This window comes from Diabrotica undecimpunctata, chromosome 6 (genome assembly GCF_040954645.1).
Source record: "Diabrotica undecimpunctata isolate CICGRU chromosome 6, icDiaUnde3, whole genome shotgun sequence".
Classification (NCBI taxonomy): domain Eukaryota; kingdom Metazoa; phylum Arthropoda; class Insecta; order Coleoptera; family Chrysomelidae; genus Diabrotica; species Diabrotica undecimpunctata.
This window is the reverse complement of record NC_092808.1, coordinates 76,649,539-76,721,627: the sequence shown is the minus strand read 5'-3', so window position 1 is coordinate 76,721,627 and position 72,089 is coordinate 76,649,539. Positions and strand designations below refer to the sequence as shown.

Genomic DNA, 72,089 nt, shown 5'->3' with positions numbered 1-72,089 from the left:
TGGTGATTAGAATCTATATAGTGGAAAACAGTTCATTTAGGCATTCAGTGACAGAAAGGTACAAAATTTTGTTAATATAATTTAGTTAGTGTCATAACAATTTCACTTTTAAAGATATTTTGTTTAAATTTTACATTGTCTATAGAATTTAATTAGTTTCATAAGAATTTCAATTTAAAGATAGTTTATTTTAAATTTACATTGGCTAGGTTAGATATATATGTGTGTTTCATAATAGATATATTAAAGATAATTTAAAAAAGTACTTACAAACTAATTCTTTGAGAACCGCGATAAAAACCCTATATATTATATTATTAAAAATACTCATTGCTCATCATTCAAACAAACAACACATCATAACAATTTGGCGCCCACCGCGGGGCTCTCTATTTAAAAGAATTAGTTTGGGAAGATAAGTGCTCTCATATATTTAAATTAATTATCATTAGAAAGAAAAAATTATAGATTTTATTTTTAATTATATTTGAACAAGTAAAGTCTCAAAATGTCTCAAGGAAAGAAAGGTACAAGAAGCAAAAAGAATGAAGAATATGTGGAAGTAGAAACACAACCTATACAAGAGGAGAGTTTAGTTCAAGTTCCACAGGATACTGCAGAAATGAATCCAGAAAGAGAGGAAAATATCAATATGGCAGCTTTGATGTCATTAATGATGCAGATGAACAAGACAATGGAAGAGAATACGAAAAAAATGGAAGAGAATTCAAAAGAAATCAAAGAAGACATAAAAAAATTGGAAGAGAATTCAAAAGAAGTCAAAGAAGACATGAAAAAAATGGAACAGAAATTAGAAGAGAATTATAGAAAATTAGAAAAGAAAATAGAAGATAATAATAATAAAATTGTAATACAAATAGAAAAACAAATGGATAAAAAACCTGAAGCTGCAGAGAAAAAAGTAGCAAATGAAATAAAAAATATTCGGAATGACTACAAGAAAAGGATAGAAAATGAGAGGACAGAAGTAAAGAGGATTATTCAAGATAATAAGATAGATATAGAACAGAAAATAGAGGTGCAGAAATGTAACTTAGAAGTAAAAATTAACGAAGACAGGAGAAACACAGAAGAAAAATTAGACGATATACAACAAAATATCCAAATAAATAGTAATCAAATAAGAAATGTGGAACAGAGAATAGATGATGTTTCACAAATGAGAGACATAGGGAGACCTTACTTAAATTTAACAAATGAGACTGGGATTAAATTCACTGGTAATATAAAAAATTTGCATCCTAGGGTATACATAAATAGTTTAAAACATAAATTAAGATTCGTGAATAATATTAATGATATTAAAGATTATATTAGAATGACATTAAATGACAATGCAGCAACTTGGTTTGCTAGTATTGAAAATGATTTAGATAATTTTCAAACATTTGAAAATAAATTTTTAAATGATTATTGGGGTGAATTAGAGCAAGCAAAGTTTAGAGAAATTCTATATTTTGGAAAGTATAATCACAATTTAAAATCAAATATGGTAGATTATGCATTAAAACTGATAACAGTTGCAAAATAATTAGAACCACCACTTAGAGAGGATGAAACAGTCTTAAATGTATCTAGACATTTTGATGCTGATGTGGTGCAAACAGTAACTGTACAAAATATTCAAACAATAGATAGTTTTATTAATTTTATTCAAAGAATACAAAGAGGTAATATGACAAGTAATAATAACAACAATAGAAAAAACAATAATAACTTTCAATATAATAAGAATGATAATTAACAATATAGACAATCATATAACAATAATACTAGGTATGGTAATAGTTTACAAAATTTTAATAATAATAACAGTTATCAAAATAGACAGAACTTTAATAACAATACTAGTTAAAATAGACAAAATTTTAATAACAATACTAATTATAATAGACAACATTTTAATAACAGTACTAATAATAATAGACAAGATTTTAACAATAGAAGAAATACAGAGCGACCTAACTATAACAGACAGGTAAATTGTGTACGAAGGAATAGAAGCTGCGAAGACAGGGAACGAAATAGTACAAGGCAAGAAAATGTGAGTAGAAGTCATAGTAGGGAAAGACATAGGACATCAGATCCAAGTGGTCAGATACAATCTGACAATTCTAATAATCAAAATTTTGTTCAGTAAACTTTCTGAATCACAAGTTAGGCCATTGCTATTATGAAAAACCTTCTGAATTTATTTCTTTAGATGAAGATAAAATTATTGAATCTATTAATTTAATTTATATTAATGCTTTGGCCAAAAATAAAATGATTAAAATTATGATAGATACTGGTTCAGAAAGTACTTTAGTCTCGGAGAATTTTATTTTTAATACATTAAAGCTATCAGATATAATAAAGATTCCAAAAATTAAAATTGTTGGTGCAAATAATAAGAAGTTGGGTGAAATTGATAAACTAGCCAATTTTAAAATTAATATTCTTAATAAAGAAATTAATATGCAAGGATTTATGTGTTGATATATTAATGGGAAATGATGAATTGGAAAAGAAGAAAGTAAAGATAGATTTTGAAGAAAAAATGGTAACTTTGGAAGGGCAAATAATTAAATTTATGCAGAAAGATGAGGTGAAAGAAGGAATAAGAGTTGATAGGATATTATTAAAAGAAAATAATGATGTTTATGAAGAAGAAATATATTTTGATGATAGGGAAATGTCCCAAAAGAATGTAAAGAATAATTATTGTAGTGAATATTTAAGGAATGGAAATTTTAAGCAGATGGATGCCTACGAGGTGGAGTGCGTAAAATTGGAAGCAAGGAATAATGAGTACATAATGAAGAATAATTTTATTTGTAAAGAAGAAGATATGATAAAAGTTTTAAATTGCCCTGAAGAATATAAATCAATAGTCATTTCCATATTGCAGCAACACAAGGGACTTGTCAATAAAGAAAATAGAATTGCACAAAATTATGTCCATAGTATAAAAGTTAAAGAAGAAAAAGATTTTAAAACAAAATCATACCCAATACCATATAAATACAAAGAAGAAGTAAACAAAACAATTAATAATATGTTAGAAGATGGAATACTAGGAAGAATTACAGGAATGTCATTTTTCACTAAAATCGATTTACAGCATAGTTTTTGGTTAATACCTCTAGAAAGAAAAAGTAGACAGTATACAGGATTTCAGATAGATGGAGTAGTATATCAATTCAAAGTAGTACCATTTGGACTTCAATCATCTTGCAGTGTTCTATGTAGATGTCTTCATGATATTTTGGATCAATATGAACATTTTGTAATTCACTACATTGGTAATATATTAATTTTTTCTAAAACGGCTGAAGATCATGAGAAACACCTAAAAATTATAATAAACAGATTAGATAAAGTTGCACTAAAAATAAATCAAGAAAAATGTACATTTTTTCAAAAAGAAGTAATATATTATAAACTTAACACTAATTATAAAAACACTAACAGCTTACTGATATATCCATTTTATTCAATAGACTTGATTTGTTAAATAGATGGTAGATTTCATTATTTTGAATCAATTTGACATCATACTTGTCGTCTTGTACATATGGAAATTATTTTGTACCCTAAAAATCATAATTTGGGGTTAGATAATAAATAGATTCTATAAATAATTTGCTAAAAATGTCTTTCTAATATAATAAAGTGTAAAACTTACCAATTCATATGGATGAAAGCCTGTTGAATGGAAATAATTCCTAGATTTTGTTTATAAATAAACATAACACAATAATAGATGATTAGATTAAATATGTTTATTTTCTCATATTAATGCCTCCATTGTTATATTTGACATGACAGTTTGACATAGACAGCGAACAGAGGTGTACTTAATAGAACAAATTTTAAATAAGAAATTAAATTAGTGGACAAGAAAATTAATATTTAAAAAAATAATAAGTAAATTATTTATTTTAAATATTATTTTGGGGTATTGATACGATTGGGGTTTATAGAAAATAATTTATAAGTTATATACTACATAGTATTAGATATTAAAAGTATTTGGTTATTTTAATAAGTTATATACTAGTGAGGGCATTTTTAATAAATTAGCATATAATAATTGTAAAAAGTTGTATTTTAATGTTGTAAATATATTAAAGTGAGCCATGTGCATAGGCAACCAACTATACAGTAAGTGACAGACAGAAATTAATCATTTTTACGAATTTAAGTGGGATTATAATAATAATGTTAGTTTAAAATGTTAGTATTTAGATCAGATTTCAGATATTAAAAGTATTTGGTTATTTTAATAAGTTATATACTAGTGAGGGCATTTTTAATAAATTAGCATATAATAATTGTAAAAAGTTGTATTTTAATGTTGTAAATATATTAAAGTGAGCCATGTGCATAGGCAACCAACTATACAGTAAGTGACAGACAGAAATTAATCATTTTTACGAATTTAAGTGGGATTATAATAATAATGTTAGTTTAAAATGTTTAATTTATATATATTTACTGATTTAAGTGTTTATTCTGATCTGAAAAGCCCAAATGTCAACAAAATTATCAATAGAACATTAACGAATTCTCCAGAATGCAGAATTTGACCTTTGTTTATGTTGGAACATTCTGGAATAATGATTATGTCGGTGGATCGAACAGATACTTTCCATATAGAATTCATCCATATAGAAGAAATAGAACTAAATCGAACATGATCTCTTACCAGATGGTTCTGGAACATCCAAAAAGATATAAATACCCGTGATTTGGATTCAAGAGGGCAGTTTTAGTAAGCAGTCAGGCAGTTTTAGTAAGAAAGTAGGTCCAGTCCATTCAGTTAGTCAATCAGTTACAAATAGTCCAATTGTTTAATATAGTGAGTTAAATGAAGATTAAAAATTATGCATATATTTTAATGCACATTTATAATTATACACAAATAATTATTGAAGATTAAAAAAGTATATTAGAAGAATATTGGATGGATATTGGAAGAAATTAAAATTATATTATGATTGGAGATTAGTATAAATCAACTTATAATAATTGGATATTGGTATATTGAAAAGAAGAATAAATATAAATGCTATTTGCTGGTTTGCTTGGTGGTTTATAAATGCTAGTGAAGAAAAATATATCTTAAATTGGTAGAAGCTGATAATTGGAAAAAGTAATTTCACAAAAACAAGGATAACCGAAGTACGAAGACATTCAGTGGTGATTAGAATCTATATAGTGGAAAACAGTTCATTTAGGCATTCAGTGACAGAAAGGTACAAAATTTTGTTAATATAATTTAGTTAGTGTCATAAAAATTTCACTTTTAAAGATATTTTGTTTAAATTTTACATTGTCTATAGAATTTAATTAGTTTCATAAGAATTTCAATTTAAAGATAGTTTATTTTAAATTTACATTGGCTAGGTTAGATATATATGTGTGTTTCATAATAGATATATTAAAGATAATTTAAAAAAGTACTTACAAACTAATTCTTTGAGAACCGCGATAAAAACCCTATATATTATATTATTAAAAATACTCATTGCTCATCATTCAAACAAACAACACATCATAACAATTTGGCGCCCACCGCGGGGCTCTCTATTTAAAAGAATTAGTTTGGGAAGATAAGTGCTCTCATATAATTAAATTAATTATCATTAGAAAGAAAAAATTATAGATTTTATTTTTAATTATATTTGAACAAGTAAAGTCTCAAAATGTCTCAAGGAAAGAAAGGTACAAGAAGCAAAAAGAATGAAGAATATGTGGAAGTAGAAACACAACCTATACAAGAGGAGAGTTTAGTTCAAGTTCCACAGGATACTGCAGAAATGAATCCAGAAAGAGAGGAAAATATCAATATGGCAGCTTTAATGTCATTAATGATGCAGATGAACAAGACAATGGAAGAGAATACGAAAAAAATGGAAGAGAATTCAAAAGAAATCAAAGAAGACATAAAAAAATTGGAAGAGAATTCAAAAGAAGTCAAAGAAGACATGAAAAAAATGGAACAGAAATTAGAAGAGAATTATAGAAAATTAGAAAAGAAAATAGAAGATAATAATAATAAAATTGTAATACAAATAGAAAAACAAATGGATAAAAAACCTGTAGCTGCAGAGAAAAAAGTAGCAAATGAAATAAAAAATATTCGGAATGACTACAATAAAAGGATAGAAAATGAGAGGACAGAAGTAAAGAGGATTATTCAAGATAATAAGATAGATATAGAACAGAAAATAGAGGTGCAGAAATGTAACTTAGAAGTAAAAATTAACGAAGACAGAAGAAACACAGAAGAAAAATTAGACGATATACAACAAAATATCCAAATAAATAGTAATCAAATAAGAAATGTGGAACAGAGAATAGATGATGTTTCACAAATGAGAGACATAGGGAGACCTTACTTAAATTTAACAAATGAGACTGGGATTAAATTCACTGGTAATATAAAAAATTTGCATCCTAGGGTATACATAAATAGTTTAAAACATAAATTAAGATTCGTGAATAATATTAATGATATTAAAGATTATATTAGAATGACATTAAATGACAATGCAGCAACTTGGTTTGCTAGTATTGAAAATGATTTAGATAATTTTCAAACATTTGAAAATAAATTTTTAAATTATTATTGGGGTGAATTAGAGCAAGCAAAGTTTAGAGAAATTCTATATTTTGGAAAGTATAATCACAATTTAAAATCAAATATGGTAGATTATGCATTAAAACTGATAATAGTTGCAAAATAATTAGAACCACCACTTAGAGAGGATGAAACAGTCTTAAATGTATCTAGACATTTTGATGCTGATGTGGTGCAAACAGTAACTGTACAAAATATTCAAACAATAGATAGTTTTATTAATTTTATTCAAAGAATACAAAGAGGTTATATGACAAGTAATAATAACAACAATAGAAAAAACAATAATAACTTTCAATATAATAAGAATGATAATTAACAATATAGACAATCATATAACAATAATACTAGGTATGGTAATAGTTTACAAAATTTTAATAATAATAACAGTTATCAAAATAGACAGAACTTTAATAACAATACTAGTTATAATAGACAAAATTTTAATAACAATACTAATTATAATAGACAACATTTTAATAACAGTACTAATAATAATAGACAAGATTTTAACAATAGAAGAAATACAGAGCGACCTAACTATAACAGACAGGTAAATTGTGTACGAAGGAATAGAAGCTGCGAAGACAGGGAACGAAATAGTACAAGGCAAGAAAATGTGAGTAGAAGTCATAGTAGGGAAAGACATAGGACATCAGATCCAAGTGGTCAGATACAATCTGACAATTCTAATAATCAAAATTATTGGAAGAAATTAAAATTATGTTATGATTGGAGATTAGTATAAACCAACTTATAATAATTGGATATTGGTATATTGAAAAGAAGAATAAATATAAATGCTATTTGCTGGTTTGCTTGGTGGTTTATAAATGCTGGTGAAGAAAAATATATCTTAAATTGGTAGAAGCTGATAATTGGAAAAAGCAATTTCACAAAAACAAGGATAACCGAAGTACGAAGACATTCAGTGGTGATTAGAATCTATATAGTGGAAAACAGTTCATTTAGGCATTCAGTGACAGAAAGGTACAAAATTTTGTTAATATAATTTAGTTAGTGTAATAACAATTTCACTTTTGAAGATATTTTGTTTAAATTTTTCATTGTCTATAGAATTTAATTAGTTTCATAAGAATTTCAATTTAAAGATAGTTTATTTTAAATTTACATTGGCTAGGTTAGATATATATGTGTGTTTCATAATAGATATAATAAAGATAACTTAAAAAAGTACTTACAAACTAATTCTTTGAGAACCGCGATAAAAACCCTATATATTATATTATTAAAAATACTCATTGCTCATCATTCAAACAAACAACACATCATAACAATTTATATATATATATATGTATATATATATATATATATATATATATATATATATATTATTGTGATATTTAAAGTCTTGGTGCGCCAAGCAATAATTAGCTAATTAATTTTTTTGATTAATTAAAATTATTTAAATGATATGATTATGACTCTATCACAATTTTTAATTCTTTTATCTCAGGGTTAAATTCGTGCTTCAATATCTATGCTATTACATGTGAAAGGTAAGGTCCAAAGAATACCGGAATAATAAAAAACACATATGATCTAACACTATATATTGAAATAAAGATAATGAAATAATTCACACTCAAAAGTTTTCAATAAACAAATCTCATATAATGATTCTCAAAATTTTGTTCTACGTACGTGAACAATCAAAATTAATGGTACAAACAATATTAATTGAAATCTCAAAATCCCAAACTATTCTAACTCTCCTAATCAAAATATTTATATCCTTTCTAAATTAAGTGTAAAAATTGTGTTATCAATAAAAGAAAAAACTGCAGAAAACAAAAATATCTCTCTCTGATGATGAGTGGTCCAAATCCTTGTTCCTTGTAGACTATATTATCTCCTCTCAACCGCTCCCTATGTAATTAGCAATCTTACAACAGATTGTTGCAAGTATATCGTCCTTGATGATCTCCTTCAAAAGCACAAATCATTCAAATTATGATAGCCTTTCTCCTCTCGATAAACTGAATCTCTCGTTGGCCCGAGTGAAAAATGACTCTTGGAATATCTTCTCTTTACGATAAACTGAATCTCTCGTTGGCCTGAACAGTGACTCTTGGAATATAAGTAGAGAAATATGACTTACAATATTTTGCTGCTTCAGCTTCTGTCAAATACACTAACTCCACAAAAACTCACTAACATTCAACACTACTGCTTGCTACATTTCGGGAACCGCCAGAGAACAATCACTGTTCGTCTTACAGACTTGGAAAACCAACTGATTATCTTTTCTCTCTCCTAAATCTAGCTAAACTTTCATTCCTACATACCTATCCCACCTTTTTCAATCTCCGCCAATCAAAACTCGTCACAATTCCCCCATTTTTCATTTCGATAACAAACAAATTTTTACCTATAATTATAAAATTTCCTAAAACTTATTTACAAATAATATTTTTCTATAATTCTTAAAAACTAACAAAAACCTCTTTCTAAAATCTCTTCTATTGTCTTTAATCACTGCATTAATGTATTTGGAAAACACGGTTCAATTGTCTTTGGATTTCACTTAAAATTATGCGGGTCACTCAAGTATAACAAAGAAATAATTTATGCATAGCTTACATTTTGTTTAGTACAGGTAATCCAAGAATTTAATAACTTTCCTTCTTCGAAATGTTTGTTGGTTATTATCCTACTTATCTGAATTATTTTAATGTTTTTTGAACTTTAAAATATTTTAATCAACCCAATATTTTTCTCGATTTTACATATCATAACAAATCCCCGCCATTTGGTCTGCCGAAAACTCTTTGTTAAATTTTAAAAATGACAAAAGTTTTCTAGGATCAAATTATTTCACTATGTTATTAAAATCTACTTATGATACTGATAAATGTCGTGAATGTTAAAATACCCCGTATATTGCCTGTCTTTATACGGGATTGGATATATTTTCGTTTTAAATTTTTCCAAGTGTTTTCCCTTAAAAGAAAGTTCATAATTTTTAGCCACTCGGTTTACTTCATTAACAAGATCTCCATGGTTTCCTAAAATCTTCTCTATTTTCTTTCCCATGTTTTCTCCACAATTTATTTTTCTTTCATCCTCCTTTTGTTCACATGTGTTCACTGTCCATAATACTTCTTCACAAAATTCTGGATTCTCGTCCATCAGTGCCATTTTTTCTTCTGTTTTCTTTTTATCCTCTAATTCCCTTTGGTATTCCGAGCACCATGTTTCTATTCCTTTCATTTCTCTGATGATACCTTCTTTTTCTTGCTGCTTCCATTCTGTTTTATCGTCGGTTGCCAACAATTCTTCTGTACCTTCTATTTCCTGTTTTTCTCTGGTCTCCATCTTATTTTCCTGCTTTCTTTTCGAACTCTTCTTTTTTTTCTTCCTTCTCTTTTTCTCTTCTGTTAGATCTTGTTTTTGTACTTTCGGTTTATCCTCTACAGTCATATCGATTTCTTTGCGTTTTTCCTGTGCATTGATCCTTCCAGAATTTGTTTTCCTATCTGTTTGCTTTTCTTCTCCTGTGTTGTCTGGTTCTGCTCTGATTTCCAGTTTATTTTCCGAAAAATTTATGGTGATATCTTTTTTCCTCAATTCATCAATTCCCGCTATCATATCATGATTTAAATCTTCAATCACCACACATTTCATAATATGGAATTTGTTTCCCATTCTTATCTGTACTCCCAAACCTTCGTTTACTGTCGTCAAATTTTTATTGTTTGCACCCACTAAATCAACCCTAGGAATCTTATACACAAATCTGTCCAAATTTAATTATTTTACTAGTTTTTTATTGATTAGCGATATCTCCGAGCCAGAATCAATCACAATTTTAATCGCTTTATGTTTTATAAATGCATCTAAAAATATTAGATTAGAATTAGGAATTTGTCCTTCGTTTCCTATTGCTACATGATTCATCTCCCTTCTATTTTGTTGTTGGAAGCTCTGGTTATTTCTATCGTCCCTTTGTTCGTTAGTATTCCTATTCGGAGGATTTTGTGCATCTCTATTCCTGTTGTGATTTTCATTTGTTCTATTTTGTGTATCATTCCGGTTATCGTAATTTTGTTGTCTATTGTAATTTTTGTAATTTCTCGGCCTATATTCGTTTGTTGATCGGGGATGTCGGTTTCTCTGGTCATAATTTGATGAATACCTTCTTTCCGGTCCATTATATTGGTCATGTTGTCTTCTATTTCTTATTTCTTTTCTTTTCGCTTCTTTTAATTAAAGGAATTGGCACAAACTATCAATATCTTGATAGTTTCTCAAAATCACGTGATCTTCCAACGTTTCCTCAAAATGTCTGCTGATCATTTCTACCAGCTGTTCGGTAGAATATTTGTATTCTAGATATTTTGAATTGTTATATATCTGCAAAGCATATCTTTCTTCGGATATTCCCATTTTTTTGTGATATTTTCCATTCTGTAGCTCTTGGTTGATTTCTCTCTGTTTATTTTTCCCCCAGAAATAGTTGAGAAATTTATTTTCAAAATCTGTCCAATTTTCAAATTCATCTTCCTTGCTTTCATACCATAACGCTGCTCCTTCTTTCAAATGGTTTCTAATTGTTTCTTTGCAATCGTCAAAATATCTAATATGTTGTAATTTGGTTTTCAAATTTTTAACAAACGGTACTGGGTGTGTTTTCCGAATATCCCCGCCAAATTGTATTTTCGCCTCGCTTGTTCCATGGATGATAACTTCTCTCCTGTCTCCCGTCTCTCGTTGTTTTCTGATATCCTCAATTTGTTTTTCTATTTCTTTCTTGTCTTCTTTCATTACATTTTCAAGTTTGCTTTCTAATTCCTCCAAATTATCTTTAATTCTCATTTCTTGTTCTTTCATATCATTTTTAATTTCATTAATCTCTTCTATTTGTTGTATCAGTTCTTTCTTTATCCCCTCAACACATCCTCTAATTTCCTGTTCATAGTTTTCCAGACGCTGCTGTATATTGCTCATTGTTTGTTTTGTTTCCCGTTGGTTTTCTTCCATTTTTAGTGATGTTTCTTGTTGATTTCTATCCATTTTATCCATTTTCTTTGATGTTTCATTTTGGTTTTTCTCTATTGTTTGTGTCTGTATTTGCATTAGTTGTAATATTTTCTCTATTCCTGACAATTCTTTTTTCTCCTCAACTATTGTAACATTTCCTTCATTATCCGATCCTTCTTCAACAATTGTTTCCTCTTCTCTGTTATCCTCCTTCCTTTCTTGCATTTTGCTTTGACTCCTTGTGGTCGACATGTTGTTTCTTTTCGTTAATGTTTTTGTCCCCGCCAAATGTGAAATTTTACAACACTCTATATGTTTCAGAACACGACAATATTTCTCCCCAAATGTATTAAATTTTCACGACAAATATCAAATATGCAATCAGTAAAATTCAAATAATTCAAAATAAATATCAAATGTACGATTGGTAAAGTAAATAAAATCAAATAATTCAATAGCAGTAAATATCCACTAACTACGATCAATCAATAAATCAAATTTATATTCCCTGGAAAAATTGTCAAAATACTTTCAAATGCAAATTCCCTCAATGTTATATGTTTTTATCTCTGGATCACCTGTACTTATTCCAGATCTCTTTCCCTTCCTTCAAATGTAAAGCTGCGATATTTTCAAGCCCCACGTTTTGGAAGCCAGTTATTGTGATTATTAAAGTCTTGGTGCGCCAAGCAATAATTAGCTAATTAATTTTTTGATTAATTAAAATTATTTAAATGATATGATTATGACTCTATCACAATTTTTAATTCTTTTATCTCAGGGTTAAATTCGTGCTTCAATATCTATGCTATTACATGTGAAAGGTAAGGTCCAAAGAATACCGGAATAATAAAAAACACATATGATCTAACACTATATATTGAAATAAAGATAATGAAATAATTCACACTCAAAAGTTTTCAATAAACAAATCTCATATAATGATTCTCAAAATTTTGTTCTACGTACGTGAACAATCAAAATTAATGGTACAAACAATATTAATTGAAATCTCAAAATCCCAAACTATTCTAACTCTCCTAATCAAAATATTTATATCCTTTCTAAATTAAGTGTAAAAATTGTGTTATCAATAAAAGAAAAAACTGCAGAAAACAAAAATATCTCTCTCTGATGATGAGTGGTCCAAATCCTTGTTCCTTGTAGACTATATTATCTCCTCTCAACCGCTCCCTATGTAATTAGCAGTCTTACAACAGATTGTTGCAAGTATATCGTCCTTGATGATCTCCTTCAAAAGCACAAATCATTCAAATTATGATAGCCTTTCTCCTCTCGGTAAACTGAATCTCTCGTTGGCCCGAGTGAAAAATGACTCTTGGAATATCTTCTCTTTACGATAAACTGAATCTCTCGTTGGCCTGAACAGTGACTCTTGGAATATAAGTAGAGAAATATGACTTACAATATTTTGCTGCTTCAGCTTCTGTCAGATACACTAACTCCACAAAAACTCACTAACATTCAACACTACTGCTTGCTACATTTCGGGAACCGCCAGAGAACAATCACTGTTCGTCTTACAGACTTGGAAAACCAACTGATTATCTTTTCTCTCTCCTAAATCTAGCTAAACTTTCATTCCTACATACCTATCCCACCTTTTTCAATCTCCGCCAATCAAAACTCGTCACAATTCCCCCATTTTTCATTTTGATAACAAACAAATTTTTACCTATAATTATAAAATTTCCTAAAACTTATTTACAAATAATATTTTTCTATAATTCTTAAAAACTAACAAAAACCTCTTTCTAAAATCTCTTCTATTGTCTTTAATCACTGCATTAATGTATTTGGAAAACCCGGTTCAATTGTCTTTGGATTTCACTTAAAATTATGCGGGTCACTCAAGTATAACAAAGAAATAATTTATGCATAGCTTACATTTTGTTTAGTACAGGTAATCCAAGAATTTAATAACTTTCCTTCTTCGAAATGTTTGTTGGTTATTATCCTACTTATCTGAATTATTTTAATGTTTTTTGAACTTTGAAATATTTTAATCAACCCAATATTTTTCTCGATTTTACATATCATAACAAAATATATATATATATATATATATATATATATATATATATATATATATATATATATATATATATATATATATATATCTAGCGGTTAATGTAAGCTATATATATATATATATATATATATATATATATATATATATATATATATATATATATATTATACAATATTCCAAATAATGAACGCTCGAATTATAAACTAAAAAACTATAAAAAAACTCAACTCTTCTTTTAAATATCCCCCATTAACTGGTAATTTTTTGCATGCTTTTGCAAAAAATTAATTGATTATTATCTAAGAATATGTGGGGAGAACGGCATCAGAACTATTGCCGTTGCCGACAGGGAGACATAAGGATCAGACAGATAGTCACTTGCGTCTTCCGTTTCCTCTTCGTCTTTTACTTCCTGGCAATTATATGTTTTTCTTTTGTCTTCTGTACGATTTTGCCCCGTAGACTCTTTGGTAATGGCAGGCTGTTTCATGTAGTTGATCGAATAATAAGAAGAGGACGAATAGAGTGATATAAAGTGTATCTCTACATTAGTAAGTCTATAAAAGCATGAGCATTATTTATTTACAAGCTATTCGAGTGAAAAGCGATTTTTTATTTTGGTCATAAATTTCTTTTATTCGGCACAAGTCAGTGTATTCTTAAAGGGTCGTGTAAGGGTGTTCGGTATTAAGGGTTTTCAGCAGTTATACACTGTAAGATAAGTGTAATATTTTTGCATCTATTATGATGTCAAGCGAGTACATTACTTTTGTTATTGTTTTTAATGTATTTTACGCATTTTCGAGCCTGTGAGTTGTTATGACATTATCAGTATATATATATATATATATATATATATATATATATATATATACTGATAATGTCATAACAACTCACAGGCTCGAAAATGCGTAAAATACAATAAAAACAATAACAAAAGTAATGTACTCGCTTGACATCATAATAGATGCAAAAATATTACACTTATCTTACAGTGTATAACTGCTGAAAACCCTTGAGTACATTACTTTTGTTATTGTTTTTAATGTATTTTACGCATTTTCGAGCCTGTGAGTTGTTATGACATTATCAGTATATATATATATATATATATATATATATATATATATATATATATATATATATATATATATATATATATATATATATATATATATATATATATATATATATACAGGGTGGTCCTTAAGTAATTGTACAAAAAGAAACAGTAGATTTTACTCTTTAAAATATTACGGTTTAAGCCAAATTGCTTTAATAAAATGTTGATATTAAGAAAGATACAGGGTGTTAAAGTGCAAATTTAAAATTTTATTTTTCGCTTTTACAACTGGGTACTTTTAAATATGAGAAATTATAATTTGATGCACACTTTAATGTATATGTGGCATAAATTTGCACTTAACTTTTTTGCTCTTTGAGTTACCTGTATTTGTGACAAAATATATTAAAGATACATCATTGTGATAAAAAAGGTATACCTGTTAATAACTTCAAAACTCAACAGTTTTCGAGATAATCGCATCAGCTACATAATTATGATTAAAGGCAATTACTCCGGGTAACGAAGGAAAAATAGACAAAACCATAAATAAATCTAAATTTTGGTATAAAATACCTTTAAATTGAGTTAAGAGTTAAATACATATTGAACAAATAGACTATTATGATTAACCAACGAACTAATATTATGCTGAACGAAATTGCCTGTGTGTAAACTTTATTTATAACAATTTCGGTTATTAGGCCAACGATGATGTTTTTGTAAAAATGCCGAGTCTTTAAGGTTAGATTTGTAGCAGAAGTATTATAAAAAAAGACACATAGCATTTTTCATATCAAAATGCTTGTATGTCATTCAAGATTTACGACGTCAGAACCCTACAGCGTTGCAACACATCAGAATAGTTAGTAAGTGAGGAATTTTTAAAATGTCAACTATTTGTCAAACTATTATGTTAATAGTAAATACACTTAGTTTTAAGACTACTGCAACACACTAAAATTCATTAGAAAACATTTTAATACAAAATTATATATTCTAAATTTTAAACTTCCCTCTTTAGGGCTTTAATAATAAAAACGTCCCGTCATTATTTCTTGTTCAAAATAATCTATCTTATATGAAAGCTTATCAGCTTTCTACAGACTATTTATTTGTTTTGGCATAGCACAATTACAATACACAACAATAATTAGTTTTTAAAACTATTAATCTAAATTTAATATGTATTTATAAATAAAATTTATTAATACATATTATATTATAATCAAATTGTGCAAGAAATCAAAACATAAGCAAAATTCTTACTCTAAAAAAGCGGCAACACTTAATACACTTTTGCCACACGCTAAAGTGTCAATAAAATTTTAACTATTCCTGTATCAGTTGCGTACAATTATCTAATCTATTTAATTAAAATTATTATTTTGTGGAATATTAGTTTTAAAGACTTATTTCATAAAATTTATATTATTAATAATAACAAATGTTTTTGTTTATTTAATCAATATAATTCTAAAATTTCCAATATAATGATGATTTTATTTTTCTTATTATTACACTATGTTAACGCCTATAAAAGATCGAGGAGTTCCGTATAGGTTTCGTATTGTTAGCTGTGTTAGGAAAATTTGATCTCTATGGTCGTTGTTCTGGAAATTTTAAATATAAGTGACGTCACTTTATAAAAATTGTGACGTGCAAGCATTTTTATATGCTATGTGTTATTCAGTACCTGTGCGTTTGTTTCTAATTGTCCTAATAAAAATAGGTAAACAATTTATAAGTAATGAATAATAAGTATTCTTTTGGGATTTTTTATACAATAAATAATTATATTAATATCTCACCACATTGCCAAGGAATACTGCCAAGACAAATCCAACGTTCAGAAAAGTTATATTTAAGTATGTTCTCACTGCCTTCTCTCTAGAATGTGGTGGTGTACCACCTTACATAAACCACATATTTTGGGTTTTCAGCATTTTACAATAGGGAAAAATAATACAACGCCAGTAGGTATAGAAACTTAAGAAGCGATATAAAAGGGAAATTGAAAACGTCTGAATACGGACACGACACCTAAAGAAAAAGATGGAGAATATTTTCTCCAATAAGACATTTAGCAGCCATAACAAAATTTTTGTAATGTTACATTATCATCTTTGAGTTGTTTTAACAAGAATAAACTATGAATTATGCTTATCTACAGATATTTACTGCTTTACCGCACATTATATCACAACTAAGAATTATTATGCAGCTGACTTATAAAACGGTTATTAGCAAGCATACCTTTTCTTTGTAAAAATATGTATCTTTAATATTTTTTAACACAAATAGAGCTAACTTAAAGAGCAAAAAAGTTAAGCTCAAATCTATGCCACACATGTGGCATATGTAGCGCCTTCTATCAGTTACATTAAAGTATGTATAAAATTATAATTTAGCCTACTTAAGAGCATCCAATTATAAATTTTTGTCCAAAAATATTTACATGAAATTTTCAATTTCCACTTTAACACCCTGTATCTTTCTTAATATCAACATTATATATATATATATATATATATATATATATATATATATATATATATATATATATATATATATATATATGTATATATGTATATATATATATATAAATATTATATATATATATATATATATATATATATATATATATATATATATATATATATATATTATATATATATATATATATATATATATATTGTTATGATGTGTTTTTTGTTTGAATGATGAGCAATGAGTATTTTTAATAATATAGGGTTTTTATCGCGGTTCTCAAAGAATTAGTTTGTAAGTACTTTTTTAAATCATCTTTATTATAACTATTATGAAACACACATATATATCTAACCTAGCCAATGTAAATTTAAAATAAACTATCTTTAAATTGATGTTCTTAGAAAACTAATTAAATTCTATAGACAATGTTAAATTTAAACAAACTATCTTCAAAATTGAAATTGTTATAACGCTAACTAAATTATATTAACAAAATTTTGTACCTTTCTTTCACTGAATGCCTAAATGAATTGTTTTCCACTATATATATTCTAATCACCACTGAATGTCTTCGTACTTCGGTTATCCTTGTTTTTGTGAAATTACTTTTTCCAATTATCAGCTTCTACCAATTTAAGATATATTTTTCTTCACCAGCATTTATACACCACCAAGCTAACCAGCAAACACCATTTATATTTATTCTTCTTTTCAATATACCAATATCCAATTATTATAAGTTGATTTATACTAATCTCCAATCATAATATAATTTTAATTCCTTCCAATGTCCATCCAATATTCTTCTAATATACTTTTATAATCTTCAATAATTATTTGTGCATAATTATAAATGTGCATTAAATATATGCATAATTTTTAATCTTCATTTAACTCACTATATTAAACAATTGGACTATCTCCAACTAACTTTCATATTTCTTATTAAACTGCTTGACTGACTTACTAAAACTGTGAACAATTGACTTCACTAACTAATCTACTAACTTTCATAATAAACTGCTTGACTTCTGACTAAAAACTACCATCTTGAATCCAAATCACGGGTATTTATATCCTTTTGGATATTCCAGAACCATCTGGTAAGAGATCATGTTCCAATTTGTTCTATTTCTTCGATATCGATGTTCTCGAAAAAAATATCTGTTCTATCCACCGACATAATCATTATTCCAGAATGTTCGACTGTAAACAATGGTCACACTCTGTACTCTGGAGAATTCGATAATGTTCCATTAATAATTTTGTTGACATTTAGGCTTTTCAGATCAGAATAAACATTCAAATTAGTAACTAACACTCTAATTTAATAAAATACACATTTCAAACAATATATTATTCTAACCCCACTTTATATTCCCAATTATTTCCTAAAATGTCAACTTGGAGACAGAGTTTGTATAGTTGGTTGCCTAGTCACATGGCTCACTTAAATGTATCTACCACATTATAATTACTAAAATACAACTTTTTACACTTATTATATGCTAATTTATTAAAAATGCCCTCACATAAATATATTTTTATTAAATTCTCTAGTATATAACTTATTTAAAACAACCAAATATCTAATATTATGTAGTATATAACTTATAAATTATTTTCTATAAACCCTAATTGTCACAATACCCCAAAAATAATATTTAAAATAAATAATTTACTTATTATTTTTTTAAATATTAATTTTCTCATACCTTATTAAATTTAATAAATCAAATTTTTTTTTTTTATTTGAAATGTGTTTGAAATACATCCCTGTTCGCTGTCTATATCAAAGCAGAGAACAACGGATCACAGTTCGGCTATTCTATGGTCAAACTGTCATGTCAAATAGAACAATGGATGCTATATCAGAGAATAAAATATAACCTTAATTAAAAATATAATCTATATTGTGTTCTGTTTATTTATAGACAAAATCTAGGAAGTATTTCCATTCAAAATAACTTTCATCAATATAAATTGGTAAGTTTTTCCACTTTATCATATTAGAAAGACATTTTTATAGCAATTATAGTATCAATTTTGTGTCTAACCCCAAATTATGATTTTTAGGGTACAAATTAATTTCCATATATACAAAATTCAACAAGTATGATGTCAAATTGATTCAAAATAATGAAATCTACCATCTACCATTTAACAAATCAAGTCTATTGAATAAAATGGATATATCAGTAAGCTGGTATTGTTGTTATTATTTGTGTTATACTTAGATCTGGTATCATCCTTTTATAATAATTAATTATTCCAATGAAACCTCTTAAAGTTCTTATATTGTGTGGTGTTTTATATTCCTGAATGACTTGTGTCCGTTCTGGATCCATTTCGATTCCCTTAGTGTTAAGTTTATAACCTAAATATATTACTTCTTTTTGAAAAAATGTACATTTTTCTTGATTTATTTTTAGTCCAACTTTGTCTAATTTGTTTATTATAATTTTTAGGTGTTTCTCATGATCTTCAGCCGTTTTAGAAAAAATTAATATATCATCAATGTAGTGAATTAAAAAATGTTCATATTGATCCAAAATATCATGAAGACATCTACATAGAGCACTGCAAGATGATTGAAGTCCAAATGGTACTACTTTGAATTGATATACTACTCCATCTATCTGAAATCCTGTATACTGTCTACTTTTTCTTTCTAGAGGTATTAACCAGAAACTATGCTGTAAATCGATTTCAGTGAAAAATGACATTCCTGTAATTCTTCCTAATATTCCATCTATACTCATTGGTGCTTCAAATTGCTTTTCAGTAATCTTGTTAATATTCCTTGCATCCAAACATAACCTGAATTCACCTGATCTTTTTCGTACTACTACTATGGGGTTAATAAAACGTGTGTCTGCCTTCTCAATGATCCCATCTTCTAACATATTATTAATTGTTTTGTTTACTTCTTCTCTGTATTTATATGGTATTGGGTATGATTTTGTTTTAAAATCTTTTTCTTCTTTAACTTTTATACTATGGATATAATTTTGTGCAATTCTATTTTCTTTATTGACAAGTCCCTTGTGTTGCTGCAATATGGAAATGACTATTGATTTATATTCTTCAGGGCAATTTAAAACTTTCATTATATCTTCTTCTTTACAAATAAAATTATTCTTCATTATGTACTCATTATTCCTTGCTTCCAATTTTACGCACTCCGCCTCGTAGGCATCCATCTGCTTAAAATTTCCATTCCTTAAATATTCACTACAATAATTATTCTTTACATTCTTTTGGGACATTTCCCTATCATCAAAATACATTTCTTCTTCATAAACATCATTATTTTCTTTTAATAATATCCTATCAACTCTTATTCCTTCTTCCACCTCATCTTTCTGCATAAATTTAATTATTTGCCCTTCCAAAGTTACCATTCTTTCTTCAAAATCTATCTTTACTTTCGTCTTTTCCAGTTCATCATTTCCCATTAATATATCAATACATAAATCCTTGACAATAAATCCTTGCATATTAATTTCTTTATTAAGAATATTAATTTTAAAATTGGCTAGTTTATCAATTTCACCCAACTTCTTATTATTTGCACCAATAATTTTAATTTTTGGAATCTTTATTATATCTGATAGTTTTAATGTATTAAAAATAAAATTCTCCGAGACTAAAGTACTTTCTGAACCAGTATCTATCATAATCTTAATCATTTTATTTTTGGCCAAAGCATTTATATAAATTAAATTAATAGATTCAATAATTTTCTCTTCATCTAAAGAAATAAATTCAGAAGGTTTTTCATAATAGCAATGGCCTAACTTGTAATTCAGAAAGTTTACTGCACAAAATTTTGATTATTAGAATTGTCAGATTGTATCTGACCACTTGGATCTGATGTCCTATGTCTTTCCCTACTATTACTTCTACTCACATTTTCCTGCCTTGTACTACTTCGTTCCCTGTCTTCGCAGCTTCTATTCCTTCGAACACAATTTACCTGTCTGTTATAGTTAGGTCGCTCTGTATTTCTTCTATTATTAAAATCTTGTCTATTATTATTAGTACTGTTATTAAAATGTTGTCTATTATAATTACTATTGTTATTACAATTCTGTCTAATTTGATTACTGTTATTATTATTAAAATTTTGTAAATTATTACCATACCTAGTATTATTGTTATATGATTGTCTATATTGTTGAGTATCATTTTTATTATATTGAAAGTTATTATTGTTTTTTCTGTTGTTATTATTACTTGTCATATTGCCTCTTTGTATTCTTTGAATAAAATTAATAAAATTATCTATTGTTTGAATATTTTGTACAGTTACGGTTTGCACAACATCAGCATCAAAATGTCTAGATACATTTAAGACTGTTTCATCCTCTCTAAGTGGTGGTTCTAAATATTTTGCAACTGTTATCAATTTCAATGCATAATCTACCATATTTGATTTTAAATTTTGATTATACTTTCCAAAATATAGAATTTCTCTAAACTTGGCTTGCTCTAATTCACCCCAATAATAATTTAAAAATTTATTTTCAAATGTTTGAAAATTATCTAAATCATTCTCAATACTAGCAAACCAAGTTGCTGCATTGTCATTTAATGTCATTCTAATATAATCTTTAATATCATTAATATTATTCACCAATCTTAATTTATGTTTTAAACTATTTATGTATACTCTAGGATGCAAATTTTTTATATTACCAGAGAATTTAATCCCAGTCTCATTTGTTAAATTTAAGTAAGGTCTCCCTATGTCTCTCATTTGTGAAATATCATCTATTCTCTGTTCCACATTTCTTATTTGATTACAATTTATTTGGATATTTTGTTGTATATCGTCTAATTTTTCTTCTGCGTTTCTCCTGTCTTCGTTAATTTTTACTTCTAAGTTACATTTCTGTAACACTATTTTCTGTTCTATATCTATCTTATTATCTTGAATAATCCTCTTTACTTCTGTCGTCTCATTGTCTATCATTTTCTTGTAGTCATTCCGTATACTTTTTATTTCATTTGCTACTTTTTTCTCTGCAGCTTCAAGTTTTTTATCCATTTGTTTTTCCATTTGTTTTACAATTTTATTATTATTATCTTCTATTTTCTTTTCTAATTTTCTATAATTCTCTTCCAATTTCTCTTCCAATTTTTTCATGTCTTCTTTGATTTCTTTTGAATTATCTTCTATTTTTTTCATGGCTTCTTTGATTTGTTTTGAATTATCTTCCATTGTCTTGTTCATCTGCATTATTAATGACATCAAAGTTGCCATATTGACATTTTCCTCTCTTTCTAGATTCATTTCTGCAGTATCTTGTGGAACTTGAACTAAACTCTCCTCTTGTATAGGTTGTGTTTCTACTTCCACATCTTCTTCATTCTTTTTGCTTCTTGTACCTTTCTTTCCTTGAGACATTTTGAGACTTTACTTGTTCAAATATAATTAAAAATAAATTCTATAATTTTTGCTTTCTAATGAAAATTAATTTAATTATATGAGAGCACTTATCTTCCCAAACTAATTCTTTTAAATAGAGAGCCACCGCGTTGGGTGCCAAATTGTTATGATGTGTTTTTTGTTTGAATGATGAGCAATGAGTATTTTTAATAATATAGGGTTTTTATCGCGGTTCTCAAAGAATTAGTTTGTAAGTACTTTTTTAAATTATCTTTATTATAACTATTATGAAACACACATATATATCTAACCTAGCCAATGTAAATTTAAAATAAACTATCTTTAAATTGATGTTCTTAGAAAACTAATTAAATTCTATAGACAATGTTAAATTTAAACAAACTATCTTCAAAATTGAAATTGTTATAACACTAACTAAATTATATTAACAAAATTTTGTACCTTTCTTTCACTGAATGCCTAAATGAATTGTTTTCCACTATATATATTCTAATCACCACTGAATGTCTTCGTACTTCGGTTATCCTTGTTTTTGTGAAATTACTTTTTCCAATTATCAGCTTCTACCAATTTAAGATATATTTTTCTTCACCAGCATTTATACACCACCAAGCTAACCAGCAAACACCATTTATATTTATTCTTATTTTCAATATACCAATATCCAATTATTATAAGTTGATTTATACTAATCTCCAATCATAATATAATTTTAATTCCTTCCAATGTCCATCCAATATTCTTCTAATATACTTTTATAATCTTCAATAATTATTTGTGCATAATTATAAATGTGCATTAAATATATGCATAATTTTTAATCTTCATTTAACTCACTATATTAAACAATTGGACTATCTCCAACTAACTTTCATATTTCTTATTAAACTGCTTGACTGACTTACTAAAACTGTGAACAATTGACTTCACTAACTAATCTACTAACTTTCATAATAAACTGCTTGACTTCTGACTAAAAACTACCATCTTGAATCCAAATCACGGGTATTTATATCCTTTTGGATATTCCAGAACCATCTGGTAAGAGATCATGTTCCAATTTGTTCTATTTCTTCGATATCGATGTTCTCGAAAAAAATATCTGTTCTATCCACCGACATAATCATTATTCCAGAATGTTCGACTGTAAACAATGGTCACACTCTGCACTCTGGAGAATTCGTTAATGTTCCATTAATAATTTTGTTGACATTTAGGCTTTTCAGATCAGAATAAACATTCAAATTAGTAACTAACACTCTAATTTAATAAAATACACATTTCAAACAATATATTATTATAACCCCACTTTATATTCCCAATTATTTCCTAAAATGTCAACTTGGAGACAGAGTTTGTATAGTTGGTTGCCTAGTCACATGGCTCACTTAAATGTATCTACCACATTATAATTACTAAAATACAACTGTTTACACTTATTATATGCTAATTTATTAAAAATGCCCTCACATAAATATATTTTTATTAAATTCTCTAGTATATAACTTATTTAAAACAACCAAATATCTAATATTATGTAGTATATAACTTATAAATTATTTTCTATAAACCCTAACTGTCACAATATATATATATATATATATATATATATATATATATATATATATATATATATATATATATATATATATATATATATATATATATACATCCCGCTATCCTTTTAAACTCTTTTCACGTTGCAGTAATTTAGCATCACCAAGAATTGCTATCATTTTCTATTTATAAATTGTGTATGTTCGTTTAGTGCACCTTTGTAGGCTTGGCACTATTGTCGGTTTTTCAATATTCCGATTTTTTTTATATATTTAATTTTTTACGTCATACCTACGTTTTAACATCGAGCGGTAAAATCACTGTATTTGGCATCATTTTAGAGCCAATAGATGTTTCCGGTATTAATCCTTAAAATAATATTTTAGATACCTAAATATCGATCGCTTTGGGTCAAGTTCGAATAACGACATTGAAACTACCTGCTCACAAGTTGCAGTCTCAACGGGTTTTTTTTCTTCGTTTAGATGTTATATTTATTCAACCTAGATATTTTTGCCCAGAGAATCGTGTAGGGGAATATTTTACATACATTTCAATTTACAACCTATTTAGTCGAAGCTATCGATGAATAGTTTGAGATAAATATTATGGTTTTATGGGATTAAGGCCTTAGTTATTGGTTGTGATCGTGTAAATGTTTGAAGTTTTGATTTCCATTCCGGAAATCGTTCTCAAAAAACGTTTTTTTGTACAAAATGTGTATACACATGTTTACATAATTTGTACAATAAACAAAGTTATTGTAAAATAATAGTGGAAATCAAAACGTTAAATATTAGTTAATTAAAAATGTAATTTTCATCTCAATAACGACCAATAATTGTGGCTTAATCACATAAAAAAATAATATTTGACTTTGACCATGCCATAAGAAAGTAGTTCACGGAACCTCGCTAAATAGTTTTAAAAAATCTTATACAGAAATTTAAATTCTAAATAGTATGAGGGGTAGCTGACGAAAAATTCGTAAAGACGTATAGTTGATTTTGCTTTGTTTTTTTAAACAATCTTAAAAGACGAAAAAAAATAATGTTTTGCTTATAAAACGTTTTGTATACATTCTAAAGAAAAATGTATGTATGTATGTACAGCGTTAACAGGCCTTTTAGGCCCATTGCTGGATGGATAATTTCCATCGTTTTCTATTCTTAGATAACAGCTTCCAATCTCTGATTCCCATCTCTCTGACATCTTCCATCACTGCATCTCTCCATTTCTTTCTTGGTCTTCCTCTCTTTTTTTTGCCCTCAGGTACTCTCCAAGCAATATTCTTGACTAGTCTATTACCTTGCATTCTTTCTAGATGGCCGAGCCATTCTAGTCTACGTTTTTTCACTACATTTGTTATTGTAGGGTTAGCATAAAACTGATACACTTCTGCATTAGTTCGTCTTCTCCATTCTCCTTCTACTACTTTTCCACCAAATATTCTGCGAAGTATCTTTCTTTCCCATGCTTCCAATGTGTTCTGTACGGTTTTGTTCATAGTCCATGTCTCGGCAGCGTATAGCATTGTGGGTCTAATTATAGTTTTGTATACTCTTATTTTTGTATTACGAGATATATCTTTGGCCTTAATTATTTTGCTCATGGCTCCAGCACACCTGTTGCTCTTGGTCAGTCTCAGGTTGATTTTAGTTTCTTCTTTACATGTCTGATCAATAAGAGTACCTAAGTACATATATTCATCCACCTTCTCGAATTCTACAACTGATCCATTCTCCACCTCCAATTTAAAGGATCCCCTGGTGCTTATTCCTTTTTTGCTCGAGATCTCCATGTACTTCGATTTATTAATATTAACTTTCAGTCCCATTTTAGAGCTTTCCCGAATCAGTCTTTTTGTTATATTTGACAGTTCTTTTCCATTTCTTGCAATGAGAACCACATCATCAGCGTATGCTAAGCATTGGTGCTCCTTGTATAAAATAGTACCGGACCTATTTATCCCACTAATCCTTACAATTTTTTCTAGAACTATATTGAATAGCAATGTAGATAACGGGTCTCCTTGGCGAACACCTTTTTTCACTTCGAATTCTTCTGAGACTGTACCGTTGCATCTCACAGCACAAATGGTTTGTCTAATTGTCATTTTTACCAATCTTATTATTTTTTCTGGCACTTGGAATTCTTTTAGTGTTTCTATTAACTTGCTTCTGTTTATTGTATCGTAGGCAGCTTTGTAATCAATAAAAAGTACTTGTGCTGAAATGTTGTATTCATAGCAATTGGTCAGGATTTGTTTTAGCATAAAAATTTGATCGGTTGTTGATCTTCCTTTCCGAAATCCTCCCTGGTATTCTCCTAGATTCTTCTCTATATATATTTCTAATCGTTTTTTAATTAGTATGGCGAGTACTTTATACATTACTTCTAATAAGGATATTCCTCTATAGTTTGTGCATTCAGTTCTATCTCAATTTTTGTGTATAGGAATTATAATCGACTTATTCCATTCTTGAGGCATTTCTTCGGCATCCCATACTTCTAGTATTAGCTCACCAAGTTTGTTTATTAAGACCTCTCCTCCATATTTTATGTTCTCTGCCACAATGCCGCTCTCCCCGGGACTCTTTTGGTTTTTCATATCTTTTATTATTTCTTCAATTTCTTCTCTTGTGGGCTTTGGTATTTCTTCTATTACTATTTGAGGTCTAGGAACATAACAATTTTCTTCAGTAGTCACTTCGTCATTTAGTATCTCTTCGAAATATTCTTTCCACCTTTCACATATTTGGTCTTTATCCACTATCAGGTTTCCTTGCTTATCTTTTACATTCATCGTTCTTCCCTGGTACCCAGTTTTAATGTATTTTACTTCTTTATAAAAATTTTTTATTTCATTTTTCTTGTAATTTTCTTCAATGCGCTTAATTTTATTCTCCATATACTTTCGTTTCCGCTCCCTTAGGATTCTCTTTACTTTTTTTCGTTGTACGGCATACCTTTCTAGGTCGTCTTGTTTTTGCGAACGTAAACTTTTTAATCTCAAATCTGATCTTTTTTTTAACTCTGTTCTGCATTCGTCATTGAACCAGTGGTTTTTTCTTAATCTTTTTGCTCTTGGTATGTTCTTCGACGTAGCTTCCTTTATAGTGTTTGTCATTTTCAAGAACTTTTGTTACTCACAGTAGTACTATCTTGTTTAGCGTAGGTTTCTTGTATATCCTTTTGATAGTCCTGCTTTACCTCAAATTTTCGCAGTTTTTCAAAGTTAAATTTACGTTGCACTTTCTTTTTCCGTTTATGCCTTTTAATTATTGCTTCTCTCATATTAATTCTAACCAAAAAATGATCTGAGTCTACGTCAGCCCCTCTGCACGTTTTCACATTTGTTATTAACTTCGCAAACTTCTCTTGTATTAAGATGTGGTCTATTTGATTAGTTCCATTTGACCCCGGAATTTTCCACGTTCCTTTATATATATTTTTTCTCCTAAAATGGGTACTCATTATCTTCATCCTGTTTTCAATTGCGAATGTGATTAATCTCTGTCCATTATCATTTGTATTCAAATGTTTACTTTCACCCCCTGTTATGTTTTTATATATATCTTCTCTTCCGACCTTTGCATTGGCGTCGCCTATAATAATTTTAGTGTCTTGTCTGGGCATTTCTTCACACAATGACTCTAATTCTTCATAGAATTCATCTTTCACTTCTTCTTCTTTTTCTTCTGTTGGAGCATGTATATTTATCAACGATATCATGTTATTTTTTCCTTTAATTCTAATTGCACACATTCTGTCAGATTTTACTACGAATCGTTTTACCTGCTCCACGTCTTCATGTACCAGAAAACCCACTCCAAAATTCCTATTATTGCCTCCACTTGTATAAAACGTGTATGGGCCAATCTTTTCGACGTTGTTTCCAGTTAAATGTGTTTCCTGTAGTGCTAAGATGTGTATTTTATATTTTTTTAGTTCTTCTATTAGGTTAATTAATGCTCCCTCCTCGTATACTCCTCGAACATACCAGCAATATTTAGGTACATATTCTTATTTTTTATTTTGCTATTTATGTTCAAACTCATTTTCCTGTTCATCGCTAGGGTTCGTTGGCATAATGGGCCATCTTTTCCTTTTTCCACTACTATATGCCGTTTTTTGGGTCCATATTTCTAGATTTTTCTCGTTTGAAAGTACCATTTCCGGCCCATACCCAATTTATACCATCCACCGTTAGTTTTCTGTACCCTATCTTTACATTTCTACCTTCAGCTCTTAATTCCTTGCTTTTATTTATGATTTCCTTCCTCATGTGTCTTTCTTTTTCGGTCATGTCATCGTTGATGAAGATCTTTTCTCCAGTAAGAAATCTGAGTTTGCTTTTTTCTTTCATTACCTTAATTTTTTCGCCATAATCCTTCATTTGTACCAGACATATATTGTTCTTTAACTTCATTGCAGATTCTATTTCGACATCCTCTTTTAGGTGCTTTTGTATAAAATCTTTTACGTTATTTTTTCATCTGTTGCGTTTATTGGTAGACCCGTAATTACTATGTTATTTCTTTTCATCTGTTTTTCAATTCTTTCTACTTTGTTTTCAACCTGGGTTAATTTGTTTTGTGTTTCTTCCAATTCTTGATTTATCTTTATATTTTCTTTTTTCAGCGCTATCATCTCTTCTCTATATTCCTTATTTTCATTCCTGATTTCTTTCAGTTCTTCCATCATCTTCTTGAACATGCTTATAACGCCGTCCAAATCCTCTGAATCTTCTTCCTTTGGTTTTATTTTGCTTGGAGTTCTGGCAGTTTTTTTGCTCTGCAGGAAAGGTGAAGTTGACTCTCTATCTTTTCTCTTCTTGCCTTCTGACGCATTATCATCACTGTCCGTGTACATCATATCTGTTTCTAAGGACCGCGAAAGGAACTAGATTCGCTTCAACCGCTCAGAAATGCAGTTCCTATCAGTCCTCAGTTTACAGAACTATTTTTAACTTTGGCAACGTCGCAAAGCTAACGGCCAGAGTTCCTCCAGTATGACTGTTTCGAATTGTAAATAACCTTACATACTTTTATCACTTCAAACACTAGTTTTTACCGAAAGCGAGTTTTTTTCCAGAAATTTCTCACTGTGGTATTACGAAGCATTTTAAATTCACATATGTAAACAAACCGTAAATTATTTTTCGCTACTAATCGCAATATTTGGGATTTTAGTAGGAGAAAAATATATTTACTTTTATCTGCTTAGTACACCTCTCTAAATAAAAATAATTCAAATACAAGTTGTAGACCATAAAAAGTTTTTTATGTAGAGAAATACCAAATTTAAATACATAAATAATTGATATAATTTCAAAAAACCGTACACTCTAAGATATTATGTTTGTAGTAATTTATAAATGTTAATAACTTTGTTTTTTGCCTAACGACAGGTAATATAGCTACTTGAAATTATGGCAATTGATCAGTTATTAAAGTGTGCTAAATATCAAGCAGATCAAAAAATATTTTACAATTTATTCAATTTGTTTATGACAGAAAGCGATTATTTAAACAACCGTACTTGTCCAAACAGTATGACTCTACAAGTATTTTGTAACTTGCAATCGATTCTTTGCGCTTTCAGTTTTAGGGTATATTAAAAAAACTAACATATTATTAAATTTCTTAATAAAAACCAGTTTGAATATGGGACTTTTTAGTCTTTAGACCACTTCACGTTTTTTTAGTTTCTTTGACAAGTGAGGATTGTCTATTCCCTTATTTCTTAATATGGGCTATGAGCAATTATCTAGTCAACACTATTATAGAAGTTACCCATACTTTTCCAGTAGTCATTCAGACGGTTCATCTTAATTGTCCCCATATGGAACATAAGTCCGAGAAAAGTCTTAAATTCTGTTTGTGTTGTCTCTTTCCAAAACGCAATCCTCGATTTTTCTGAACGACTTTGTGCAAATATTTTGTCAGAGTCAGAGTCACTTCCACCATTTATTTAATCTACATCGTCCTCGCCAGATGCTTCTAACAATGATTGTAATTCAGCAGTGGTCAATCTACGTTTATGTTCACATTTAGATTTTTTAGATGTCGAAGGCATATTATTTACATCCATCTTTTTATAAATACTATAACTCACTTTTACGGAGGTAATTAACAATAAAAATGTTCTACTAGAAACTATCAACTTACGACTTCCAATACTATAAGGCCACTTGAGGTACAATACGTTTTTACTCAATAATAGTTCCTGTATAAGTAAAATTGTTTTTTAATGTACTTCATTGAAGCACACTAGACATATTCCAGTTTTGCCATCACATTCTTCAAAGTATGTCTTAACTTTTTTAACTTTTCTATCGTCCTTTCTACTAGTCATGCTTCTTCTTAAAATTTTGTTACATCTTGTACACTTTCTTCTCTTTGTATTATCTACATCGCTTTGCCTGAGATGGTATTTGGGGTGTAACTGGTCATGAGGGTTACAACATTTCTTTATTTGCAAATGCCTTCGCGAACTCCAGTCTGAACTCAAGGATAGGTTGTCGCTTTTTTACGTTTTCTATTATTTAGCAACTAAGCATTGACTACTGCGGTATTAAATGCGGTATTAAATATTAATTCTACTGTCAACACTCTTTTTCACCAAGTTATAATCGAAATTAGTTTGTGGTTTTAGTACTTGTGTATAATTTTTCTTTTCATTTGATTAAACCAAGATACAACTATTATGTTTAAATGTTGTAAGGATTAAAACTGGTCTTTTGTCGACCCATTTTATCACTTGTAAAATCAATAATGGGGTTAAGTTTCATCGTGAGTAACTGGTTGCAACTTTTTTAATCGAGATTTTGGTTTTACATGTTCTTATAGTAAAACATCTGCACATGAATAATTCGTTTCTTGAACAATGATTTTAATTCATCGACCAATATTCTAAAATAAGGTTTTATTACGTCGTCCGGAATATTATAAACTGGTTCTCTTTCACAAAGCATTGGAAATATGGTTTACCTTCTATATTTAGAAAAATATTTTACTGCAACTCTTGTTAGACCTAAACTAAATTAATACACAAAACAAATTAATCTATTTTTTTATAGAAATGCAGATTCCTGTCGGATTTTTATCAGTGCAGCATGAGTCACTGGTGTCTGGTATATCCGGACCTCTTATCGCATTACAAACATAATTCTCAATTAGCAGTGCGGTACAAGATACATTTAGGTCGTATAATCTTAAAGCCGTAATAAGACTAGTCATGAGCTAAGTTGCTATTTTTCAATAGCACTGCTATTTGCGATTGCTATTTTTAAATCGCTGCTATTTTTACTTGTTATTGCGATCGCAGTTTTGTTGCGATTCCATATATAACATAACGGTTAGTAGTAGGTAGCGGATATATTATTTAACAGCGAAGCTTAGTATTATTGGGATAGAAAGAATGATCGCAGTCTCATTGTAGGCATCTTATTTATGAAAGCATATGTTATAGTTACGAAATAAGCAGTGACGGCGGAGGATTATTATTATGATAAAAATAATGTTAATGATAATAATAATTATTTACTTATGAAACAACAAACAAATGATTAAATAAAAATAAAATACACCATAAAAAATTGTAATATACAAAATATTTGTGAAAACGATTGTACTTAAATGAAAATATTTTTCTAGAAGAAAACCTAATGCTTAAGAAATAAACAAAGTGTCGGTTTTTTTAATTACGTTAGGGTAATATTGCGAGTCGTTAGTAGTTATCATTTTATATTTTTTAATTTAAAAGTTGCATGGGCAAATTAGTTTTAATTTATCTAATTTTAGCCTATCAGGTATATCAGGTTCTACCTTAATTATATCACTGTTAATTTACTGTTTTAAGGTACAATACTAAAAAATATCCAACCAGCATTTTGAATTTTAAGAAAAATTTGCTTTTTCTGTACCATTATTCTGTACAATAAACAAAGTAAGGGTATTATTCATCAATATCATTACAATATTGGTAATTCATATTTAAAAATAATAACATTTTTGTTTTTTTATCACTGAGTCTAGTTCTTCTTTCATTTAGTACTTGTCCAGCTTTTGAAAACAGCCTTTCACAAGGTACTGAGGAAGCCAGAGCACATAATTTTTCTTGTGCTATTATTGATAAGGTGGGATAGTGGTATTTGTGTTCGCGCCACCAGTTTAAGGGATTTTCATTTCTTGGTAAAATTTCATCCTCCAAAAATCTTTGTACCTCAATAATAGCACGAGATTTGCTGGTTCCCCGAGGTTGAGCTACTGTCACAGACTTGTCGAAAGAGCTCCAGATTGAGAATTCATCACTATCAGTGGAAATAGTGGATTTTGTTTCAGGACATAAATCTGTTTCTGAAATATTTTTTTTGCGTAGTTCTTCTGCATATTTTTCTGAAACTGCTGATATAATACATTGTTTGGCATTCTCACCTGAATTTATTTCAGAAAATCCAAACGTTTTAAATCTTGGATCTAAAAATGTTGAGGTAATTAAAGTCTTATTTTTTTCTACACTTCCTAGCCGCTCAGATAAGCCAGTTAAAAAAGTTCTTAGAACTTCGTTAATCAGTTGGGAAAAATATTTTTTTATTAAATTTTTGTAAACATCTATCAAACCATTAGACATAGGAATTACTAATGATGCAGTGTAGTATAATTCTCCACTAATAATTTTTGTAGCATTTTCGAATGGTTTTAGAATACTACATAAATGTTTAATATTTTGCCAATCAGCTACATTCATAATAGGAAGTTCCTTATCAATGAGCGCGACTGAACTTTTTATTGCTTCCTCGAGCTCTAGAAATCTTTCCAACATGTAAAAAGTAGAGTTCCAACGAGTTGGAACATCATTAAGCAATTTTAAAGGGATTTTTCCCAGGTTACGCTGATAAGACAATAACCTCTCATTAGCCGTATAACTCTTTCGGAAATGAGTTACAATCGTCTTGACTTTGCAAAGAATTTCCTCAATTAATTTGTTTTTCAAACCGTCTTTGACAATTAAATTTAGTGTATGTGCCATACAACCAAAATGATTCCAGTTTAATTTAAAAATTATTGCATTTTTAATATTATTGGCGTTATCAGAAACTGCAAGCAATATTTTGTTTTTTATACCCCAAGCCTCTACAATTCGCTGAAGCTCTTTCGACAAATTTCCTGAAGTATGAGCTACATCAATAGCACTACATTCTAACAGAACAGAGTAAAACTTAAAATTACTATCTAAAAAATGAGCAGTTACACCAATATAGCTAATGGTATTAACAGATGTCCAACAATCAGTAGTAATACAAAACTGTTGACCAATTAATATTATCTCTTTCATTCTGGCGCAACATTTTTCGTATACAAACGGAATCATTGTTTTAGATATAGAATGTCTACTTGGAAGTTCATAAGAGGGATTTAAACTGGAGACAAAAAGTTTGAAGCCAGAATCTTCAACAATACTAAATGGTTAAAAATCTAAAATAAATAATAAAAGTAATTTGTTGTCTATGTCCTGTTTTGATTTAACATTCATTTTTTATTTAAGAAAAGTGGTGATTTTTTTCTGTTGACCAAAACTAACTGATATTGGTTGTTGGAATGATGTGGACGGTTCCTGTGAAGTTGGCCCTTGACTAGTCGATGGCTGTTCCAAAAAAAATTGATTATTTTTTTCTTTGTCTCCAATTACCATTCCTTCTATCTCAGTTGTTTGTTTACATACTGTTGTACCCTGCGTAATGCAAATTAAACCAAAATGAGAACCAAAATTAAAAACTAGATATATCTACTTACTTTTTTTGCATTTAAACAAAGTGCGATTCCAGGATGTTTATTTCGCATATACGATTTTAAATTCGTGACAGAAGTTTTATACGATATTTTTGCCTTGCAAATATTACATTTTGCATAAACTTCATCAACGGGTTCAAAAAAGTTCCACATTTCACTCATTTTCCTTTTTAAAGACATTTTTATTTAAAAAATAAACAAACACCGCCACTTATATTACAACTTACTCTTAATATAGTTGAGCCGCTGAAAAGATGGAATGATCATGTGAATGGCACGCACTCTTAAATATTCCTCTTCCTATGTTACCACTTTTCCCACGTTTACACCGCTCAACAAAAACGAACTAACAATGTTGCTATAATATATTTATACCGTTTTTTAGAGGTTATTGATTTACATTAATTTTAAACATTTTCACAAAATTCACCAGCCAGCGAAAGTGAAACACAAATTATGATACATGAAATATTTAAGGTATAGTATCATGACACAAATAATGACGGTGTAAACAGTTTCCCATAAGGTCTAGTTTCGAGCGCCTGTCGATGCTTGCATTGAGTGATCATGCGACCTTGGATTCCATGTTTTAAGCGGCCAGGGTATAGTAATATGTAACGATAAATGCTTCATTCACTCGATACAGTTTAGAAATAGGTCATCAGAAAACCAAAAAATGACTATTCAGCTCTACTTAATAGCCTAATAATTTATCGGTATTATTACTTTAGTGATTCACTTATTTCAAGGTATACCATCAGTATTAAAATAGAAAACTTTAAACTAGCCATAAATAAATATTATTTTACTAGTCACCACTAGATAACGCTACCAGTACCCCATTATTTGGCTTATAAATACAGTGGAACCTCGATTATCCGTCTCTCTATTAACCGTCACCTCTGTTAACCGTCAGGGTCCATACATAAGTTATATTACCAACATAAATAAAAATTTAGTCATCAATTCATTTGCTTTGAGCAGTGCGGATAAGCCAAACTAAATTCGTTGAAATGTGTACGTGAAGTTATACCACCACCGAATTTTTTTATGTAAATAATTATGGTTCTTATTCAGGGCTCTGTATTAAACTTCAATTTAAATAGGTAATGATAAGTGATACCGTTCTTTTAGAGTTTCATTTTTAGAATCGCAAGCCGAAAATAAAAATCCAGAGCACAATAATTATTACAGTCAATATCTGTGTGTCAACATAATTCAGTTTAATTCAAATTCGAACTTGTCGCATTGAGCAAAAAGTATGATGTTCCGAGAACGACAATCAATGATTTAAAGAAAAATGCTGATGGAATTGAAAAGTATACTTCGCAAATGGAATAGTTGGATGGCTGGATGAAACATAGTTAGACAATGAAAAAAAGCCACAAATGAATCACTCGACACGGCACGACACAACACTCTGTATTTGTGGTTCGTTCAAAAAAGAAGCGAAGGTGTTCCTTTATCTGGACCAATTGTTGCCGGAAAAGCGTTGATTTTCAACATGAAATTGAATGGCGATCCTTCATTTAAAGGAAGCAGCGGTTAGTTGGAAAAGTTCAAAAATCGCCACGGTATACGGGAACTGAAAATCGAAAGTGAAAAATAGAGCGCCGCAAATATTGAAGTCATTGAAGATTATAAAAAAAAGCTTCAAGATATGATCGATGAGACACGCGACAACGTGCTTTCCGTTAACTACTACGCACAACATAATGCATGTATGTCCCAGGAAATATTCGCTGACTGGTTCAAAAAGGTATGTACTACAAACCAAAATTTGTTTATCTATTTTTCTAACATCTTGTTTTTTAAGTTTTTATACCGGACGTTCCACAATACTTGCAAGCAAAAAATTTGCCACCAAAGGCGATTCTCATTTTGGACAATGCACCTGCCCATCCTGAAGCCGGTATGCTGCGAAGTGACGATGAAAATATCACCTGCTCTTTTCTGCCTGCGAATACAACATCATTGATACAGCCAATGGATCAATCGGCCATTAAAACATTCAAAGAAGATACAGAAAAAAATTTATTCAAAACCTAGTTATGAAAGAGGAATATTCTTTGCCAGAATACTGGAAAGCATACAATTTAAAACACGCAGTCGACAATGCTGTGTCAAATAAAACATACAAATAAAATTTGAGAGTTATACTATGAACTTTTTTTTGTTCTGTTAACCGTCTTTTCGATTATCCGTCATACCCTTGGTCCGGTGCCCTGACGGATAATCGAGATTCCACTGTATACATGTATATATCTTGTACATCGCACCAAATATTATGGAAGGGATAACTCACTACCGCAATGCTACCGTCTTCATCATTCCTATTGCTAGTCGATTCGCATATTCTTATAAATAGCTGTATTTAGAATCGCGGCTATTTTTATTTATCCATAACAGTTGCTAACTGCGATTTTCAAATAGCAGCTATAAAATCGCAGGTTGCGATATATTACTCATCACTAGATAAGACCATAAGACCGTATGTTATAAATAAATATATTCCTATAAGAATTATCTTGAAAGATACAATAAAAAAGTGCAATATTAAATGTTATTTAAAAAATAATAAGTCATTCACGGGCGTACAGTTAAAAACAAAAGTTTTCAGTGTTTATTGCTTGATTATTATTATCTGTTATTCTCATGATGTTGACATTTTTTCCTGGTCTGATCTTCCTCAACTAACGTCATCTTTCTTAATTGGTGGGTTGTATTGTTCAGGTCTCTTTAATTGTTTTTGTTGCTATCCATAGTGAATGATCTTCTTTAGACAATGTAATAATGTAGTGTTCACATGTGGCATTGCGTGCATCATGTAGCGCTGATCTTAACATCATGTAGCGCTGATCTTAATTGTCTGATTATCTATCTCTTGCTCTTCATTTTTCGACTATTAGTTGTATAATATAATTCGGAGTGTTATTTGTGTTTTCTTGATTTGGAATTGTTAATCGTGTAGCTCCATATGAAATAGTAGAAGATGAAAACGGCAGCATAGTCATCCATAAAAAAAGGAAACGAGATAAAGATATCTGAAACAACTGTTTTATGTTATAAGAGATGAAATAGTCCGAAATTACCAAAACAGGTGAATAGGGCACTATAAAGTAGTAGAATTAGCTATGAAACAGATTGAATGGGGAAAAGAAGTAAGCTTAGACCAAATACCAGCAGGAATTATTCAACTGAGGAAAAAAATTAAATGGATAACAATATTCACTCCATTTACAGAAAAGGCGTTGACCTGCAAAAATTTTAAGAACTTCTTTAATAGCCTCCAGTCAACAATTTCCTAATCATGTTTAAAAAACGTACGGAATGCACTGTATATATTAACCCAAGTCGTCAACATACTTGTTGTTGCAGTTATGTATTACGATCAAGTTAAAGGTTATGCACGACTCCCCTTGTATAGGTACACAGGCATGCACATGCGGGAGAAAAAAGATTTGTCATACCGTTACATTATATCACATTTTAACGTTGAATATTTTATGGTCCCCTTTGGGTTATAAAACGAATGATCGACTTTTTCTCGCACAGATCCCTCCTATGTAACTTTATAAAGCTAGTCGTTTGCTGGGTATTAAAGAACCGTCTATGGCCATCATATAGTTTTACGCTAATATTTCACGTTCTGCGACGCATTCCACGTTTGACACACCGTCTTGTTTAGTTTTCTGTCATTCTATTTGTTAAATCCTATCTCATTCTCGTCACAGCGTCAAGGAGCAGTAAATGTGTGCACTGAACGGGAGGCATATGTCTAACAGTGAACGTTGAAGATTTTTCAAGTTCATCATATCTTCTTCTTTGAGTGCCTCTCCTATCGGAGATTGGATATCATTAGGGCGATTCTAATTTTATTTACTGCTGTTTTGAATAATTCGTTAGTGGTACAGCCAAACCACTCTCTTAAATTTCTCATCCAGAACATTTTTCTACTCAGAGAGGAATGTGTACTTTTGTCCTAACAATTAATAATCTTTATTCTAAGATAAAAGATAAGACTCCCATAGATAGGCTTAGTAATATTGTCTACAACATTCCATGTCTCTCTTGCAACAATTCCTACATCGGTCAAACATCTCAATTATTGAAATCACGTATTACACTACACAAAAGTGATTCTCGACTTCACCCTGACCGTTGTGCATTAGCCAAACATGTCCATTCCACTGGTCATCTCATGGACTATACTAACACCACAATTCTCCACCGTGAGAACAATAAATCTAAAAGAGAGTTCATTGAAATGTCTTATATTTTCCTTAACGATTTCTCCATTAATGTTAAGAGTGACATCAAGAATCTAAGTGATATATACCACCTGTTACTTAAATCAGATACCAAGAACAATACTATATCACAGATAACTAACTTGACTGATATATCCATTAACAACTAACATACCTTTATAATTAATTTTCATTAACAAAAAATATATAACATTCCCTTGCTTTTCTTAGATACGTCTCAATAAGATTCAATAATACATGAACAATATAATATAATTAAATAAAGAAAATCAAAATAATATTTCCCTTTACTGGGATTTAAATTCATTCGGTTTTTACCAATGAACCTTAACGACATAAAGATTCATACGACCTACTGAAGTTGTCAGCGCTTGCGTTCTGGCTTAAACAGAACCTCACTTTTAACTATCTAAAAATCAAAAATTTAGTTATTGCCGACAATTCAAAGAATTACCTCCTTTTAAATGTAGTTGCATTGGGTTTTTCGATTAACCTTGGGTAAGCCTTTACGTGTCAAGTTCGAAGCTACCATACATTTCAATCCTTATAAAAAACTTTTTTTTTGCACATAGTAACAAAAAACACCACTATGTTACTAGCAAAGTTTTTTAATATTCTAACTCTACAATAATTCTAAGTTACGGTAAGATCAATAATGTTTTAATAGATAATATATGGTAGCTAATTATAATTTATTCTCTTTCAGCCCTGAAGAAGCCAAATTAATTCTCTTTGGCGAAAACGTTCGGCGAAACAATTGATACACATTAGAGTATTTCTTGCAGATTTCCCCAATATATATATATATATATATATATATATATATATATATATATATATATATATATATATATATATATATATATATATATATATATATATATATATCTAAAGTATTCAACTAGTGAATACAGAGGTTTAATCGGTCATTCAGATTGGCAAATAAAAAAAGAAATTAACTACTTCATAAGTTTATCGAAGACGTTTCGCTTTATATTTCTAAAGCTTCATCAGTTCTAACTCAATATGTAGTATATTATCGATGTTATTATATATCTACTGTAAACTTTACTCATTATTTAAAACTAACTTAACAAAAAAAAAAAGAAAACAAAAAACACATAAACTCTGCAGAAAATAATGTTCATATTCGTAGATACGAAGATTTAAAAATTTTTAAACGAACATTTGGCTTCATTTAGATGGTTCTCCACTGAAGGCAAACAAAGGTCTATATATATATATATATATATATATATATATATATATATATATATATATATATATATATATATATATATATGTATATATATATATATATATATATATATATATATATATATATATATATTATATGTATACAGTGCTATATATATACAGTGCTAGTCAAAAGTCCGTTCCTTCCCTCGTATCTTTTGAACGGTTTTACTTATAATAGTGAAATTTGGAGGGAGGTAATAAACAGACGTAAGTTTCTTAACTAGTCATAACAAGTGACGTAATAGTAACAGATGACGTTATAGCGCCACTGTGACAGATAATTTTAAATAGCACCTTATGGCAAGTGATACCTCGTTTGAAAGGTATTGAAAATACCTATTCAACCATACTTATTTAATTTAAGTTTAAGCTCATTTCGATGAATAAATTAAATAAATACTGAAGTTGTAGTTTCGCATTTAATTAATAAATATTAAAACCTCCGCCACTGGTTACTTGTCAAAAAGTTGACATTTTTCAATTCTCTAATTGTTTGTACGTCAACATCAACTTTTTTGACAATTAACTAGGCGCGAACGTTAGAATATTTATTAATTGAATGCGAAACTATAATTATTTTAATATACCTATTCAATCATTCTAATTTTATTTGGATTTAAGATGATTTTGACCAATAAATAAAGAAAATAAACATTAAAATTCTGGTTTGACATTTAATTAATAAGAATTCTAACGTCCACCTTTGGTTATTTGTCAAAAAATTTGACGTTTGTCAATTCTCTAGTTTTTAGTTTGCAAACGCGTTTATACCTGAATATTTAGTTTCTGTTTCTGCTTAGTTTAGTCAATTCAAGTTTAGTTAAGTTTGTTTTTAGTTAGTTGTTTTTAGTTAATATTTAGTTTAATTATTGTTTAACGAGACGTTTAAATTTTTAAAAAGGCAGAATGGTACGTACTGTAGCCGACAAAGCAGCAGCTGTGTTAATAATTGGTAAATGTGGAAATAATTTTCATGCAGCGGAACGTCTTTTTAATGAAAGGTACCCCGATCGCCCTACATCGAGAGCTTATTTGAGGAAGCTTCTTCGGAAGTTTAAACAAACAGGTAGTGTTCATGATGTCAAACGATCTGGTCGACCAACTATTAGTGACGACAAAAAAATTAACATAATTTCATAAATAGTAGTGAACCCTACTTCTTCTACAGCCCAAGTTGCATCTATCTATGGAATCAGTCAAAAGACAGTACTGTTGACCGAGTGTTGGCTTAAAACAAATTTCATCCATACAAATTAAAAATTGTGCACCAACTTTCAGATGATGACCCTGACCGAAGACTAAAATTCTGTGAAAATATGTCCAATAAAATTAACCAACAGCCCAATTACATAAAAACAATTTGTTTTAGTGACGAAAGTACTTTTTCTCTCAATGGAAATGTTAACACACACAATGTGAGGTATTGTAGTGACACAAATCCTCACGTCTTTCGTGAAACACATACTCAATAAAAAAAAATAAATGTTTGGGCAGGTATTTTGGGAAAACACATAGTTGGGCTTGTTTTTCTCAATACTAACTTAACCGGTGAAGTGTATCTGGAGATGTTACAAAATGCAATTGAACCATTAATACTTGAAATTCTGGAGGATAATCCAGATGAATTCGGCAACTTGGAAATATCGTTTCAACAAGATGGTGCTCCTGCACACCATTATGGTGCAGTAAGACGTTACCTAGATGAGAAATATCGTGGTAGATGGATTGGACGACGAGATACGATAGAATGGCCAGCTCGGTCACCGAACCTCACACCATTAGATTTTTTTCTGTGGGGATACTTGAAATCTAAAGTTTACGCTACAGCAACCGACAATATTGACATTTTGAAACAACGAATTGTTGAAGAATGTAGGGCAATTTCCCCCGACACATTTGAACGAGTACGGCAAGAGTTTAGAAATAGGATGCATTACTGTCAGGAAGTAGATGGAGCACAATTTGAACACTTTCTATAAGAACTGGTTGTTAAATATTTATCAATTAAATGAAAAGCTACAATTTTAGTATTTCTTTAATTTATTCATCAAAATGAGCTTAAACTCAAACAAAATTATTATGACTGAATAGGTATTTTCAATACCTTTCATACGAAGTATCACTGTTAATTCTGACTTCAATATAGATGGACTGTAGTAATAAAAAACTGGTGATTGCACTATATTTAAGATTTTATTAACACTCCTGAATGTACTAATAAAACTAATATAATTCTAACGAAATATGTATGTTTTTCTTAAATGTAACCAAAAAATGTAATGTTCTAAAGTCATCTGTCTTTTTTCTTGCGCATGTGGTTGTTTTCACACTTCTTTCAATGCGCCACTGCCGTCAGTGGAGTTCAGCCACACACAGGACCGGCTTAGTTTTTTAGTGAATGAATCACAATCTTAACATACTTCCCCCTTTTGAACAGCATGTTCAAAAATTCTTATCAAAACACATCGTCATTAGGAGAAGGGAGTGGACAAATTTTCGAAACACCCCGTTTAAAAGTATTTTGCGAAGTTTTTATAGTCACTACCCGCACTACACCATCATCGCCTGGATGGACATCAACAATTCTTCCCAAAATCCATTTAATAGAAGGCAGGTTATCATGCTTTACGACGACCAGGTCGCCAATATTGACATCCATTTTCCCAGTTTTCCATTTGTGTCGTTTCTGCAGTTCAGATAGATAAAAACAGGACCATCTTTTCCAAAAGCTTTGATTCATTTGCTGCAATAATTGAAATCTGGACAGCCGGTTAATTGTAATACTTTCATATAGTGGGTCAGGAGGTGATGTGAGAGCATGTCCAATCAATAGGTGAGAAGGGGTAATTGGGTTTAAATCGTTGGGATCTGAGGACATAGGATACAAAGGTCTAGAGTTTAATGTTGCCTCAATTTGCGTTAATAGTGTTGAATACTCCTCAAATGTTAAAATAGATTCTCCTATTACTCTGTGGAGATGATGTTTAATGTTTTTGATATTTGACTCCCAAAGACCTCCAAAATGTGGAGTATTTGGTGGAATAAAATGCCACGAAATTTTTTGCTGTGAACAGATTGTAACAAACTCAGATTGAGAATTTTCTAAAAACTTATATAACTTTTGCAGCTCTTTATGAGCTCCAACAAAATTAGATCCATTATCGGAATATAAATGATTAGGAGTACCACGTCGAGCGGCAAACCTTCTAAATGTAGCAAGAAATGCTTCACTCGTTAACTCAGTGACCAGCTCAATGTGAACACCCTTAGTGGCAAAACATATAAATAAACAAATATATGCCTTATAAGTTTTATAAGGTCGGCCCTTTCTATCACGCAACAGTACTGGACCAGCGTAATCAATTCCAGTATTTGCAAAAGGTTTTGAAATTTGAACCCTATGTTTAGAGAGGTCAGCCATGATTGAGGCGGTTTGTCTAGGTTTATTTTTAAAACATTGTATGCAATTTCGTACCACCTTCTTGGCAAGACACATGCCAGTAGTCGCCCAGAACTTTTCACGTACTGAAAACAATAAAAGTTGTGGACCTGCATGTTGTAATCGTAAATGTTCGGCGTGAAATATTAATTTAGTGAATAAATGTTTACCATCAAATCTAGGAGATATGGATGCTTTTCATCAAATGACAAAGAGGTCTACCCCCTACTCTCAGAAAACTGTTTGAATCTAAGAATGGACTTAGAGAAAGTAACCTATGTTTATGATTCAAATTTTTTTGTTGACTAATAATAGAAATTTCATTTTTAAAACTTTCCTTTTGTGCTAATTTAGTTAAACATAACATACTGTTTTCCATCTCTAGAACGCTAAGATGACCTTTTGTCTTTGTACGTTCCTTTAGGTTTATAATGAAGCGTAAGCAATATGCAAAAACCCGTTTTAATCTATTAAGAGAGGAGAACCGTTGAAACAATAATAATTGTTCGGTAACAACAAGCGTGTGACAAATTTTACGGATTTCTGGAAGCTCCTTGTTATCTTCAGTTTGAAATAATCGTGGCCAGAATGGTTTTCATATAAAAATGAGGGTCCATTTCACCATACCTTGCGATTGGATAGTTTATCTGGATACATGCCACGAGATGCTACATCAGCAGGATTTTCTTTAGTATTGACATAGCTCCAATTCGATATATTGCTCAGCGTTTGAATTTCTGAGACTCTATTGCTTACAAAAACTTGTAGTTTATTGGCCTCTTTATTCAACCACCACAATACTATCTGAGAATCGCACCAATAAAAAACATTACATTGACATGTAAGTGCGTTTGACACTTGATTGACTAAGCGAGCTAGTGCTAAAACACCACATAACTCTAATCTAGGAACCGTTAATACTTTTATAGGTGACACTCTGGTTTTGGAACATAGCAATCTGACATACACTGTTCCATTTTCATCAAGCGTTCGAACATATAAAACTGCACTATAAGCATCTTTACTAGTATCACTGAAGGCATGCAGCTCCATGTGAACTATTTTATCACACATAATATACCTGGGAATATTTATTTTATTAAGAACAGACATTTTTGATTTAAATGTTACCCATTTATTGAGCAGGTCTCGTGGTAGTTCATCATCCCAATCTAAATCAAGTAACTATAATTGTTGAATTAATATCTTAACTAGAATAATACATGGACTTACTATTTAAACCTAAAGGGTCATATATCTTAGCAATATTACTAAGTAAACTCCTTTTAGTAATAGGTTGTTTATTACTGGATGTTGAAACATTGTATGTTAATAAATCAGTATTACTAATCCATTGAATTCCTAAAGTTCTAAGCCTATCACTCTCTCCTAGTTCCAATATACTAAACTCATCAGATGTATCTTGTAAACCCTTTAAAATATCTTGGCTATTAGAAGCCCATTTTCTTAATTTAAAGGAAGCTGATTTTAATATCATCAAAATTTGATTACAAATTTCTATTCCATGTTCTTCACTGGTGAAGCCAGTTATTAAATCATCTACATACATGTCACGGTCAATCAATTCACTAGCAATTGGGTAATCATGTTTATAGTCAGAAGCTAATTGTTTTATGCATTTTATGGCCAAATAGGGAGCACTAGTCGTACCATAAGTAACTGTTTGCAACTCAAATGGTGCGAGGTCCTCATTAGGATTTTGTCGCCAAAGAATGTTTTGTAAATATCTTTCTTCAGGGTGTATCAAAATTTGACGGTTCATTTTTTCCACATCAGCAATTACAACAAACTTGTGCTGTCTAAACCTCAACACAATTTTAAATATATCATTCTGAATGGCTGGCCCAGTATATTGGATATCATTTAATGATATCCCAGAATCGGTTTTAGCCGAACCATCAAATACAATCCTAACGTCAGTAGTAAGGCTGTCTTCACGGAAAACAGCAAAATGGGGTAAAAAACATCGAAATTGACTGGATTCCTTTTGTGTTAATTGCCTCATATGTTGCAAGTTTAAATACTCATCCATAAATTTAGAGTATTTGCTTTTTAAAACATCATTCTTTTCCAATTTTTTCTTTTGAAAAAGCAGTCTTTTAACTGCTAAGTTTTTTGATTCCCCTAATTGAGTGGCTTCTAATTTTAGTGGAAAACGAACAATAAATTTTCCAGAAGGATCTCGAGAAACTGTTTTATTGAAATAGTCCTCACAAAACAAATCTTCCTGTGACATCTGTTTCTGTTCATGATGAATCTCCTCGACAAACCAGAACTTTTGAAGATCGTCATTTATTAAAAAATTGCAATTAACCTCTTTTTTCATAGGAATATTTATCGGACCTGATACTACATAGCCAAAGCCAGTATTAACTAGATCAGGTAGATTTCGACCGAGGTTTATTCTTTCATTTAGTACAATCTCCCAAAACAAATCCGCTCCAATTAATAGATCAACATTTCTAGGACAATTAAACATAGGATTAGCAAGTGCAATGCCTTTAGGAATGTGCCAATTAGAAATATCGAAGTTACAAGATGGTAAATTACTTGAGATTCTTTCAACAATAATACAGTTTAGGACAGTTTGAAAGTTATGAATATTAGATTTTATTAGTACCTCACATTTGTACCGTAAATTAGAATTAATACCAGCGATACCAGATACTGATACATCAATGCGATTGGTTTTTAAATTTAATTTTTTACACAAATTGTCAGATATAAATGAACACTGACTACCCACATCCAAGATGGCTTGGACTTTGTGAAATTTACCTGTCTTATCTTGAACATCAACAATTGCAGTAGGTAAAATAACATAATTGTCATTAAATACAGTATTACCACAAATAATGGATGACCCATTGAACTGATCACTTTGTTTAGATTCTGAGTTAACAAAATCCTCAGAATTGTTTTGATTATCAGCAGAATTGTTATTAAAGGAGGATTGTGCTTACCCTTACAAATCTTACAGTTTCCTTTCTGGCAGTGTGTATTAAAATGGCCATAACATAAACAATTAGTACACAGTTTCAATTGTTTTATTTTGTGCCATCTTTCAGCTACTGACAATTTTAAAAATTGATCACAAGAATAAATAGAATGTTTTTGTTTGCAATAATTACATTTTAGTTCCCAAGTATTTTCTGAACTGCTAGCTAAAAATGAATGATGACTTTATTTTCTCTAGTGCTATTTGTTTCTATTGTTTCCAAAAAATCTGCTCTATTTTTCAAAAACTCAAAAAAACTAGCTAAACTCGGCAACATCTTATCTGTACGTGATTGTTCCCATTCCCGATTTGTATTTTTATCTAGCTTTAAAGAAATCATATGAACAATCATAGCATCCCAATGCTCAGTAGGAAGTTGCAATGTTTTTAACGCTCTAATATGCTTGTTTACATAATCAATAAACCCTCTTAACCCTACTGATGATTCTTTGGGTAAGGACTCAATTTCAACTAAATGTTTTAAATGATTATTAACTAACAATCTTTTATTGTCAAATCGGTCACACAATAACTGCCAGGCATCCTGGTAATTATGTGCTGCAAATTCTAAACTTTGGATAATTTTCAAGGCTTCTTTACCTAAGCATGACCTTAAATAGTGATATTTTTGAATTTCTGAAAGCGTAAGGTTGTTATGAAAAAGTGCTTCAAATGTATCTTTGAATTCTAGCCATTTACTAAATTCAGAATTAAAAGAAGGGCATTTAATGGGTGGTAATTTAATTGCATTTTCGTTAAAAGATTGACTATTATTATTTACTGACCCTAGGGTTTGGGGAATTGAATTACTTTCAATATTTTTAACAACCTCTTGTGTCCTAGCTACACAATCTATTAGAGTGTTTAAAAATATGTCTGCCTCTTCACGTTGTGCCTCAAGTTCATCGTCTGGACAAATGTCTTCAATCACGGCTTGAATCTCTTCAAATTCCGTTTCTAATGATTCTACTTTACCTAATCTGATTTTTAATTCTATTATCTCTTTATTATCAAATTCTTGATTTGTTAGAAATCGATTATATAATGGTTCAAAATAGTTTTGAAATTTAGTTAGCTTATGTTTAATACCTCCACGCTTCCGTACCTTTGCATTTAAATTAGCGGCCATCCTGTATTCTTTTATGCAGAATAATTATTTAGTATATAATAGTAATAGAACTTTATTAGAGCTTAATGAATAAATCGATAACTTTTATAATTATTACCAATATATTTATTACAGCAAATAAGAAGTAGCTGTTAATGTTAATATTGAAATTGTAATTGTTTATAATCACTTTTTATTGTTGTTTTGCCTTAGGAATTTGAGATGACTATAATTGCGTTTAACTGTGTTTAATGGTTTAATTCTCGATATCATACATGAACATAATAGTGAGATACCCTTATACTAGTTATGTGTATTTAATATAGAAATATTAAACTCAAAGAATAATAAAAATGGAAATAAAACATACACATTTAAATGGAAAAAAACATTGAAAATAGCTTTACAAGTAGAATTGATATTGTATTATATATTTGATTTTGTATTGATAATTGATATTGTATTATATGTATAGACAATTGTTAAATGACTGCAAATTGAAACAGCATTAACTCTACAACGACAGAAATTTAGGTAAAATGGATTTGACCTACTTGTATTACCGGCGCCATTCCATAAACCACGTGCAAATCTCAAGCTGCAATCCAATTTTATCGGGCTGGAAGGATCAAATGTTAATTCTGACTTCAATATAGATGGACTGTAGTAATAAAAAACTGGTGATTGCACTATATTTGAGATTTTATTTACACTACTGAATGTACTAATAAAACTAATATAATTCTAACGAAATATGTATGTTTTTCTTAAATGTAACCAAAAAATGTAATGTTCTAAAGTCATCTGTCTTTTTTCTTGCGCATGTGGTTGTTTTCACACTTCTTTCAATGCGCCACTGCCGTCAGTGGAGTTCAGATACACACAGGACCGGCTTAGTTTTTTAGTGAATGAATCACAATCTTAACAATCACTTACCATAAGGTCCCATTTAAAATTATCTGTCACAGTGGCGCTGTAACGTCATCTGTGACTATTACGTCACCTGTTATTACTAGTTAAGAAGCCTACGTCTGTTTATTACCTCCCTCCAAATTTCACTATTATAACAATAACCGTTCAAAAGATACGAGGGGGGGAACGGACTTTTGACTAGCACTGTATATATACATATATATATATATATATATATATATATATATATATATATATATATATATATATATATATATATATATATATATATATATATATATATATATATATAGAGTTAATATGATCCCTGACGTCGCCGTAGAGATGGATTAATCTGGTGATGATTATTGTATCTTCCTCTAAGGTCTTCATCCTGAATGCCTTTGACAGTACAGTTGTTCTTTTTCACAAGAGTTCTGATGGTTTTTTCGGAAATATCTAGGGTATTCATGAAGAATATTTTGCATACTCTCTTACGTTCAGTACCTAAAGGCAAATAGTATGCGTTGTTAAAATTTTTGCGTGTACTGTCAACGCGTATAATATAAAGATACTTTGGTACAATATAGACTTTTTATTAGATATCAGAGCTGAGAACAAATTAATTACAATTAAAAATTAGGTATGCACTTTACTTAAAAGTAAAAATTGCCCTCTGTAGCTGTGATGTGATCGTTATATTTTCTTTTTCGAGATAAAAATGTGATTATTAAAAGAAAAATTATAAGAATAAACAGAGAATATAAAAGACTAATGAAGCACGAAATAGAAAATATAAACGATGAGAAAGACATGTTCTCATAACACTTTTGTTATTTACGACTAAAATATTACATAATACCAGATCATTTAATTTTTAACTATCAACAAAAATGTAATATAATTATTATGATGTACGAATTTAATGGTATAATACGATATTCACAGACATAGCCGCAAGTACCTACATAATTTCTTTGCCGATAAAATTGTTTAGATAATATGATTTATTTGGTATATTATATTTCGACTGACACAGCAGAGCAGTAAAGTATTATACATAAAGATGTTGTAAAAGATATATTTGCTTACTTGGTCTACTAGTAAGCAGATAAGTTATAGCGTATTTGATAAAATTACTGTTTATACAACTTGGCCACTCAGCCAATGGATATAATGATAGAAAACTGTAATTTATGTTAGGGTTTGAAAATATTACAGAGTCATCATGTAGAAATCTACAATTAAGTTAAAAAATTTACCACAGTAGCATGCCGCAGTAGAGTCATCTCTAGGATCAGAAACAAATTAATCGAGGGTGAAGATCAACCTTAACGGAATTTGTTTTAGAAGACTGACATGTGTCTGTACCTCGGAATAAAATGCAAGTTTTATCGGTGTATCACTTGTATCAGTGTTAATACATTTTTCCAGTAGGTTTTCTAAAATTCTGTCATTGTTGAATATTGTAGTTTTGATCGCTAACAATTCTTTGTAAACAAGTAAGGTCCAATTATCATTAGATATTCGTATACCTAGTTCCTTTTTCATGAAACAATATTCCAATTGTGTTATTAATAGGAGTAAGATGAATTTGGTACTGGGCGATTGAAAAGAGTCCATAAAATCTGTAAATGAAAATTATTCAAAATAAGGTTCTAGTCTGTCAAAATTTACTTTGGAAGTTTGGTTAGTTTTGAGGTTTAGGATAATTGCGGAATTTGTAAAGAGTTCTTGAATTTCGAGAGATCCATTAAAAATATTTTCTTATTTTGATCTAATTTGGGATTCTTTTACATAAATTTTGATACCAATTTTAAAATTAGGTCGTTGTGCTGAAATATTTTCGTCAAATCTTATTTTCGCCTGTTCTTTCCGTCTTTCTGCCTTTGCTCTGGCTACTTTGTAAAAGTATTCCATACGATTATTTAGATCTCTAATATATTTAGTCATCAGTGTTTTTTGATTATATAAAGTTTCTGGTGGTCTTTCTGCAGTATGTCCAAATATAAGTTCGTATGGTGTAAAACCATGAGTCTTATTTTTCCTGTTGTTATAGCATATTGTTGCATACAGGAGTATGGTGAAGGGATGATCTTTGGGGTTTTCGGCTTGATTTTCTCGAATCATTTCTGATAGTGTAGCATGAAATATTTCTACATATCCATAATATCGTAGATGGTTAACACTAGAAAATGTTCGTTTTATGTCATTTAATTTGCTCAGATCATTAAGTATAGCATTCTCAAATCGAGTCTTATTTTAACCTTTGTAGAGTGCCGATGTGTTAAAAATAATTTTCTTTGTTAAATAATAATTAACATTTATCTAATTCTCATTAAAATCTAATTATCGCTTAACCCTGCGGTGCACGGGTTGGGTCTGTCAGGCCCATTCAGTTCTTCTAATATCTCTATTCGGTCAGCGAGTCTAAGTACGGTCCTGACGGTCTAGGTACCTTCGTCAGCATAGCTAGCTATAATCCCTCAGTTACAAATGCGCATTGAAGCAATAGTGTCGATGATATATCTGTTTTCGTTCTCTCAGACCCAACCCGTTCCTTAATGTAAGTTTTTTTTTTTATGAAAGTACAAAACAAAATTTGCAGTGTATTGTTTTTAGAGCTTAGCAAATCAATGTATTCTTACGAGAGAGAGGCAAAACATTTGCAACGTCTCAACGAAGAAGTTGCAACCGACGAGGAAGAAAATTATGAAGATTCAGATTCCGATGAGTCTATAGTTGGCAACTTCGAACATTAAGATGCTAATCATAACTCAGAGTCTGAATTGGATTTATCAGACAGCGAATTAAAAGTACAAGAATGTATTCCACAAGGTAAGGCAAACCAACACCTTTATTACAATACCAAAGATGGAATGAAATGAAATAAGATATGCGGATCACGAAATGTTAGATCTAGACGAGAAAATATCATAACAAAACTTCCTGGAGTAATTCATGAAGCGAAAAGTTGCAAAACTGAAAAATAATGCTGGGAACTGTTTTTTAATGACAAAATTATAAAACATATTGTTGAATGTACTAATGTATTTATCGAGCATGTGTTCGTGAGATATAAAGACAGTTCTGATGCGAGGCTAACAAATATATGTGAACTAAAAGCTCTGATTGGTCTGCTTTACTTAGCTGGAGTTTACCGGGGAGGTAGAACTTCAATTTTTGAGTTTTGGGATTTCGATTTCTTATGAAGTGCTTACGCCTAGATGATATTCGTACAAGGAACAAACGGACACAAGTAGACAAACTTGCAGCAGTTAGAGTCGTATTCAAGGATGTAGTTGAAAATTTTCAAAAATATTATACCATTGGCCAATATGTCACTATCGATGAGATGCTTTTAGGCTTTAGAGGTCGCTGTAGTTTTAGAATGTAAGGTCCACATTCTATCAGTTCTGCAGTCAACGATGTGGTTGAGCGGCTTTGCAAACCAATCTCCAGATAAAACCGGAATGTCACAATGGACAATTGGTTTACATCAATTGAACTCGCACAAAACTTACTAACAATTGTAGGCACCCTACGGAAAAACAAAAGGCATATCCCAACCGAATTTTTAATGAACAATAGACCGCCAAAATCAACTATGTTTGGATTTACCAAAGATATGACAATATTGTCCTATATACCAAAACCAAAAAAACATGTTGTTCTTTTGTCAACCCTACACCATGATGACCAAATCGATCCGACCACGGGTGACGAAAGTAAACCTGAAGCAATAATGTACTATAACTCTACGAAAGGTGGTGTGGACACCGTTGATAAACTTCGAGATTCCTATACTGTCGCAAGAAATACAAAACGCTGCCCCATGGTCATCTTTTATCCATTGCTTGATGTTGCTGCAATAAATGCATTTGTGATACAGAAAAGTAACACACCGGATCTACAAACAAGCAAAAGAAGAAGATTTTTTTTTTTAAAGAACTAGGTCTTCAGTTAGCGATGGACAATATAAAAGCAAGAGCTCAATCTCCTCCTTTGGGACGAGATATAAGAGAGCTTGCTGCTAAACTCTGTGGTGTTGGACCAGTAGAAGCACCTTCGGAATTGCAAAATAAAAGGGGGCGTTGTGCTTTTTGTAGAGATCGTAAAACTCTCTACATGTGTCACTACTGTAAAAAATTTATTTGTAGCATACATGTAGTATAAAAATTTATTTATTTATAGCAGTTCATTTTTTGATGTACATGTAAGTTGTCTTTAGTAGTAGTTCTAATATATGCAACGCAAACCTTTTGTTACAAAATTAAACATTAAAAATTCTTAGTTTAATTTTTGGGCTTCTCAGACCCAACCTTCCTTCGTGTATCAAATTATCACCCGTGCACCGCAGGGTTAATAGGTATTTTAGGTGATTCGAACCAAATTTGATATTTTGATAAAATTATCCAGCTTTATAAAACATAAAATATTTTATAAGTGCAATAAATAAATTAATTAGTGGGTGATAAGCTTAAAAAATGGCCGATGAATTACCCCTGGACAAGGGTGGAACAGTGGAAAGATGGTAAAAATACAACTGATAAAGATAAGGACACACCTTTAGATAGCAAGTAAAAAAGTAAGGTTTTCAATCTAAAAAAAACCAAACCTGTATTCAGATTTTGTCTACGTATTTATTGAAAATACCAATAATGAAAATATAGGTAAATTACATCCTATGGCAGTCGGTCATATTTTACATAAAAAATTAAATATTCAAAATATTGTAAGAATTGATAGAGCAGGCAAAAACATAATTAGGGTTCATTTAAAAACAATTAGAGAGTCCAATAAACTAGTGGCTAATGATCAATTAAAAAACGAAAATTTAATTGCTTATATTCCAAATAATTTATTATCGAGGAAGGGTGTTGTTAAGAATGTTGATACTTTTTCTGACGAGCAATATCTTTTTACAAATTTTCTATCTGCGGTAACTACTACTGAGATTCGGAGAATCAAGCGAAAAATTATTTCTGATGGAGAAACAATATTTGTCCCTCGACAAACAGTCATAGTTACATTCAAGGGTAACATGTTACCCTTAAACATCTCGATTAATTCTGTATCTTGTCTAGTTGAACCTTATATTCACAGTGTTACACAATGTTACCGGTGTCTTAAATATGGTCACGTAGCGAAGCAGTGTCGTAACACAGTGGCTCTTTGCATAAACTGTGGTAAAACAAAAGATGAAACTCATTCATGTCGAGATCCACAGGATAATTGTTGTATTTATTGTAAAACAAATTCACATAAATCTATCTCTAAATCTTGTCCAACATATATAAAACACAGTGAAATAAAAAAGAAAATGGCTGAGGAGAATTTAACTTTTACGGAAGCAAGAAATTTAAATAAAACATCATATGCTTCAACATTAAAAGTTAACAATAAATTTCAAGCTTTACCTTATTTATCAGAGGAAGAGTTTCCCCCTTTGCCCACACGAAGGCCAAATACCAAAAATCCTAGACAACCTTTTTCATCGCAGTCAACTAATTCTATTATCTTACAAACAGGGCGAAATCACAACGCTTTAACTCAAATCGAGTCAGTTAACAGAAAGCGAAAAGCCACATCCCCCCTTCAAATATCAAATCCCCCTCCAACGTTCGCATTTAATTTTGGATCCGATAAACCTATTAATATACCATCAAGAGAAAATTTTGAATCTGATATGTCAAATGAATTTATTAAAGGATTTTTTACGGTCTTTCACAAAGTACTAAGTGAAGTAAAATCTTTTGAAGAACTCTCAGCCATCAATGTAAATTTTATTAAAAATATTGCGTTTAATTGTAATGAAACTATACCTGATGATGACGACATATTCTAATCTTAACCAATTAAAAATTTGTCAGTGGAACGCACGTTCCGCTGTATCCAATAAACATAGCATAGTAAAAATATTATCAGATTATAATGTTGATATTGCTCTTATATCAGAAACATGGTTTAAACCAAAAGTAACTTATACATTTTATGGATATTCTATTGTGCGAAAGGATAGGATAGATGGTATGACGGGTGTCGCTATTCTTATAAAAAATAATATCAGCTTCAAAGAAGTATTTCTTAATAATGTAGTAGATGGTAATGGTATGCAAATCTGTGCAGGAGAAATTTTTGTTTCTAAAATCTTATCTATTAATTGTATTTCTGTGTATTGTCCTCCAAATGTTTCAGTTACTGTACACAATTTTTGCAATCTTTTTAATGATATAAATGGTACATCAATAATTGCAGGAGATTTTAATGCGCACCATGACCTATGAGGCTCATATAAAATAAATTAATCTGGGAAAAATATGGTAAATGCATTAAATCAAAATAACCTGGTAATTTTAAATGATGGGTCACCTACAAAAATATCTCGGTCGGGTCAAAATTCTTCTGTCGATTTAAAACTAGTATCTCCAGATATCGCGGATAAAACTAACTGGACGGTGGTAAAAGATACTCTTGGATCGGATCATTTTCCCATTCTTATGAAACTTAGTCTATTGAGGGAACAGTTTAGCAACATAATACAATCAAAAACCAAATGGAACACTAGAAAAGCTAACTGGATGGAATAGGAACGAATGTGCATTTTATATTTTAGTAATAAACCACAACTACTAAATGTAAATGATAAATATAAATATTTTATGGAAGGCATTGAATATGCTGCTACATGTTCAATTCCAATCAATAAGCCTTGTAAAAGATCTAAACTGTCACCACCTCCTTGGTGGGATGATGAATGTGATAAAGTCGTTCGTTATAGAAAAGAAGCTTTAAATAATTATATCAACAATAGTAATATAGAAAATTATATACAGGTTAAAGAAAAAATGGCAACATCAAAAAAAATTTTAAAAAACAAAGCTAAGAGTTACTGGATTAACTACTGCGCTAAACTTAACAAAAATACTCCGTCTAAGGAAATATGGCAACAGGCAAAAAAATGCAAAGAATTCCCGCACCTAAGCCTAAATGTAGTAACTATGACTGGATAGAAACTTTTTTACAAAATATCACACCATGTTCATCAGATCAGGAAGTAAAGGATTTAATAGATAATACAGATGTTCAAAATGATATATTTAATTATCCTTTGAAATTTACGGAACTATAATTTGCATTAAAAAGTACCAGTAACACAGCTCCAGGTATGGATCAAGTTACATACGATATGTTGCGGAATTTACCAACTGTCGGTAAATTATTTCTTTTGGAAATTGTTAACGATATTTAATTATATAACGCTGTCATTGAGGAGTAGAAAAATGTTTTAGTTGTACCATACCCCAAACCACACAAAAATCCCAACCTTGCAGAGTCTTACCGGCCTATATCCTTGTTGTCCTGTGTTGACCTGAAAACTTTTGAACGGATTATTAAACACCGGTTAGAATTCCATTTGACAAGCACTGCCTTTTTTCCGTTGGAACAATTTGGTTTTAAAAAGGGGTTTATACTATTGACGCAGTTTCTTATTTAACAACAGACATTCAGTTTTTTCAAATAACTATTACTTAGGTGCTGCATTTCTCAATATAAAAGGTGCCTACGATGCAGTTAATATCATTATGTTAATAGAAAAATTGCTTCAGGCAGATGTTCCTGAGAGAGTGTGTAATGTCTTATGCAATCTTTTATCACAAAGAAAAGTTTATGTAAGGTCAAATAACAATTCTGTAATAGGTCCCAGACGATCATCCACAGGTTTACCACAGGGCTCCGTTATTTCTCCCCTTTTGTTTAATATTTTTACAAAAGAAATATACGAGGAAAAAAATAATTATAATATTATACAGTTTGCTGATGATTTGGTCGTTTATAATGCTAATAAAAAATTAGAAGTAGGCATAACTGAGCTCACGTCACATATACAACTAACTACTTTGAAATTTGAATCGTTAGGTTTTTCTTTAACCCCTAAAAAATCTAGTGGTACCATCTTTACAAGACATAATCTACACAATATTGATAACATAAATGTAAATGGTACCTTATATCCAGTATCAAATAAGATAACTTATCTTTGAATTATTCTTGACAAGAAGCTTAGCTGGAAACCATTTATACAAAGTATAGAATCAAAATGTTTAAAAGGCATAAATTTTTTAAAATTCATAAGGAGAACCTGGTGGAGAGCAGATCCACAATCGTGTTTATCTTTTTACAAAGCCTTTATTAGGTCCATCTTGGATTACGGATGTACGTAATATGGATCAGCTAGTCCTTACATTTTAAAACGACTGGAAATAATTCAAAATATTTCCCTAAGACTCTGTTTGGGTGCAATGTGTTCAACGCCTATGGAACCACTTCGGATTGAAGCACTAGAACCACCATTATTTTTACGAAGGGGGTGGTTAACAAAAAAATTATTATTAAGTCTTTTTTTTAAACCGTACTCTGTTAGATAAAATAGCCTTATTAAATAACCACGATTTAACTAACCCGTACTGATCAAAAAAACCTTCTCCTCCATTATGTATGGCTCTTAGAAATACAAGTAATTATAATAGTGATTTAAAAAGAACTATTGCCGACAAAAAATCTGAATTCTTCGATATGTTGGAACCACTAGAAATTAATATTCCTGTATATAATGAAAATTTGTTGATAAGTAAAAATATATTAAGCGCCTGCATATCAAATCTGTCAGATTTTCTGGAAATATATACCGATGCATCAAAACAAAATAATGGTACGGGATGTGCATTCTATATACCATCAACAAACGTTCAAAAAAATTCTAACTGAATAATAATACTTCCATTTTTTTGTACAGAAGCGATTGGTATTATTAAAGCCTGCGATTATGTCGAAAAAAACAAGTTGAAAAAATACATTTTTTGAGTGACTTATCTGTTCTTAAATGTATCGCTAACTCAATTAATGTGATGGCTACTAATACAATTTCTTTTATTAGAGAATTAAAAGCAAGAATACATAAATTAAAAAAAAGTCATTGTCAGTCACAATGAATTCTTAATGGGTGTTCCATAATGCTGGAAAACAGTAGTGGTGTATTAGCTGCTATTACTGCCTTTTTGTCATCTAAAGAATAGGCTTGTGTGAATTTCGTTAATTCGTCACGAATAGTTAAAGCATAGTTTCTAGTGGGGTATTCGAAACTATCTATATTAATTCTTTCGAATGGTCTCTTTGGAGTTTCTGTTATACTAATGGTTCTCTTAAGTTTTTTTCTGTAAATCTTAACCTTTTGGCAAATTTTACATGCTTTTATAAATTTTTCGATATCTTTTGTTAGGTTCTTCCAATTGTATTTCTCCTTTATTCTTCTGACAGTTTTGTTTATTCCTCGATGTAAATTGTTTTTGCCACAATGGTAATGATCTATAATTTGAGGGATTTCGTCTTCGCTGGCTGTTTTAATTATATTTTGACAGATTCTTAATTTTATTGCTTTGTCAGCATAAATATAAGAAAATATCTCTATAATAAGTAGTTCGAGATTATTTTCGACACAATAAGTTTTTCATTCGTCGAATTGGTCTTTATTTGCGAAAAGTACGAGAAACAGATGTGATATTACTCGTTCAGGATCAAAAAGTAATGGTATAATAAAATATTTTCGGTCTTTTACAGTTTTACTGGACACAATATTAATTCTTCGGTTACTTTATTTTACATTTTTCTCAAATATGTATATGGTTCATTATTTTCTCGTAAAGTTCCTCAAGTTTATTTTACCAGAAAAAGGTAACAATTTTATGAGATTTACCTAGTAATTCCGTATTTGACGTTTCAATTTTATAATAATCGATTATCGGTTTGGTACTATACAAATCGATACACTTGACAAGTTCTTCGGATATCCTTTCTATATTTTCTTCATTATCGTCTTCCTCGTCTCCTTATCGCCTTCCTATTGGGAAATTGTCTCTTGTCGTATTAACTGCGATATTTGTTGTCATTCGGTTTATATGATCGTTTCATTTCTTACCCAGTCGTTCATGTTTTCTACCTTGCATGCACATCGTATATCGGTACTTCTAGCTCTGTCCCATAGTGTTTTACCATAAATTTTTCTAAGATATTTTGTCTCTGCTGTTTCTAACATCCTTTTCTCCTTTCTGTGCCGGGTCGTGTTTCTGCCGCGTATGTCATTATTGGTCTGATGACTGTTTTGTAAATTCTGCCTTTCATGTCTTTCCCGATATTCTCTTGATCTTTAAACTTCTGTTTCGAGCTTTCCGTAGGTAGATAATGTGATGCCTTAATATTTAAACTCCATCATTTGTTCTATTATCCATCTCCATCTCGTCCAGCTCTAATAGTATCTATAATATAATCTAAGTACATTTGCTGTTATAGCCATGCATTTTGTCTTTTTTGGAGAAATGAACATGTTAAATTTTCTGGTGGTTATATTTAGTTGTTGCGGCATACGTTATAATTCATCTTCACTTTGAGAGAGTAGTATTACGTCGTTTACATAGCAGATTATTTTAAGTTGTTTTGCTTCCATTTGGTATCCTTTTTCAGTTCTTACTTTTTTATTACTTCATTTACAATCAGGTTAAACAATGGAGGACTCAGGGAATCTTCCTGTCTTCTCCCATTGCTAGCTTCAATATGGTCAGTTAGTTCTTCTTCTACTTTTACTTTTATCGTGTTGTTTTGGCAGATGTATTCGATCGTTTTAATTATTCTTAAAGGTATTCTTTTTGCGTACGGTACCTGGATAACGTCCTTTAGCCGGTCAAATGATTTCTTAAAGTCCACGAATCATATGTATGTCGGTTTGTTGTATTCTAATGATTTCTCTTGCACTTGCCTCATTATAATTAAAGCGTCGGTGCATGATCTTCACGACCTAAAACCTTGTTATTCTTTTGCTAGTGGTATTATTTCATTTAGTTTATCTGAGGTAGGTTTAGTTTAACAGAGGTAGTAGGATGCTTGATGATGATGAATCTTCTCTATTATTCTTTTTCTGTATAAGTATTCCTTGGATTCGGTTTTTAGTCCTTCGACTCTGATTTTTGTTTGTGATAAAGGCGCTCTCTTGGGTGTGAATTAGTTCATGATGATTCTTATTTTACATATTACTAGGATATGGTCGCTACCTGCATCTGCTGAGTTGAGGCATCTTACGTCAATTATTTTTGATGAATGTATATTTCTGTTGGTTATAACGTAATCTATCAAATAGTTTTGTTCACGGGTGTTATTTAATGTATATTTGTATTAGTTTTTGTGGTCAAAAAATGTGTTGTTTATTCTAAGTTCGTTATTCGTCCGTAAGTTAGTATCATTAGTTCTTCATTTTCGTTTTAACATTCTCGTTATGTTTTCGGTTAATTTCGAGTATTACTTGATTGCCTATTCGAGCGTTAAAATCCTCCAATATTATCATCATACCTCTGACTTGATCCGTTACTTATTGTAATTCGTCATAAACCATTTTCCTTGCCCGTATACTCCGATGATGTTCAGGTCTTTCTTCTCCATTCTGGTGTTTGCTGTTACAATTTTTTCTGATATGTATTGACACTCGTTGATTTGATTTTGGTATGGTTAGTGTATTAGTAAGGCTAAACCTTCTTTGGCTCTGTAATGGAGCCATTTTTTTTTAATTGTATGGCTTTTTATAACTTACAAATCTTACATGGCACCCAATATTTATTATTCCTAAAATCTACTAAGAATAACTCATTCTAGGCCAGACTAGTTTCGAGTCCTCCTTATGCATTCTACTCGCGTCCAGAAAAGTCTCTTATCTTTATATAGTCTGATTTTGTTCAATTTTTGTTTTGTGTGCTTACAGCCACAATATTTTTTATAAGTCTATGCTTTAGCATTTGCTTCTTCACAGGAGGATTAATTCGTGTAATTAGTGCCCCATATCACGCTGATGATCTATAAAGGCTCCCTATCATCAAAGCGCTTGTCGTGTGAGAATCCTCGATACAAGGACTTCCACACAAAATCCTACTCCAATTCCCGCTGTCGCTAGTGACATCATTGAACTGTATTGTTTTGTCGGGACTCGAGTTCCCGATCTGGGCTATGCCAAGTTCAGCGACTCGGAGCTCGAGGATGTGGGCTCCCCTTGCTCATTTTGTTGGTTTTTGTTTGTGGTTGCGCTTTCTTTAAATACATTTAATATTATTATATGCTTCAGATATAGGTAAGGAGGAAGAAACTAAATTTTTCTACAGTACATTACAAGATCAGATAAATACAATTAATATACGTGAAAAAGTCATAATATTAGGCTACTGAAACGCAATAATAGGGAACGAAGTATTAAAAGAAAGTGCATCAAACAAAGTTTCAACGAAGAGGCAATAAATCGCAATGAAGAAGCACTAATTAATTTTTTCGGCCAGAATACCTTGAGAATAAATAACACTTTCTTTTTACATAAACTATAACACAAATATACATTTACAAACATCCAAGCACATAAACCAACTCTACACTATATATTAACGGGCAAAAAATACACCTTAAATAGGTATTAGATATCAGAACATTAACATCACCTTATATAATAATGTAAAACTTAGGATCAGACCATATTATGGTTTTATGGAAAATCTTAATAAAAATACCACTAAGGAAAAATTACCGCCAAAATATATGGAAAAAATTAATATCGAGACCTTAAAAGACGAAACAACTACATCATCATCGATGGCTACATCAAAGTTGATTGAAAGAAAAATTTAGAGAAAACGGCATATTAGAACATATTAGAAGAAAATAAAGTAGATCAAAGATAAAAACAATAAAAAAGAACAGAATATCCGCTGCTAATCGAAGCAAGGAATCACGTAAGCTTAATGTAAATGGTGAACAGAACCTCATACGGAAGTTAACCAATGAAATTAAAACTTTCGCCTATGAAAAACGAAAGCGTGTATCCGCTATCAGAGTAATAAGAAACCCATAAATTAGCAATACTATGTAACCACACGGAATAATGTCAAATGGCAAATCTAAAGAAAAAGAAATCTAAAGAGGGAATATTGGTCTAAATTCATAAAAGAAATGGAACGTGATTTATACTGTGCACAACGAAAAGTGTGAAAGATAGTAAAGAGAAGGAAAAAAGCTATTAACGAGTTAAACAGTATACATGGAGAACGATGAAAAAAGTACATAAAAGAGCTTTACAAGGAAGAAGATAGAGAGATCGAAGAAGAAGGTCCGGATACGATTACAAATGAACTACTAAAATATGGAGAAAGAGCATTAACAGAAAATATTACGAAATTATTCCAAAAGATCCTTGAAATAAAATGCATACCAAAGAAATGAAAATCAAGTATAACGATTCCTATACATAAAAAATGGGTACAAAAATGCCCACCCAACTATCAAACTATTACGTTCGATACATACAAGCTATCCGCATACAAGGTACTAAAGCAGCATTTGTATCAGGATGCCTACGAGTCGTGATATGAAGAAATAAGAACATAAGGATAGAATGAAAAACGCACATTTATAAGAATTGTGTACAACCGATATTAACCTATGCTATAGAAACAAGAGCAGAAACAACAATTAAAAAGAAATCCTAATAACAACAGAGATGAAAACACTAAGGGCCATAGCAGGTAAAATTTTAAGAGTAAAACTTAAATCCCTAATACACAAATCAAAAACATGTGTAAAGTTCATAGAAGCTTATCGTCAGATGGAGACGTCAAAGAAGAGATGAATAGAACCAATATATTAACAGAATGAAAAGAGAGAGAGTCTTGTCCAAATAGTAAGCGATGAAAAACCAGAAGTTAAAAAGACCTCTCCATCTTTTAGGGGGTAAAAGACCCCCTAAAATATAGAGAGACTGCTGGCAATCAACATCGCAAATTAAATCAGACCGGAAACAACAGGCCTTAAGGCCTATCATACTAAAAAGAGTAATTTCTGTATTTTAATAATTTTTGGTGCTCGATGCAATTTTTTAGGGTTATTGTGGTTTTTTTGAGAGAGGTAGAGAAAAATATACCGTCAATTGGTAAATTTACCAGTGCTTTGTGTCGGGTTTTCTTTAGTTGATAGAGCTGCGATTATCTAGATTTTATATGTGAGCAAGTATTTGCTGTTTTGCTACTTTTTGCTTCCATCGATGGAACTGGAACGTATCATATCCTATTATCACTCGCAGTATCGAGCTTGGATAGTTCTCTAGCTCATCATATTGCTACCTTTATTTATTTCAGTTCACTGAACAGTAAACGTTCAGCAACGTATCTGGGTATATTTGCAGCTTGTCTGAGGCTGTTGTTTTGGGCTGCTTTTATCCTCCTTTTGTTGGAGCTACTTATGTGTCCCCATACGAGAAATGTATATGTAATTATTGATAGCATCATACTGTTGATAAATCTTAGTTTTGTATTTATTCTTTATTTGTCTAGTTTGCTCCCTCTACCTGTGAGTCCTCTTATTGCAGCTGTAGCTGTTATTTTTTTGTAAATGTTATGTTCACGTGCTGCGTAAATATTAAGTCCTTGGTCCATTATGACTTCGGTATATTTCGTTTCTCTTTTCCATTCGATGGGATTGCTTTGCACTGTCAGGTGTTCTTCTGGGTTTTCTCTTCTCTTTTTGAAGATACACACTTGTCTTTTTTTTTAAGTTTATAGCTATTTCCAATAAATACTCCATTCTTCTTTTATGTTATTCAATACTGTATGTAGAATATTTACGGCTATATCTAAGTTTATACGTTTTTTCGCAATCGCTGTATCGTCTTCATAAAGGCTGAGTAGTGTTCCTGGTATTCTTGGGACATCGGCGTTGTATATTGTGTACAGTAGGTGTGGCATAACCCCTTTGTTCCCCTTCGGCCTCCAGAGCTCCATGTACAGATAGGACTTGTCCTATTGGGACCCTGGTTGTCCCAGTTCAAAAAGATTTTGTATTGGATATACATTTTTTAGAATTTGTATAATAATCTTTTTTTGAAAACAATTTTCAGAATGAAAATCGAAAAGTTAAACATTCATTAATTAAGATTATGATTTTCATTAAAACCATTAATTGTGGCTTAATTTCTATATGAACATAATATTTAAACGAAGAGATCTCTGTGTATTGTTTGTCGATAAGTCTATCTATTATGTATTCTATTCGTCTAAGTACTTATAGTTTGCTGGAGTACTATGCTCTAAAATCAAACTGAGCTTCTGGGATTAGTCCTGGCCTGTCTGTTTTTATTTGGAGTCTGCTTAGTATGACACTTTTTAAAATCTTGCTGATTGCTGAAAGTGAGCTAACCGGTCTGTAGATCTGCGGAAAGGTATTCTTCTCCTGGCTTCTAGACAATGATGACATGGACTTCATTCTATCCGTTTAGAAAGAGCGGGTATCTAAGTATCGCATTTGTTATGTTATATAAAAACACAAATCCTCTCGCAGGTAGACACTTTAGAGCTCTGGATGTGACTTTATCTGGACTATGTGCTTTTCTTGGTGAATTATTTTTGATTAGTTCACCTTTTTCCCATGGAGACGTGGGTATGATTATTCCGTCCGGTTCTTTGGGTAGTTCTTGGTGTATTTCGATTCCTTTAAAGCAGTATTCGTCTTCGTCTTGACTAAATTGGTCAGAAGTGCAGTTCGTTTATAGCTAGAATTAGGCAAAAGCATAAATAAATTTACAACTTTAAATAAATATTTAAAGAAAAATAGGCCAGCCATTAAACCATTCAAAGATACACCCTTTATTTTGATTATTTGCTAAGTGTTACCATATACTTCGATTAACGTTATTTTTTTGTATCTGTATTGTATCTTTATTTGATTCCTTTATGTTAACTAAATTATGTTTTCATTGTACATATTGTATATAAATTTAATATCTACAGCTGTCAGAAGTTAAAACCCGTCTAGTATATAAATAAATTAAGGAGAGATTTAATTATGTTTTACGTAATGTAAGTGACGGGAAGTTTAATATAATAATAAAATGGGACTAAGCAGTATGTTTCATTGACATACTTAACATTATTAAAAAAAAAACACGTCCAAAACTATGTATATAAAAATATTCTAATCACCGTATAAATAATACTTTCGGAAACAGCTGTCTTTATATTACGACAAAACGACATGAAATATAAAGTTTGTAATCATTTGATCTTAAATTAAATAATATTTAAAAATGTATCTTGTATATTATAATCATGTAATATAATATATGTAATAAAAGTATAGTCAAAGTATAATACAATAGTCAATACAGCATGAAATAATATTTATTTAAATTTTAAAAGTAATATAGGGAATCAGCTGCTTATAAGTACTACATTTTTAAGAAGTCGGATATATATATATATATATATATATATATATATATATATATATATATATATATATATATATATATATCTACGGCATAAAGTGGACTCCGCCCATGTTAAAATTCAGGTTCAAGTGAGCTCCGTGGTCAAGTGGCCACCGATATACGGAGCTCACTTGACTATTCCATAATATTGGCTCTGTCGATTCGTCAACATGTATAGTTTCACAATTTTTAAAAATTTTGTGGAGCCCCTAAGTACCCCTGTATCATGAATGTATATCGCTTAGTTCACGTGTATATATTATAGGGGTCGTTCAGATCTTGTTCCGTGTATATTGGAACCATACTTATATCGGTTTAAGTAAGCTCTGATAGTTTGGCAACTATGGGATTAAGCCGTTTATTTCCAGCGTATATTCTAAACGGTTCATATAGACTCCTTACTTTTGTTATCATTCATACGCATTACAGTATGTAACAGATATGTGTACTACCAAATACCTGTTTTTGGTAGGTACGTGCTTTTCTAAAAATAGATTTATAGATACAAAAGGATTTCATTACCAAGTTGGATGTGTTTTTTCATATGCGAAAATTTCCTAATGTATTTTGTTAACGTGAGTATGTCTTTATACGTTTTATTTAAGAATCCGGTTAATAAGAACTTCTTTTATTGTTTCATCATATCTTATATACAGCTTTTTTATTATTTTATTTCTTCTATTTTATTATTTTATTTTTTTCTGGATTCTATTTCTTATTATTCTATTTTTTAATTCTGGATAGAAGGTTATCTCAAAATAAATATTTAAGTGCTAAAATAGATATTTTTTTGTTAAAATGGGTAGTAGTGCACAAAAAAGGGAAGAATGATTAATTTTTCTAACATGAATTATACCACTTCACCAATATTACATATTTCTGAATGTTTTATCTCGTATTTAGGAGTAATATGTAATCAATATAAGTGGAGTTAGTGTCAAATTTGCAATAATCTTTATAAGTAATAGCTTACTGACTGTACTTTACATGTTCAGTTCACATAAATAAACCTTGTCCCTTTAAAAAGAGCGATTTGAACGGTAAAGTTAACTAAGAAAGTGTGATAAGTCTTGTACCACCCCACATGCACATAAGTTAACCGGTGTTTGCAGGCAAGAGTCCTCCTGGCAGATTTAAGGAAGATAACTACCATAAGGAAGTTCCGTTCGAGGGATCAGATGGAGAGGAGCAGCTTATTTTTGTTTGTATATCTTGCAGATGTGTTGATATAGCCAGTTTTTCCTTGATTCTAGTCATAAAATAGGCTGGTATTCGTGGAATGGATGTCACGAATCTGGACTTTGTTTTTTTTGCTCTGTAGCTACTTATCTTCGGATATTAGGTGGATTGATAGCTACGATATTGTAGAGCTTATGTATGGATGTGAGTCTTAATATTCGCTGAATTTGGCTGACTAATTTATAACTAAATATTTTATAAGTTATTTAAATAACTATTTATAAACGGCATTTAGATTAACAAATACCACTCCTCATACCTGATATTTTTCGTACTTCTCTTCGCTGTGTTGGGCAAGATTTAGTATTTGTGACATATATGATCTAACCTGTCATATATAGCCACTTTTTTCTTTTAATTTGAGTTTTTCTTCTATTATCGGTTTATATTAAGGATCATGATAATAAATAGATATATTGGCCGATAGCTTTTGTGGTCGTTGGAGTTTTTGCCAGGTTTAAGCAAGGCAACAACTTTGTCTTTGCTTTGCTTATCTAAAGACTTTGGATATTAGCCATTGTTGTATTTTTAGTTCAAATTTTATAGTTTTGTGCTCAGATCCTCAGCCAGGAGCCGTAATATTGTTCATTATATACGTGGATAGCGGATCCAAGCTCAACATCGTTAAAAGGTTCTCTCAGCTGACTGGTTTTGTTTTCTCTCATTATAAGTTTTTATGTAAAGTAGAGTGTCTTTATCTCTAGATATACTCTTAATATTTATACACATAATTAGAATAGTTGGTCCTAAAAAGCACCGATTTAACAAAAAACATATTGAACGGGTGATTTAAGAATTAACGATTACTTAATTATTCATTACCCAGGGTACGCCCGATTGCGGTGGTCTTATTAGTACTTCAATTTTCGTGAACGCTTCTACTTTAAACTTCATAAAAAATGACTAATCTTTCACTTTGCTGTTACTGTTATTTTAAGACGATATTTCGAGTCAGATTTGTATAGTAATAACTATAGTCAATATATAGTCTCTATAAGTAAATGAGTTTGTGGTATCGGTTACAACTCATATATATTGATAATGAGGAAATAAACAGGTTAAAATAGGTGTAGAAAATTTTACCTACACATATCGGCACCATTGTTCAGGAGATGGGTTTATCCCAGAGATCAAAGGTTACATACTTTTACAGGCGTATTCTAGGTTCTATTTATATATTTTTATTACTAAAAAAGTGTATTTATAATAAAGGCCTTAAGCTATCTGTAGATTCCATGAATATTAGAATCTATGGAAATTAGCAAATTAAAAAATACAGACATAATTCTGAATGACCAACTTGACACAAACAGTTATCCCCTCCTCATCTTATTCAGTTACAAAATATGACGTGTAAACGCATACCTGTTTAATTGTTAGATAAAATGAATTTCCATCAAGTAACGGTCGAATCTATCACTTACTAAAAGAGTACGAAAAGACCTGCTTATGCTTTAGAGTATGGGTACTTTAGTACAAAGTACCCTTTGCTTTTGCTAATTGCTTTGTCACTTTCTCAGCGATGGGTCTCCCTTTTGCTCATCAATAATGTTCCCGCTCGATATAGTTATTCTAAGATATTCAGATTTCACTATATGCTCTACATTTGGTTTTATCTCCTATTAATTTACATCTACGACGAAATCTTTATAATATATCTGATGCATTGATAATAAAGTGGAGTAGAATACTTGGTAGATAATATTTATTTGTTTTGAGTATACTTATTTTACGACCTAGTACATAAAAAAATAAATACTTGTGTGCTCAGTGCTTTCTAAGTCTGTAAAACATAAACATGCTTCCATATTAGATTATACATTTATTAAGAATGTCCACTCTCTGAATTGAAGTTTTTATCTTATCTTTTATTATATGACTGTGTCCCACAATCTTTCACAAAAGTTATTCTTTTCTGAAATTTTCTGAATAAGGTTCAATAGGTTTTTATATTTTGTTTTACGTTTTAATCTTTAAATCGGAGTTCATTTTTTGAAAAACTATAAACATGTGACAAAAAATTGCTATATGAACGGCGTTATGCATCACTAGACCCAGCCCCAATTTCTTAAATTGTGGATTATGGCGCTTTCTGGTGGAAAAGAGGAACAACAGGATAACATCAGATGTAGACCAAACAAAAGAAATTAGGACACGCATTGAAATAGCACGTGCATTATTTTTTAAACTTTAAAAGTTTCTTTGTTTTCGGGATATAAAGTTAGAGCCTGAGAATGCTTCGATATTACGTGTTCCCTACTTTTCTTTATGGCTTGGAAGCGTAAACACTAAAACAAGTCCATCTGAATAAGTTTGCCGCCTTTGAATTTTGGTGTTACAGAAGAATTTTACGAATATCATGGATTCAAAGAATGTCAAACGTGGAAGTAACTAGAATGATAGGAAATGGGGCGGAAATATTATTAACTATCAAAAGACGAAAACTTGAGTACTTAGGACATGTGATGAAAGGGCAAACATACGCATTATTACAACTTATTATGCAAGGCAAAATCCGAGGAAAGCGAAATGTGGGAAGACGAAGAATATTCTGGCTTAAAAACTTAAATGAATGGTTTGAATGCAGTAGTGTAGAACTTTATAGAGCGGCAGTCAACAGAGTCCGTATAGCCATGATGATTTCCAACCTTCGATAGAAGATGGAACTTAAAGAAGAAGATAGAAAAAGGCATAAACTATCTACGTAATAAATCCCATTAACCTGTTAGTAACGGATAACCAGATATATTTAAAAAAATTAAGTACCTTTCTTTTTATTTTGGATTTTGAATTTTGCATAACTAGAGCAAGCGACTAATTTTTGTGTATTAGTTTTGGACCAAGCGCCTCTTGCGAGCGTTTTAATGATTGTAAATCGAATATTTGGCAACATATGTACATAAACGTGGTTAACAATGGTGACGTTGGCAACTTGTTGAGGCGTTTAGGTTAAGAAGTAGTATTGGAAGTAAAATGTATGAATTGTATATTGAAGAAGCAGACAATGACCTTGTTAAATTTTCGTTTTACAAAAAAATGTTTTTAACACGATTTAATCTTCAAAGAAAAAAGTTGAAAAAAGATACTTGTAGTAGATGTGATTGTTTCGAATTAGAAATTAAAAATTGCGCAGATAACGAACAATTAAGCGTTAAAAAAAGAAAAAATGTGCACTTAGAAGAAAGAAAGCTAGACATGAAGATAAGCAACGATCAACCAGAAGTGGAAACCTTTTATTTTGATTTAAAGAAAAACTCTTCCCCTTTCGAGAATTCTAATAAATATTGTGTATTATAAGCGTCAAAAGGTCATTGTTATATTTGGATAGAAGGTGAAGCTGGTCGGGGAGCCCAGGACGTAGGCATTGGTCTTAAGAAACACATTGAAGAAAATGTTACTTCTGCAAAACATTTAATTTTGTGGTCAGACTCTTGTGGCGGCCAAAACCGCAGCATTAAAATAGTTGATTCTAAAAATGATTTTGGAAACTCATCCTACCATTGAAAAAATTACATTACGCTATTTCTTTCCTAGTCATAGCTTTTACCCAATGGTAGTGATTTTGGAGATTTTGAAAATGCCCTAAAATTTCAACAACGTTTATATACCGTTGATGATTACCTAAACGTGATGAAAAAATTCCGTAAAAAGAACCCACTAGTAGTTCACAGAATGAAAAAAGAAGAATTCGTCAAGCTAAGAAGAAATACAAGCGAATCAACAGAAGAGACCAATTTAATAGATCTTGATAAAATATTAAAGTTAACAACTACAATTTCGTAAATATGGAACACTTTAAATATCTTAGATAAATAATCACGGTTAATAATAATGCCACTAAAGAAATACAGATCATAATTTAAAATTTTTACCTATTTTAATACATAGATGCTAATCATGGACAATGACTAAAACGGATAAGGAAGAACTACGAATATTTGAAAGGAAAATTGTTTTAACCTCATTATCATATCGCTACAAATCCGTATAGAAGAAGAACACATACTTAATAAAGAAAGCTCTTATAACGATATTGTTTAGGCAAATAAATTGCTTAAGGTAGATCGTACACATGCATAGACGCCAAGATGTCAAACTTGTAAAACTGTTATGGAAGGAAGTTAGCACAGAAGAATACCACTTGGGCGTCTCAGTATGCAATGAAGAGAAAACATCCAATCATATCTCAAAAAATTAACATCGTGAAGGTTCTTCTCTGAACCCCATAACAAATGGCTAATCTTTTACTTTTCATTAAAAATTTAAATTTTAATAAGTCACGTAAATAACGTTTTAAAAGTGCCTTTCCTGAGATAACTGTTTTTAAGCCTGGTTTGTTTGATTACATGTAATTGATTTGATAGTCCCCAACAGATGAGTATTGACTATAGGTAGGATAGCAGGTAGTTGAACAGGCATGTGTTGATAAATATGATGGGTCGGTAGATAGTCTCATTATTCCTAAATCTGACCTCATGTTACCTTCCCCCTTCATTTGTGGAAGTCCTAAAGGCATTTTTTCTCTTGGGTCATCCTCCCAATTTAACTTGGCAATGTAGTTATTATAGAGCCTTTGGATATAGCCAGCGCAACTTTAGCATTGAGATTTAGCTTCTTACACGACGTTGTTGTCTTTATATATGTGTTTGGCCTTGGCATTAGTTCCGTTCGGTATTGGTTAGTACGCGGACCTTTGTAAGTCGGAAAATACTTCTGATGGCTTTTCTAGCGATCCTGATCTAATTAATACCTGAGTTTTACGTACATTGTTTTGTTAGCGTTCTGGCCACATATCCACACATTAGCACTGGTTTAATCACTATAAGAGTGATTATAAGAGTTATATATACATCAGTTAGCTACCTGAATATTCCCTTTTATTTCTTATGTTACAACGTTATCTACGATATCTAAAATGTTGCAATCCTTTAAAATTATATGGGTCTATTGTTACGTTATGCCCTACTCTACGTCACCCCTTTTGTATGTTAAAGAACATTTATATGCTTTATTACTGACAATTAGACCGTTTTTTTATGCTAATATCATTATTTTATAGTATTCTAATAATTTATGGATTAAATCCGGATAGCAAATTGATATTCTTCACTTTCTCGGAAAAATAATATTCTAACACACAAAATCCTATTAAATTGCCAAAACCTTCCTTGCATATTCTATTCACTCATGAATGGCACCAGCAATATCAGTACCATAATAAGGCGTATAGTACTGGACTGGCTAATCGTTGGAAAATGGGAAGCATGAGTTTTAATGTTTTCGGGACTGCCATCTGTTAGTGGAGAGCAGAGATATTAGTACCAAGTTAATGCATATAGTAATCGTTGCTGGAACTTTATTATTATTAAACAACACTATATTTTCTAGTAAAATCATCATGACTTTACAGTAAGACAAATTTTCGAACGTTGGTTATGGAAACATCATGTACATACCACCAGGTTCCCTATGGCGATATCCAGCAAAATCGTTGTAATAAGGAGACGGCAAACAAAAATCCAGAGATAAAAATATGCACCAAGAAAGTCTGTTTTATTCAACAGTCGAATAAACTACAGATTCTTGATTCAAATAGTCAAAAAATCAATAAACAGCTTAGTAAAATAGAAATAACGCATATTTAAGATGTAATCCATTAACGGGCCAAGGTACAAAGCACTCCTGGCATATGCTAATGATATGGATCTCATAAGAAACTCTCTCCGGTCCGCAAACATCTTTAACAAAGTGCACGAAAAATGTTTCACTTAAAATCAACGAAATGAAAACCGAATACAAGCGAATCAACAGAAGAGACCAATTTAATAAATTTAGAACAAACATTAAAGTCAACAACTACAATACATTGATATTTATGTGGCAATCAGCTGTAAAAGTCATTGCCTTTTTCGTGTCGTATCGTATTTTAGCATATCATATTTTGAGTGAAATTGATCCTAAATGCGTCTAATAATATTAAGTTTGTAAAACAGCTGTCCGTTTATGCTCATTTGTTCACCTTTTGTAAAACAGTCTGTGTAAATATAAGGGATTTATATAATCTTTTCATTCCGTAATCTTTTCGTTTTATAATTATAGTTCTCTTGCTTTTATTTTCTATGGTAATACATATACATACCCAATTCAAAAGGGAGAAAACCTGAGAGTTCTAAATTAAACATAAACATTATTCTCTCTTTCTCCTTATATGTTATATAAAGATCATCGTCATCGTATAGTCAGAACGGAACAAGATTCTATTGCCTTTTCTTCTTTTTGTCTTCCCTTTCCTATTGAAAATACAGCCAGGTAAATAACGTTTTTAAAATTTATGTCAATATTTCTGAAGTGCCTTTCCTTGGATATTTTTTTTAAGCCCAGTTCGTTTAATTACATGTAATTGATTTGATATTCCACAACAGATAAGTATTGATTGTAGGTCTCATTATTCCTAAATCTGACCATATGTT

General features: G+C 30.5%; 4 protein-coding genes across 4 annotated transcripts; all 4 read right to left on the bottom strand.

Annotated features, from left to right (window-relative positions):
• Window positions 1–32,197: 32,197 nt before the first annotated feature.
• On the bottom strand, window positions 32,198–33,613 carry LOC140444471 (zinc finger BED domain-containing protein 4-like). Its single transcript, XM_072536230.1, has one exon. The coding sequence runs from the start codon at window positions 33,611–33,613 to the stop codon at window positions 32,198–32,200; it is 1,416 nt and encodes a 471-aa protein (XP_072392331.1).
• An 8,405-nt stretch (window positions 33,614–42,018) lies between these two features.
• LOC140444470 (uncharacterized) lies at window positions 42,019–42,984 on the bottom strand. The gene has a single exon (XM_072536227.1). The coding sequence runs from the start codon at window positions 42,982–42,984 to the stop codon at window positions 42,019–42,021; it is 966 nt and encodes a 321-aa protein (XP_072392328.1).
• Window positions 42,985–43,620: 636 nt separating this feature from the next.
• On the bottom strand, window positions 43,621–46,037 carry LOC140444469 (uncharacterized). The gene is made up of 3 exons (XM_072536226.1): window positions 45,987–46,037; window positions 44,236–45,931; window positions 43,621–44,174 (listed from the first exon to the last, which is right to left on the bottom strand). The coding sequence occupies exons 1-3, from the start codon at window positions 46,035–46,037 to the stop codon at window positions 43,621–43,623; spliced, it is 2,301 nt and encodes a 766-aa protein (XP_072392327.1).
• A 150-nt stretch (window positions 46,038–46,187) lies between these two features.
• On the bottom strand, window positions 46,188–47,150 carry LOC140444468 (uncharacterized). The gene has a single exon (XM_072536225.1). It carries the CDS (start codon window positions 47,148–47,150, stop codon window positions 46,188–46,190), a length of 963 nt encoding a protein of 320 aa, XP_072392326.1.
• Between the last annotated feature and the right edge of the window lie 24,939 nt (window positions 47,151–72,089).

What these genes read in the sequence shown, in the direction of transcription:
- LOC140444471 (XM_072536230.1), bottom strand. Translation starts at nt 33,613, where the DNA reads ATGATTCCGTTTGTATACGAAAAATGTTGCGCCAGAATGAAAGAGATA.
- LOC140444470 (XM_072536227.1), bottom strand. Translation starts at nt 42,984, where the DNA reads ATGGCTGACCTCTCTAAACATAGGGTTCAAATTTCAAAACCTTTTGCA.
- LOC140444469 (XM_072536226.1), bottom strand. Translation starts at nt 46,037, where the DNA reads ATGGCCATTTTAATACACACTGCCAGAAAGGAAACTGTAAGATTTGTA. An exon ending in AAACTGTAAGATTTGTAAGG is followed by an intron (nt 45,932 to 45,986) that starts GTAAGCACAATC and finishes AACAATTCTGAG; the next exon opens with GATTTTGTTAACTCAGAATC. An exon ending in TGACCCTTTAGGTTTAAATA is followed by an intron (nt 44,175 to 44,235) that starts GTAAGTCCATGT and finishes TACTTGATTTAG; the next exon opens with ATTGGGATGATGAACTACCA.
- LOC140444468 (XM_072536225.1), bottom strand. Translation starts at nt 47,150, where the DNA reads ATGGCCGCTAATTTAAATGCAAAGGTACGGAAGCGTGGAGGTATTAAA.